Source organism: Nuphar pumila, chromosome 3 (genome assembly GCF_984573655.1).
Source record: "Nuphar pumila chromosome 3, dmNupPumi1.hap1.1, whole genome shotgun sequence".
Classification (NCBI taxonomy): Eukaryota; Viridiplantae; Streptophyta; class Magnoliopsida; order Nymphaeales; family Nymphaeaceae; genus Nuphar; species Nuphar pumila.
This window is the reverse complement of record NC_143251.1, coordinates 109,064,265-109,136,353: the sequence shown is the minus strand read 5'-3', so window position 1 is coordinate 109,136,353 and position 72,089 is coordinate 109,064,265. Positions and strand designations below refer to the sequence as shown.

At 36.5% G+C, this 72,089-nt stretch overlaps 2 protein-coding genes across 2 annotated transcripts; one reads left to right on the top strand and one right to left on the bottom strand.

Moving 5' to 3' along the window:
• Positions 1-21,012: 21,012 nt before the first annotated feature.
• On the top strand, positions 21,013-57,055 carry LOC149843259 (serine/threonine-protein kinase STY13-like). The gene is made up of 7 exons (XM_090001755.1): positions 21,013-21,812; positions 22,067-22,199; positions 22,474-22,669; positions 54,798-54,922; positions 55,042-55,200; positions 55,292-55,649; positions 56,828-57,055. Exons 1-6 carry the CDS (start codon positions 21,688-21,690, stop codon positions 55,589-55,591), a joined length of 1,038 nt encoding a protein of 345 aa, XP_089857881.1. The 5' UTR covers positions 21,013-21,687; the 3' UTR covers positions 55,592-55,649; positions 56,828-57,055.
• Positions 57,056-64,481: 7,426 nt separating this feature from the next.
• Positions 64,482-65,645, bottom strand: LOC149843258 (uncharacterized). Its single transcript, XM_090000866.1, has one exon. It carries the CDS (start codon positions 65,643-65,645, stop codon positions 64,482-64,484), a length of 1,164 nt encoding a protein of 387 aa, XP_089856992.1.
• Between the last annotated feature and the right edge of the window lie 6,444 nt (positions 65,646-72,089).

The following is a 72,089-nucleotide window of genomic DNA, read 5'->3' as shown; positions in this document are numbered from 1 at the left end:
GGTGCGGCTTCGGACTCGGCCCAGACTCGGTCAATGCTGAGTTAGACTCAGTCAAAGAGTCGAGGCCGAGTCCGTCCATATTTTGGACTCGGTCAACTTTGACCGAGTCCAAAAATGTTCATTTTTAAGATGAAAAACAAAAAAAAACCATTTTTTATATAACTTTTTTTTTTAAAATATATATAACCAGACTGCAATGCAGTTGCACAGTCACAGACTGTGCAACTGCAACTGCACAATCTGTGACTGTGCACAGTCACAGACTGCATTGCATAGTCTATGCAACTGCAGTCTATGCAACTGCAGTCCATTTGATTAGGGATGTGTGATCTTTAAGGGGAAGCGTGATTCCTCCAACGAAGGGTGAGCTGCCTACTAGAAAGTTGCTTCTCAGTGTTCAAGACCAATACTTAGTAGTTGTATATGCATAATTTTATATTCTTAAAATATCTTTCAATTTATCAATTTAAAGGAATATAAATACAATACAACCAGGATTTAGCTAGAGCAAAGGTAACCGAAACATGAATGTGCCCTCTTCCTGTAAGATGTATATTTTCATATGCAAGTCATATTTTCTCTACTGAAAAACTTGATATTTTTATATATTCATGTACTGATAAATGACAATGAAATTGCTAATAAATTTTTTCTGTTGCTCTCTCTCTCTCTCTCTCTCTCTCTCTCTCTCTCTCTCTCTCTATATATATATATATATATATATATATATATATATATATATAGTCGAGTCCCCGTGTCCAAAATTTTTGAAATTGCGTCGCACCCGCACCCGCACCCATGTGACATAGCTCTTAAGCAACACAGAAATAAGCAATGAGTCACATGTCATGATATATGAATATCATGAAAACGAAACAATCACCATGTGTAATAGCAACACGAGACAACAAAAGGGAACACTTAAGACAACAATCAGAAACTATGTAAAAACCCCATGATCAAGGACTACCTGCTGTGGGGATACAACAACAGCAAATCCATTGATCAAGTAATGGTAACTGTAGAGCTTTTGTTTAATGATGTGCTTGTATTTGATACTACAATAAAGATTAATACTGAACAGTGGCCATTTGCGCAGTTTGTCGGAGTGAACCATCATGCGCAGAGTTGTATATTAGGCGGGGCATTTTTGTATGATCAAACCAAGGAAAGCTTTGAGTGGTTGTTCAGAGTATTTACACAGGCAATGAACATGAAGCAACCTGAAGTTGTACTTACAGATGATGATCACGCAATTGCGGCTGCAGTGCTTCATGTGTGGCCAGATGCACATCATCGACTATGTTTGTGGCATATCTTTCAAAATGCAGCAAAGAACATAGGACACATATTTAATCAGAAGACAGGGTTTGACAAAAAGTTTACAAGGTGTGTAGTTCATAGCGTAGACGAGGTCACCTTTATGTCAGATTGGGAGGAAATAATTAAGACATACGACCTTAAAGATTGTCTCTGGTTACAAAATTTATATGCAGAAAAAGAGAAGTGGGCATTGGCATATGGAAGACAATACTTTTGTGCAGGTATGATAAGCACACAAAGAGCTGAATCTATGCATGCCACGCTGAAGAAAACCTTGTATTCATGTTTAACAATGTTTCGTTTCATGAAACAATATGAATTATTTGTAGATGGTCTAAGACAGAATGAGCTTGAACAAGACGTAAAATGCTTCAATACACGACCTCTAACTTTTGGCATGAAGATATTGATGCGACCTGCAGCTCTGTATACACTAACTGTATTTGAATGGATCAAGAAAGATGTGTTACATGTCATGAATTGCAAAATAGGACTCGTGCAAATCGAGAATATGCACAAATACCATATTTTATGGCAGGGCAAAAAGCATCACGAAAGGCAAGAAGCACATGTCACGTGCAATGTTGACAACGAAAGAGTTGAATGTTCGTGCAAAATGTATGAATTCAAAGGTATTTTATGTTGTCATGCATTAAAGGCACTCAATCAAGAGAAAATACAAGAAATACTTGAGTCTTACGTAATGCGAAGATGGAAGAGACGTGCAAAGATTGAAATGCTTGTTATGGACAATGTGAGTAAATCTGGTGTTGACGAGAAGTGCCACATAGCCTCCCGTTACCAACAACTGTGTAGGTCATTTATGCATGTTGCTGATTTGGCATCGAGAAGTGAAGAAGGCTATGTATGCATGAGAAAAACTTCATTGGAGTTACTTGAAAATGTGGAGTTAATTCACCTTAAGTTTGTTGCAGCGAATGAATACCAGTCGAAGATAATGGGATCGAACTGCGTAGGTAAAAATCATGTTTCGCTTGACACTCCTGAGAAGTTGCACCGAAGTGTAAACATTATCTTCAAGAAGTCAGTAGTGAACGTTGTTGATTATGATGGACATATTCATAAAGCAAAGGGTATCAAAAGAAAACCTGCCTCTGATCGCAGTCGTCGGAGGGCAAAGGGTGCACTAGAATTGGTTGGCAAGAAAAGGACTAAGAAACAACCAACCTGTAATAAAAAACAACAAAGCTCTTCGAATGAACAGGTATGTAAGACATTATATTGCTTCCCATTACGTGAAGCTTGTCAATATCTAACTCGTGTAATGTCCAACATGCAGCAATACCCTATAGAAGTAACACCAAACGTTGAAACCTTCATTCCTCCCGACCAGATTTTCGGCAACGATAGCTTCAGTTTTACAAGTCTTTTGGTATGTAATCAATGTTGGGAGGAGGTTTGCATATCTTGTGAAACTTAATGCAGTGACTTATATTTTTTATTTCATGACAGGCGCTGATGCATTCGACAGATAGGTATGGGACACAGGAATCTTGTGTGGGCTATTAATTTGTGGCTTCTGCAGAAAGTCGATTCATGACATCACTGAATGGCGATTTGTGGTTATCGTTGAATAGCGATTTGTGGCATCGCAGCATAGTGATTTGCGGGTATTGTTGGAATGTCAATCCAAGCGGGGTGAGAAGGGTTGTTCCAGTAAGCTTTTTTGGGTCATTGATCAAGGTTGTGATTCATTTTATGATCTAAGTAAGCTTTCATCTGCGTCTTTCAGGTAGGTGGTTGCACAATGTTGGACTTGTGTAATGATAATAAAAAGAAAGCATTTTATGATCTGAGTTTTTTGGTTTATTTAAACAATTTCTTTATTTATAGAATTGCGATTTACATCCAATAAATAGAATGTGTCCCAACATAGCTGCCAACCTACTTTCAAGATACTATCATGTTCACAAGCTATGAGTGCCCTTCTTTTTCTTTGTACTTGTTCTTCTTGACAATTTTTTTATGGTGCATGTTCGCCCCTAATAACTAATAATCGTTTAAGCCCTTGTCAACAAGAAAAATCGCTAGGTCTACATGATAAATCGCCTTAAAGTATAAACATCTTGTAAAATAGATTATTATTTTATTTATCGTCATTTGCACTTTACAAGTGTTTTGGTATGTAATAAATGTTTTGAGGAGGTTTGCATTTCTTGTGAAACTTAATGCAGTGTCTTATATTTTCTATTTCAATGTTGGGAGGAGGTTTGCGCTTTACAAGTATTCCGATTTACACAATGATTAAAGCGCAAATGACGATAAATAAAGAAGGGCATTCATAACTTGTGAACATGACACTATCTTGGAAGTAGATTGGCAACTATGTTGGGACACATTCTATTTATTGGATGTAAATCGCAATTCAATAAATAAAGAACTTGTTTAAATCAATAAAAAAAACTCAGATCATAAAATAATTTCTTTTTATTATCATTACACAAGTCCAACATTGTGCAACCACCTACCTGAACAACACAGGTGAAAGCTTTCTCAGATCATAAGATGAATCGCAACCTTGATCAATTGCCCGATAAAACTTACTTGAATAACTCTTTTTAACCTGCTTGGATTGACATTCCAACAATACCCGCAAATCTCTATGCTGCGATGCCACAAATCGCTATTCAACGATAACCACAAATCACCATTCAGTGATGTCATGAATCGACTTCCTGCAGAAGCCACAAATCGTTGTTCGGCTCATAGCACAAACTATCCAGCGATGGCAACAAATCGTTGTCCAGCTGACAGCACAAATCGCTTTCCTGCAATAACCACAACTCGCTATGCAGCGAATACGTAGTTGACTTACGCAGTTCCAAGCGGTAATCACAAATTTTTGATTAATCGTATATTATTCATTCATCACAGTGGTTGAGAAGTAGATCTTTTGGCTCATAAATAGTCGTACAAGTATTGTACAGTGTGATTATCTTCTACTTTGTGAACCAGCAACAGTCAAACTGATGGTTCCTTTATAAACCTGGAGTTCCTCCCTCGAACATGTAACCAACTACATAGAAAATTGTCATCGGTGAGGCAGACGAAGACAGCTACACGACCAACAATGGTGAATCATGTGTATATTGTCTACACATCGTCTATATTTTCATCAAAATTCGTCTCTTTCATGCTGTTTTTTGCGATTTGTGTTATGTACTCAATAATGTAATTTCAATATCGTTCATTGCAATGTCCTTATTCATTTCAGTAGAACATCCACTGACGAAGTTGGGCGAAAACTTAGTCAATCACTCCTGGAGGACATCAAACGAATGCACAATGAATTCGCACAATGCAACATGATCAGTAATTTTGTTCGTATGAAACTAGTAGGAGTTGTCTATATACGTAAGTCATGTGTACGTACGTTAACAACACCATATTTGCTGCAAACAGACTATATCCGATTTCATCAATTATATTAAAAGCAACGCACCAAGCAAGACTATAAGCATCGTCAGCCCGTATTTCATGGTATATCGGTTGTATTTTATGTTGCTTTTGGTTATTGATTTAGTCAAGTTGATTCGTATGTTAACATTGTTGTTAACAATGTCTCGGTTTGCAGACTATCTTACGTCGTTTGCCATACTCTAGTGGATTTAAAGACGGCCTACCTTATTGGGTTAACGGTAATCATTGCAGAGACCTTTTGTCAAGTGAAAAAGTAAGTAAACAAACCTAGAGTGCAAGGTTACAGCATAACAGTGCTAACATCATTTTTACGATCCATTTGCATATATTGATTCCTACACTCTGGCAATCTGAAAAGCATTGGGTCTTATACGTGATGGATTTACACGAAAAATAACTATGGTGTTACAATTCATTGAAAGTTGGCAGTGGTTTACGGCTTGACATTTCCCAACTCGTAAGATTCCACCTATATGAGTATCGTTGTCGTGTACTGGGGTCATGAATTTACTTTCGGCCGCATTATTCTCAGATCGGTTTCGTCAAAGCCATTTTGGGAGTCGACGTTAGCGAGTGGATCTATCGCACGGCATACCATGCCCCTTTACAAAATAATGGTGTTGATTGCGGCGTATTTGTAATGAAGTACATTGAAGCGATATACAATGGTGCAGAACCATGTTTCGATGATGTATGCCATTTCTTGGCCTCTGTTATTGGGGATTAAATGCATGTCTATTGGTTCCACATTACAATTTGTTTTTGCAGGTTGATATACCTGGATTTCGCAAAGAACTCTGCAAAAAATTGACGTCCTTTCTAATTGCGGAGGAGAAACTAACTGAGCCACCACGAGGATCTAAAAGTTAACGACCAACGGTGCCCATCACGCAAGAGTAATTTCATGTTCGTCTATTTTAAGTAGATTTTAGAGACGGTATAATCAACTTGTGTGTAAGCTATAATATGTCGACCGAATATTAGAAGCCGTTGTTGAGTGCATGAATCACAATCATTTTTCGCGGTTTGCATTTAAAGTGTCTTAGCAAAAGAGCGATTACTGATCAGCAAACAAATCTTACCGCTATTGACCTTTATCATGGGCGCATATCTTACAGCAAAATGTATATGTTCGCCCAAAAAATAATAATACTCAACAACGATAAGGAACGATTGTTGTTCTGAAATTGCAATATTCTTCGAAGTCATTTAATGGAAATTGCAAGGAAAACATAGGATTAATACGGTAAGCAGGTGCAAATAATGAAAGCTTGTAATTAATAAAAGATGTGCGCTCAACCCGCATGATTGACAGTCGCAAAATTAGATTGCGATGTATGCATTGAACAAAGCCTTCTAATGTTCGAAATGATAATTGTCAACATCGTTATGAAATGTTTGATGTTTAAACATCGTTTTATTGCTGACACACACAGAATGAAAATCGTAGAAGAGATTCGAGATGAATGCAATGAATAAGAGCCATTAATGTCGCTTTCGTAATTAGAAATAGTACACAACAATAAGACAGGTTTGTTGTTGAGAAATGGTGGTCTAACGTTAGCTTCACTGCTACTACCATGAAATCTTGTATAAGAATTTAAAACTTTTTTGAATTTTAAACAACGTTTCCTTTAATTATGATATTGCAGACATATGAAAAAGTCTACACGGATACCTCAACTGCGTTGAAGCCGCCTATACACTCGATTCAAGAACAAGTCATTTTTGTAGGAATTGTTGGTTTGTCGATTCCTTATAATTCCCGAAGCAAAGTGGAACACATCCTTAACCTGTGTGATGTGTCATTCAAATATTAATGAAACGTTCTATCACCCTCTGTCAGTTTTTAAATAAATACGACAGTTTTAATAAACAAAGAGCAAATCTCAAATAAAATACACTCCGCATTAATGAAATTGAACAATGTCATGTCAGAGAGCTATTCTCAAAACTAATCAATGCGATTGGACCTGGTAGTTCAAATCACGGTAGCACGTAGCGTGTGGGTTTGATTGTAGAAATATTTTTTGGTCTTATATAAATCCACAACTTCATCCAAACACGTCCCAACAAATTGCTTTAGGTGTATATTACGAACTTACACCTCGACATTGGGTCGTCTCGAGTCACTCTCATCTAGCCATGCACTACATTTGTTCACGATGGGGCATATATATTACGATTTTCATTCTCGTAAGTTCAGCAATACAACGATTTCTGAGAACAAATATTTCTTATCGATAAATACTTCATCATTTGTTCAAAGCGAACATTATGTGCCTTTGTGGACCACAAATCGCGGAAATCTATTTCCGCGCTTTTCGTTCACGTAATGCGAGTTATACAACGATTTCAGAACAACAACAAAATATCTTTCGTTGTACAATATTTTTAATTACTAAAGAGCAGCATTACTAGCATTGGTTAAGCGCATACAACACAAAATTATTTCTCGATACGATTTAGTTTTTGTAGATGAAGCAGTACAACGATTTACAAGCGTGTTTTGTAATGTTCAAATTATATTTCAATAGAGACAGATTTATAAAATTTGTAGTCTTACAAAATTTGCCTACCGGAAGTCCTTCTCCTACATATCTCCAGTCTGTCTCTCTCTCTCTCTGTCTCTCTGTCTCTGTCTCTCCGATTGTGTTAATACCAGAAACCAGTCAATTCAGATTCCGACGAGATAAACCCTCGTCACCGGAACGACCGCTTCTCTGAAACCTCCTCCTCGTGAGGGAGAGGAAGAGGACGCGGTGGAGCTCCTGCTGGCCACCCTCAACGCGCCGACCACGTCCCTCGCCACCGCTGATGACCGTAAATTAAATGCCCGCGACTGCACCGCCGGCAGCTCCACGTCAGCCAACTCCACCTCCGCCGACCACTCCTCACCATGTTGCGACTGCACCGCCAAAGTTGGGCGAGAACGGTGATGGCGAAGCTTATTAGGTTGTACAAACAAAGCAATCAATAGGTTTTACATTATATATTTTGTCTGTCGTTCTTTTTAAACTCAATCAAATTTCTGCATATTTCCTCGCGTAATTCCGGTATATCTTCTTGCAACAAAATATGTAATGTGAAACCAATATATAGCAGGAATCCCCAATAACAGTGGATACAAAGCTCATATAGCGTCGAAAAAAGGTTCTTCTCTTTTGTATATTGCTTCAATATGCTTCATTAAGAATATGCCGCAATCGACTCTATTACTTTGTACAGAAGCATCGTCAACACAGAGCAACATCCACTCGGCAATGTCGACACCCACAAGGTCGTTTAGGAATCCCGCCTGTGATAAAGAGAAAATATAGTACAGTCCGATCCACCTCAAATAACTACGATTCACCTATGGGCAGAAGCTTACCAAATGCATAGCGTCACGTTCTACACCACTATGGCAGTCCAATGAGTTGTAGCACAATACTTGTTTTTTCAGAAAATTCATCTCGTATAAGACCCAATGTTCGGGATTTTGCCAAAGTGTAGGAAGTAAAATCTGCGAATCAATACAATAATTTATAATTCCATAGACATAACATGATGGGGATGTAACGACTAAACCTTGGAGAAGAGGTTTGTTTACTTACCTTTTCAAAATTCGAAAAGTCATGCACTCATCATCGTTGTTCCAACAAGGTAGTGCATCTAGAAATTCATTGGTGTATGGCTTTTGCCGGGCGTACATCTGTTGCACGAAATAGTAAGGTTTAACCACCAAGAAAAGTGAGTAAGTCATAAAAGCAAATAAAACAATGGCAGACCAGACATACCATGAAATAAGGGGTTATGATGCATATTGTACTGCTCGTTGCGTTGCTTTGAATATAATTGACAAAATCACACATTGTCTGATTGCAAAAATTTATGAACTTCAAAACATACAAGCCGATGACCTAGAAAATGATAGTGGTTACATACGTACAAAATTACTGGTAGTGTTTCCGTCTGCAAATTCATCTTGCATCTGCTCAATGTCATCTACGAACTCATTAGGGCGTTGCCGCCCACCCTTGTCTGTGGATGTTGCACTGAGTGCACCATGAGTGTAGTATTCAGAATTCGACATTGAAATTATTTTCTACAGTAAGCAACACAAGTCGAAATACGATATAAAAAGGCAAATGTTGACTAAATCGGACAGGAGGTTCAAAAAATATATGTCTTAAGTGCTATTGCTGGTACTGTGGAAGTGGTTGTATTTTTCTTTGGCGTCGTGCCTGGTCGTATTGCTCCCATCGTGCTATCTTTTGGCACCATGCCTGGTCGTATTGCTTCCATCGTGCTCTCCTTTGGCGCCATGCTTGGTCGTACTGCTCCTATCGTCCTCTTCTTCGGCGTCATGCCTGGTCGTATTGCTCCCATCGTCCTCTTCTTCGACGCCATGCCTGGACGAAGATATTGATGCCACATTTGCAACGCAGATACGGAATCGACGTCGTCAGTCAAATATAAAGGAAACATCCTTTAACATGTCATCCTTTTTCGAAAATCGCCTGCAAATTAAATGATTGCATTTTAAATAATTAAAAATATGTCTTTCTCATGTCGCCCTTTTTCGAAAACCCGCAAATTAAATGATTGAGTTTTAAATAATTAAAAAACTGTCATTTCGAATACCGCCCTTTTTCGAAATCAACCAGCAAATTAAATGATTGTGTTTTAAATAATTAAAAATATGTTTTTTCATATGCCGCCCTTTTTCGATAAACGCCCGCAAATTAAATGATTGTGTTTTAAATAATTAAAAAATCGTCGTTTTACATCCCGCCCTTTTTCAAAAACAACCCGCAAATTAAATGATTGTGTTTTAAATAATTAAAAAACTATCATTTCGACTTCATATTATAACAATAGTTGAGTGGGAGATTGACCCGACCCGAACAAACCCGTTTTCCAGGTATGAATAATCTTTGATGATTATTGAATTGATTATCAAATATGGATACATCGATATATTCATGCCACATATCTTAGCCCTTATCGGTTTTTTAACAACAAACGTTCATTATCGCTTTATACTAGTATCATTTAACACAGCAAATCGATGTTGACTTACAACGTTTACAAAGGGACAAGTCATTGTTGATTGCGTTGTTGACCTCATGAATTGCAATCCTATTTCGCGGTTTGCATTGAAGGTGTCCCTGCAAATAAGCAATTTCTGACAGGGAACCATATCGTACCGATTTTGGCTGACCGACATCCTATTGCGCGATTGCAATTTCTGAGCATCAAACTTTTCTTATCGCTATTGACTGTTATCATTTACGACGTCAGAACTCGTTAAATTATTGTTCACGACATACATCACAAATCCTTTTTGTGATTTTCTATCGAGGCGGAGACAAATACAGCGATTGCTGGGCAGAAATGCTCTATCATAATGATGGCAACCTTAATCATTTTCTAACGTCGATTACGGGACCATGTTTATCGCATAAATCGCATGTTTTCTGCGATTTTCATTAAAAACGACGAGTTATATTGTGATTTGTGAACAATATTACTCGTGCCAATCCGACATCTATTGCGACTGTCATTCAAAAATGATGAGTTAAATTGCAACTTATATTGTGATTTTCAATCAATCAAGAAGGTTAGGCAATGCCACGCATTCTGAACAACAGACATCTATTTTCGATTAAAGTTTATTTATTTACGAGATCCACAGACGAAACGTGTTTGTTACATGTAATAATAAAGAATTAAACAATAAAAGAATGTCACATTACGATAATTAATTATACAATTACAACAAATACCTATCGTGATAAAAAAGAATACCTAGGGTTTATTCCGAGGCACTTGACGAATCAGATGAAATATCATTGACTTGTCTCTCTCTTTTTATTGGTGGACTGTCTATCATGGGTAGCCTCTTGGTTGCGTCCATCTTACTAAAAAAATTGATCATTATCTCTACAACTGAGTTCAATTGTATCCCCATATTGCTTACTTTTGTCCTTAATTTCTTATTCCCCATCTCCATAAGTTCGAACCTTGCGGCAGAGACAATGTTCTCTTTTGTAGCAAGTGTTCGCTCTTCATCGCGCTTTGTTACTGAGGGAATCGTTGTTGTAACCAGAGAGAGACAACGTTTTGGTTGTAGAGGTTGGGCTGTAACATGAGAGGGGGTAATTGGGAGGCATGGGTTCACAATTTTCTCAATCTTCAGATTTCGCCACATTGGTTCTTAATATCTTTCGAAATAGAAGGGATCAAATTGTCCTCCTTTATAATCATACGATACGGTACAGACACCACCTGAGTTCCAAATTAATAATTTGTCTCTGTAGCGATCGCGCCAATTCACGTTCCTGCCCCCACCACTATTCATCTTCCTTCTCACTTCCAAAGGCTTAGTTGGGATAGACTGTCCCAAGCCAGATTGTAGGAGAACTCGACTACCATGCTGCAACTCAGCTTCATAATTGCAAAACAGCCACAAATCACAGTCATATAATCTAGCAGCCTCTGCAACAACGTCTTGGTCATCGTCCTTCCCATCTCTTTAAGGCCTCCACAAAACCTGTACATTGGTAATTCTTTTTAATAACGAGTGACAAATATATTACAATTTACTTAAGAATGATATAGTGACAACGATATGTACTACGGAAGACAATCCTGCAACGATGGTTACTTAAGAATGCTAAACATTACAACAATTTATAATACTCAATGATACATGCTGACACGATTGTAAACAATTTTAGAACATTTACCTCATTTAGTTACAGCTCATCTAAAATGGACTTAGCATTATGAACTGTGACGTTTATTCTAGCCCAGCGACCGATCTTTGAAAAACCACAAATCGCAGGGCCACAACGTGGATGCAATGGGATAATATGTTCCCACGCCCAAGCCTAACAAAAACAATATTATTAGTAACACTATAACCTTCAATGAGATTAGTCTACAATTACTAAGTATGTAATCAACAAATACCTGAACAAATGACCAAAATCCCCCAACTGTTTTTGTACCATTACTCGCACGGTAGAGTTGATTGTACAAGTGTGCGAGCATAGCGACACCCCAGGCATAGTCATCGATTTCGTCTAAGTCTGCCAGGTACTGCAGCCACATGGAACTTATTCTCGAACCAAAACAATCAGAAAATAATGTAAGACCAAAAAAATAAAGAAGGAAGTCGCGCAACTCTTGGTCAGTTGTTTCAGATGCACAAGCAGCGGAGCGGCCTTTCCATTTATTATGAAAAAATGAGACTTTCATTGATGTGAACTTGATTCCACCAGAAATACATTGACTCCATTCGTCCATCGACATTCTTAAAAGGGTCGTGCATTTTTTCCTTGCATTATAGTTTGAATGCCATAATAGGACAGCACTGTCATCGCACTTAAAGTCAATGATCCTCGCCACATCTTCTAGAGTCATGGTGATCTCAAAAGAATCAAACTAGAATGTGTTCGCCTTATCATTCCACTTATTTACCAGGTGGGTCATGGTATTCCAGCAAGTTTCAAAATATTGCTGGTCCAAAAGGCCACCGAAGTGCATATTTCGTAATCGGTCCTTCTGATATGCACTCAGCTGACCATACCACGACAGAACTACAAGCCATTGACACCGACCTCCGAGCTTTTCACCTGGTGCTCTACTTCTTCTGTGACCTTTCTGTAACACAAAGTAACATACTACCAATTGTAAATTAGTTCCATATGTACTTATAAATAGTATTTTACTAATCACTATAAATAATATTGGTTGCACACAAACTATCACATTAATTGATATACATATTAATAGCTAACACAATAATCGCTATACCAAAATCGCTAAACATATTATTAAATCTTCACAGACAGGACAGACTTATTTACCTTGGTCGCTCTTTTCTCTTGTTCTCCCTCCAACCTAGGCCTTTCAGGTTGGTCCATTGCCTTTCCCTTTCCTTCTCTTCCGGCTTCAACCTCTCATTCATTTCTCTCTCCTTCGTTTTCATGCCCTCCTTCTCCTTCCTTCTTTTTCTCCTCCTCCTTCTCCTTCCTTTCTCTCTCCTTCTTTTTCTCATTCTCCTTCTCCTTCCTTTCTCTCTCATTTTTCTTCTCCTCTTTCTCCTTCCTTTCTCTCTCCTTTTTCTCCTCCTCCTTTCTTTCTCTCTCCTTTTTCTCGTCCTCCTCCTTCCACCGCCTTTCTTTCTCTTCCAAATATTGTTTCCTTCTTTCCTGCACTTCCTCCTCCTGCTTCTTCCTTTCTCTTTCCTTTTCTTCCTCCTCCTCCTTCTCCTTCCGCCGCCTTTCTTTCTCTTCCAAGTCTTGTTTCCTTCTTTCTTGCACTTCATGTAATATTTAAAAAAATTTAAGTTCTTTTCTATAACATTGTGAAATGTCTTGAATTTCGTGCCAATATAGAACCCTAATTTCTTTAAAAATTAATGTTTGAGTATATTTGTAAGGCTTAGAGGGTTTAATAAGGTTGAATTGTAGTAAATATAAACCCTACACGGTTTGAATAATTGAGAAAACCCTAAGTGATGCCTAATTGAAAATGTCTCTCTTAAAAAGAAATTATTGAATTTTCTTTAAGTAAAGATAATTAAATAATATGAATTAACAAAAGTAGGTTGTGAACATATACATATTAATATGCTTAATAAGTTGTAATTAGTAGATAATTAATGTCTTTACATTTTATATGATTTGTGGTTGTATAAAACAAAAACGATTTTTGTTGGAATTCTATGTTTTTGTTAATTATAGTTTAATAAAATAGATTTTTGTTATAAATTAAACCCATTTTATTAGTTTAGTAGGATCCAATAGGTGGGCCGTCCCATCCTATGTGGCATCTTACTTTAAATTTATTTTGAAATTTAAAAGTCTAGTGAATTTTAATTTTATTTAAAACTTTAAAATCAAGGAGGAGATCAAGGGATCCAAATGGAGTTTCATTAAATTGATCAAGGGCTGGAATTAATTCCAGCCCATAACCTAGCTTAAGAGGGTTATAAAACCCTCTCATATCCCACACCCCCTCATTTGCGCTGAAAAAAAAAAGGAGAGCTTCTCTCTCCCCCAAAAACTCTCTCTCTCTCTCCTCTCTTTCCCCTTCCCTACTCTCTTCTTTTTAGAGTTTCTTTTGGTCCTTGAGTGCAAGATCCAGACCTCAAGGGGTGTTGTGAGGATATATAAGGTGGAGCTGATTGGTGGATCGAGCAAAAAGGGTCGTTCATTCATCAAGAAATACATTTTTTTCAACAAAAGGTAGGGTTTCTATGCTTTTCTTGCAAGAACGGAGTTCTTGGCATGGATTTTGATGCTTTTTCATGAGTTTAGATCTTGATCAAACCCTTCTAACCATGGGTTTGATTCAGATCTAATGATCCATGGCAAAAACATGTTTTCCTCTAAAGAAAACCATTTTTGAAATCGGGTTTATCATAAAAATCGATTTCTTAGAAATAGATTTGTAAAATATATTTGTATTTGATTTATTCCATGATTTCTATGCAAATATTAGTTTGGATTGATAGATTTTTTCTTGGGATTCGGGTGACTCGGTTTGATTCACCCAAATGCAAATATCGAAATTCCAGGTTTTCCACTTGACATCCGTTTAGTAAAATGGTCGTTTCTCCCTCGTCTAGAGAAGTTTTGACAAACGAATTATTGCGTTGGAAAGCTAACTCCATTGTGCATCTACTGTAGAAATTTGGGCTCTGTTCATGGACCGAGCATGTCTCTGTGACAGTCGAAACAAAAACTGATAGGTCTATACTAAAACATGCATAACTCCCTCATACAAAGAAGTTTTTACAAACGGTTTGCGGCTATGGATAGTTGACAACAATTCCTATATACTGTAAAAATTTCAGCTCTGTTTATGGAGCCAAAAATTTTCTGTGAGCTCTGTACCAGTCGGACAGAGTTATGAAATTGGAAAAATTAGGGCAAATTCATAAATCAAGGCTCAAAGGGTGCATAATATATATGTTTTTATTCAATTTCTTTATAGAATTAGTATGCATTATGTGAATGATTATGCAGGTCTGATTTTATGCAATCTTATATGATTATGACATGAATTGTAAATGGAAGGTTACACATTAAAGATTTAGGATCAAAAGGTCCAATGAATACAAGTTTATGTTTTAAATTCTAAAAATGTGTTGACTACATGTATGTCCATGATATCGTGATGATATGATTATTTCATTGATATGGATGTTCATATATATTCTCCTTGTTGCATTGGCCATGTACATGCATATGCATTATGATGTGTGAAAATAAATAAGATGTTTATGCTACGCATATGCTCAAATGTATGTTACAAGTTTAATTATATGACTTTGTCTAATGCTTTATAAGAATACATCAATGACCATAAAGTGGTTTAAGTTTGATGTTGCATAAAAAGTATGACTGTAATCAAGTAATCATGTGACATTAAACTCAAGATACTTGCTTGGAGAGTAGCAGGTGATACAAAACTTCATGGGGCAAGTTCTGTTACGGGCACAAAAGGTTGCTCCTCCCACCCCACGATTTTAGGGGGAAAACCTCTGCATTAGACTGCAGCGTAGAGGTTACTGTACTCATGAGGAAAAACTGATGCATCGGGTTGAAAGGTGTTGGGAATCTCTCTCGTATTAACGTCCCTCACCCCGTCTTAGTGAATGGACTTGGGCCAGGCTAAAGTCACCCCTGTATGTAAAACACGTCCTGTGTCATGGTCCTGATCTGAGAATGTCTGCATGTGTCGTATCAGCAGGGCTAAGAAGTGATAACTTAAATGGTGTGTGCATTAATTTGGCATCGCATGCATCATCTAATTAAGAAAATGTAATTAAAGATAAGAAAATATGCATGCATTGAAAGAGCTTCTGCATATGGTAAGTCATGCATTTTAATGGTTCATGCATTTTGTATTTTGAATATATGGATTTATGTTTTTTTGTTATATATGAAAATTCTAAACATGCATGAGTTGTTGTATGATTGTTTAAGTTAAATTAAATGTTAAACTATGAAATTTTTATTAAAATCTTTGTCTTGTTATTTTGTCTTACAAGTTTAGCATATTTACTTTACTGAGACATGTTGTCTGACCCTATATGGTTTAAAAAATTTCAGGTAATGAGTAGGTACTTATGTGTGAAGGTGGAAGGTTGCGACGGAGACTGAGCCTACCTTTCCTCTGCTTCACGAATTCTGAACTCTGATTTTACTTTAATTTAATTCAAGGATAAATGTGATTAATTTTGGATATTGTGAAACTTGAATTTTATTTCATGCATAGTTAATTAGTTGTTAAAGTTTAAATTCTATAATTACATGTTTGCAAGCATTCATCTGAAGTAGCACGCCAAGTTTTATGCCCAATGTGTTTTTTCCGCTGTTAACTGTTAAAAGATTTAAATGTATTTCAAAAAAAAAAAATTCCACCAAATTTCGGTTATAAAAATTGGGGCGTTACACTTCATCCTCCTGCTTCTTCCTTTCTTTTTCCTTTTCTTCCTCATCCTCCTTCTCCTTCTGCCGCCTTTCTTTCTCTTCTAAGTCTTGTTTCCTTCTTTCCTGCACTTCCTTCTCCTGCTTCTTCCTTTCTCTTTCCTTTTGTTTCTCCTCCTTCTCCTTCCGTTGCCTTTCCTTCTTTTCCTCATCCTCCTTCTTCTGCCTTTGCATTTCCTTACCTTCCTCAAACTTCTTCTTCCTCCTTCGCCTTTACTTTTCTTTGTCATCCTGAGGCTTGTTTCGTTCCTTATCTTTCTCCTTATTCATTTGCCTTTCCCTCTCTTCCACCTTCTTCAGTAGCTTTGCCTTGTTTCGCCTTGCTATATGCTCCAAGTACATCATCTCCAATTCCGCCTTAGTCTCCTCCGCCTTCTCTTTTCATTCTCCTCCTTATTTCTTTGCTTTGCCTTCTCTTCGTCATCCTTCTTCTGCATCTTTCGTTCTTCAGCATTCTTCCTTTGGTTCGCAGCCTCGATATCTGAGGGACAATCCTCCGCATAATACAATTCCAAGGCTTTCTCTCTGTCTTCATCGTTCTCAATCTTAAGTATATTTTGGTACCTCTCAAGAACCTTAGATAGATGAGACTGGCGGATCACTTCTCTAATACACACACCATAGAACGACAAAGCATCTCTTCTCTGATGAGCCGCAGACATTGCTAACCTGCACAACATATTAAACGATCATCATGATTATAAATCATCGCAATATTTGGGTTCACAAGTACACATCTTTATAAGATTTATTAAACTTACAAATCATTGTATAAGAAGCAACCTTCAGATTGAATAACGAAACCTTACACGAAACTCACCGAAACGATAAGATTTTGGATATTCCAACTGTAGAGTAAGCAACAGTAACAACTAATACGCAACAAAATGTTGCAACGATGCTGCGATTGCGCGTAAGACGGAAACGAATGCTCTAGAACAAAAGAAAGGATGCTCCATTGTACACAAATGAAAGCAAAGTATGCTCCGATAGAGTTTTCTGCTTAGGGTGAGAATGAATTGTTTTGAACTATTTAAATCCTACAACATACAACTTGCTATATACGCAAACTTTGCAGAACATTTTGGCGCGATAACGATGGAGGGCAGTTTTGTCCTTTTCACGAACCGCCGATTCAGTTTTCTAGATGGAGGGCATTTATGTTCGTTCGAGGAAGAGGAAGAGAATGGCGGTAAAGGGTACTTAAGTCTTTGCGACGACACCAAATTACGATGCAATATGATGCGGACACACATGGGGATACATGCCGGTCTGCATCTTATACGTGGCGCTCTTTGGGAACACCCAAACATGAGATGGAGTACCAGCCCTGTTCGGGGGGGGGGGGAGAGGGGAACATATAACCTGCTCTGCTTGGCTCATGACAGTTGGATTAAATGCAATTTGATTGTTCATACTATGTCACTATACTCTATATAGAATTCGTTGTATACACATACACACATATATGAGTTTATTTAATTTTAAACTAGCTATATTAATATTAATAACATTTAACTTATTAAGATAACAAAAAATGACACTATATAATGATATTTTTTAAAATACATGGTTTGCTTTTAAAAGTAGTGTGAGACTTTTGTTTGAAAAAAAAAATATCATACAAGACTTTAAACAAGTAACAAGGTCCCAGGGGCTGGGGTCCTAGACTCGAAGTTTTATGCTGCCGCCACAACAATCGTAGGTATGGGCAGGCTAATTCAGCGGGATCAGGTCTTTGTGCTGGGTGCAGTTTCTTTGGGTTATAAATTAAAAAAAAAACAAGTAACAAGGTATGTTTTATTGATTTGAATTGAAAAGTAAAAGTAATTTTTTAGACTTTAAAATATAGCCATATATTTAAGAAAATGCTATCGTTTTAAAAGTATTTTGGTTATTTCAATCAGTTGAATATTACTAATGTTACTATATTTAGTTTATGGTAAGACATATAAACCTATATTGCTTTACGGAAGCCCAAGAAAAGAATACATGTGAATGAGTCAAGATTGAATATGAGTTTAATAAGATCAAAACCTTAACTTGAGCCTACCATCAAGCCCATCGGGCTATAATGGGTCTGAGTAGACTGATCCAACCTTGACCTAGCTTGATCCAATGTCTGTCCTTAGATGTGTGTTGGTTTGGATGTGATTAAGCAAAATTCATGTAGTCGACTATCTTTGGTAAGTTTCTTTTTTAACTGATTACATAATGGTTTAACTTGGTGAGGCTTTAAATCATCAATACATTTTAATTTGATCAAGTTCTCAATTTAAAGTGTGGTTTCACTCATCCCCTATGTCATCCCCCATATTCACACCCTTCTTAAATCTTATGATGCAAGTTGTTTTGATCAAATCTTACCTTGACAATTTAATAAGAATTGACCCTTGGATCATATTTTTTTTTATGAAAATATGAATTCTAAATCATAATTTTTTGTATTTTGTCAGCAGTTGATTTTTGAATTGCCAAAAAATCCTGCACACAGGTCGGACTTTGGAGATTTAAATGTCAGTATTCACCAAATGAAGGAGGAGGAGACTGAGTTGATCAAAACAACTTGCAACAACCAAATCCCAAGGAGGGATATGAAGATAAGGATGACATAGGGGATGAGTGGAGTGAAACCTAAGGCTGCTCCATCTTTTTGGTCCAATCACCAGCAAATTGTACATATCAAGGGATTGAGGAGATCTTTGGCCATGCAGAAATCATGCAAGAAAAAAAAAAGAGAAAAAAATGCTTCAAACTGTCACATTACAAATCTTTTCCTTGCACTGTGGGGTCTGTCAACCCTTGTAGGGTCTACCACTATAGTGTGGGGCCAATTAGGGTTCAATCTTAGTGGGTTTCTCATCATCCAAAAAGGAAGAAAAAAGTAGGAACAGTCATAAATCTCGTTATCAGGATTTTCTCAGCCAACAAAAATCTCAGGATAAATTGCTAACTGCAAGTGGAGCAATGACCGACGGTGGCTGACGGCCAAGCCTAATGCAGCAGGCGAGGCCTAGCATGCGTGGGCAATGCCGAGCTATGGTGACCAAACGCGTGCAGTAGCATAGTCACGCGGTTAACCTGCGTGGTGTGCAACATTAAAGTGAGAATCACAAAGAAATCAAGGTTTCAAATTCCTATATTGTTTGGTACAAAAGGATTGGCTAATTGTGGAAATATGAAGGGAAGGGAATGAAGGAATTGGCGGAACTGAATTAGTTTTTTTTGAAAGGCAAACTGGGGTTAGGCAGACCCCACCAATTATTATTCAACATACCATTGGGGTTTTGAACCTGCAACGTCCCACCACAAGGAGACGTGCACTGACAGCTCCTACCAACCAAGGGGAGCCCCCGTTGGTAGGGGCTGAATTAGTTGAGACCTCTAATCCTTTGTATTTGCCACAAAAGCATCAATTCCAAGAATATGAGCTGTCTTTTTCAATTCCATGAACTCCCTTCAATGCTCAACTCCCAAAATGCTCTCCAAAAAATAAGGGATGAAAGAGGAAATAGGTGCTAAGGCTTTGGACTTTGATTGGTAGGGACAGACCATGTTCAGCTTTTGATCCCAAAAATGGGGACTAAAGCATGTCTTCAACTAATATTTGATAAAAAACTTATGCACTAGCAATTAAGATCCTACCCATCTATGTAAGATCTCAATGAGCTTATTAGTTACTAGACAAAGTGGAAAATCTCCACAATAGAAACCCATCAAATGATGTATAGAAAGAAAATCAATGACACCAACTTTCATGCATATTTAAGTACTAATTAGATGGGTAAAGAGTGTTATATCATGTGGACCACCAAGGGCCTAGAGAGGTCGTGGAAAAAAATATCAATTGCAAAAAATAAATTTGGACACTGACACCCTCATCTAGTCAAGGAACTAAAGCACTTTAAGCTAAATTTCATGGAGCTCACGTGCTGGTATTATATTAAGAATAGAAAACGTTGATGGTGACTGTATTTTTATTCTTATGATTATGATCCATGTCGCCTTTCTAGACGTATGTTACAAGGATGTCTGCAAACTCAATACTGATACAGATATAAATATAATTTTTTTTTGAAAACTAAGTTACAAAAACACATTATTGATAAAAAATAAATATTAAATAATATTTAAAAAATAATCATATCCCACCTGACATGTCCACGTGTTATGTATGCCACGCCTAAATAACGTGTCTACGTGTCATGCCGTGTCAAAATAGACAAGAGCCCAAAATAAATTGTCTCCGTCACATAGGACATAACCATTCCCATCAGTGAAGGACTAAAACTTCTGACAAAGAGGGGAGGGGATAAGCCTCTATGCGTCAAGACAAATGAAAAAAAGGGCTTATAATTGAGCGGCACTAAACAAAATTTTGGTCTAGTTTGTTTTGTTTACAGAATTAGTGTAATTTCAGGGAAGGTTACCACTCACCCTCTAACTCAAATTATTGTTTGTTTATTTTCATCAAGCCTTTGTTTGATTATCTTACAAACAAACCAGTGAAAGGTTGTCAAGGAAATTTACCAAGTTTAATTTGTGTGGCTTGTCTCCATGTTAAGAGTCAGTGCCCACGTGCACTTCATTATTTTCTGGCTCCCACAGTCTTAAATATGATCTTATATGCACACAGTCATAAGGATGCCATATAACTTATTATTATAATTATTTGACAAGGACCTGAAATTTCTTACCGTTTGCTTTGGCATGTGGATAGATGGGTGTCAGTAAATTTTATACACTACAGCGGCACTTGAGAAGGGGGTGGGATTTTGAGACGTTTGGCTACTAATTCGGTGTGAGTAATTGGTTGGTCTTTGTTTGAAGGACAGACAGGGATGGTGGTTCTCATTTTTTAATCACTTTGTTTTGTTCTCTTCTCTCTTTCCAATGTTCTCACAGTACTGCAAGTCTTATAAACTTTTCTTTCTACTTTTGGCTTCTGAGATGGTTCCTTGAATGCCCAAAGCTTGGCAGATTTTGTGGGTGTGAGTATGCATATGTACGACCCTTCTCTAAGTTTTCTTTTTTTTGGGTATTCTCTAGGTGGGTGGCTAGTGGATTCCTGAGAGGACACAAATTTTGGGTGGTACTTTGGTGGGGATACTCTGAGGAAGTCTTCGATGGGCGTTCTGCATTTTAATTCGGTGCAGATTTTGAGATGATTCCTGTGCTTGTTCCGTGGAGGCAGAGCATGTCTTTTGTTTCTTGCTTCTTGTCAGTTTGCCCGTGTATTGGCTTCAATTCCCAACCCTTGTTTACCTTCTGTGATCACCCTTTTGCTCTTCTGTGAGTCTCCCCCACTTACCATAAATGGTTGGTTTCACATGGGAGCTTTCTTAGGCCTAAATCTTGCTAGGCACAAAAAACTGGGTGGGTTGTGTTCTGCTTCCTTGTTATAGCAATTGCCTGCTGGAAAGGGTTCCAGATGGATTCACCGACCACCTTCAGCGATGAGTTCTATTTGGATTCTAGGTGGCTAGTTGATCCGAAGCTCTTATTTGTTGGTCCAAGGATTGGAGAAGGTGCACATGCCAAAGTATATGAGGGGAAGTGAGTATCATTCCTTCTTTTTCTGTTATGATGAATTTGTTTTTGGTTGGTCAAATACTTGTGTTTTGTTCATGACAGCAGTTAAAGTCCAGATCTAACTGCTCTTAGATCAAGGAACTACTTCTTAGTTATATATTAAGCTTACTTGAGGCTCATTAATCAAGTGGGACTATTTTCTGTCAATCTGGGTGTCATTAGTGCTGCTATCATGTCATGTGTGCGGAACAATCTCATCTTCCAGATGTTTTTTCCAGATACAAAAACCAGAATGTTGCTATCAAAATTTTTCAGAAAGGAGAAACCCCTGAGGACATTGCAAAGAGAGAGGCTCGGTTTGCAAGAGAGGTTTCCATGCTTTCCAAAGTGCAACACAAGAATTTGGTGAAGGTGAGGGTTGTAGAATATTTTCATTTTTTCCCCTTATGGACTATAGTCAAAGTCTTTATTTGTGATCTTCCAATAGAAACTTCTTTGAAATGCTTGGGGATATCATGATCTTTGGGCTCTAGGAAACAATTCCCATTTTTATGAAATTGAAAAGCCACCATGTTTATTTGTGGTTGTATCCCTTTTCAAGGGAAAGAAATTTGATTCGTGTTACAATCTTATGAATAACTTTAGCTTTGCAAAGTTTGAACGTGGCTACATATCATGTGAACAGTTCATTGGGGCATGTAAGGAGCCTGTGATGGTTGTTGTCACTGAGCTTTTGCTGGGTGGATCATTGCGCAAATATTTGTTAAATATGCGACCAAGATGCTTGGATATGCGTGTGGCGGTGGGGTTTGCTCTGGATATTTCTCAAGCAATGGAGTGCCTACACTCACATGGCATCATTCATCGTGATCTCAAGCCTGGTGAGATTTTCTTTGCAGCATGTTTGTTCTTCATAGTGTTCATTGTTGTCAGCGTATATTTGACTTGGTATTATGAACATTTTTAAGCAATTAACCCATAAATTCTTAGTTCTGGATAAGTGCAAGTGTGTGTGTGTGTGTGTGTGTGTGTGTGTGTGTGAGAGAGAGAGAGAGAGAGAGAGAGAGAGAGAGAGAGAGAGAGAGAGAGAGAGAGAGAGAGATGGGAATTATTATCTGGAAATTTTGTTGCAGTCAGTGCATAGATCTTTCTGTTCCTGTCATGGAAACCGCCTGCCCTCACATGCACCAGTTTGACGTGTAACGAAGATAGTGTCTGGAGTTTTCTCTCCTTTTCTTTTGCATTTTTCCTTTTTCTGCAATCTAGTATCTGCCTTATTTTGTCTTCAAACAAGTATGTTTTATTGTACTGTGGCATCAAGTTTAAATCCATTTGATGTCACAGTTTCCTCTTGGTGCTAGGTAATGTTTCTTGTTCTTACTATGAAGCCACCTGTTTCTGTATCTCTTAGTAGTTAAATTGTGAAAATCCCACTTGGTTCCTCCAATTCTGGTTTGGGAGCAGGTTTCCCTAGGTATTGCTCCCGATTTGGTTACACAATCTGTTTGTTTCCACAAGTTTGTTATGCTGATCAGTTTTCTAAACACTCGTGTAGGATGAAAAAGCATATCATAAGGTGTACTGGAAAGGTTTATGATACAGATTTATTGTAATTTATTATATTGTTCTGTTGATATGCAGAAAAGAATAAAAAGTTAGAAAAAAATAAAAATAGCATAAAAAAACATATCTAAATAATAAATCTGCAACATTAAACAGTAGTATTACAGAGTTGGGTCTCTTGGGCTGCTGCTGCTTTAAAAGAAGAGATTTTGGCCAAATGCCCATAAAACTTTTAGATCTGACCCCTTGTGGTTCTCACCTCTTTGACCTTTTAAATCATTGGTTCAACCTCTTGTTGCTGAATCTAACCTTCATCAGGTTGGATTAGGACAAACACTTGAAGATCTTAAACAAATAAGGTTTTCAAGGGTCAATTTAGAGCAAACACTCAAAGGTGTTGCATGATTGAGCTTCCGATAGTTGGGTTAGGGAAAAATCATGAAACACAGTTTTTCAGGTAGAAAAAGGGCAGAGAAATGTGGTGTTATGGGTGTGAAAATGTGGACAAAATGACCCATGTGACCACATGTACTGGAAGGGTTTAAGATACAGATGTATCGTAACACATTATATCATCTTCTTGATATGCAGAAAAGACAAAAAGTTAAAAAACATAAAGAACGAAAAAAACAGAATTATCTAAAGAATAAAACTGCAACATTAAACAGTAGTTCAGGTTTGGATCTCTTGAGCTCTTTTTTCTTTAATAGAAGAAGAGATTTTGGCCAAGCCCCCTTAAAACTTTAAAATCTGACCCCTTGTGGTTCTCACCTCTTTCACCTTTAAAATCATTGATTCAACCTCTTGTTGCTGAACCTAACCTTGATCAAGTTGGATTAGGGTAAACACTTGCTTTCAGTTTTCCAACTCCTAAAAGGAAGGTTTGCTTTCTGAACTCTGGTGAGATTAGAGAGGGACAAGGGAAGCACCTCACTGGTGGTGAAGGGAAAGGAACAAAAAGAAAGACAGAGCTTTCACCTAAGAGGGTTTCGGCACCTAAGAAGAAACTCCTATCGTTACGGGTACATACTGATACAGTATGTACTCTGTATAATATGAATGATGCAATTTTTGCAAACATTCCTCGGTTAACCATCACATCCATATTGTGCCTCCAATTCCACAAAGAGAGAAGTTGCCTAGTATGAGGGTCCTCATTGAATTTGATGCCTCCTCCAGGTGATCAATAAACTTTGCAAATGCTTAACAAATGGACATGCATACATCCAAATAGTATTTTGCAAATTGCATATATACTCTGCATATGTATATGGGAAATGTGGAATTCTTTCATATTCTGTGACATACCGGTATGCGTCTAAAGCAAGTTCATCCACTAACCACTTCTGTAATTATTCTTCATCATGTCTTAGGCTTATTAATAATTTTTTAAAGTAGTTGGTATTCTTGAACATCTCAACCTTCTTCGAGATGAAGGGCAGGTTACTGGTTGCTATGTGTGTTCTGATAAAGATGACCTAAAATAATAAAAAGAATTGAAAAAAAATGTGAAAAAAGAAGCGGAAAGATTGCAAGATGGCCTGCTCTCCCTGTGTGTGTGTACGGGTAACTGACTGGGTTGACAGAGACCCATTGCTACTCCTTCAAGATGAAGGGCAGGCTACCGGTTGCTATGCGTCTTCTGATAAAAAAGACCTAAAATAATAAAAAACCGAGAGAAAGTGTAAGAAAGGAGGGGGCAAGATTGCAAGTTGTAGCAATAGCCCTGCTCTCTCTCTCTCTCTCTCTCTCTCTCTTTTCATAACTGACTGGGTTGAAGGAGACCCATTGCTACTCCTTTTTATTCCTGTTTTCTACATTTTCATTCCATTTTTGCATTTTGATTTTGGCCTCAACGAAGAAAAATCTTTAGCCTTCCTTTCTTGAGCTTTAGTGGACTTAGTGGTCTAGTGCACCAAATGAAACACGTTTGCCTACAGACTTAGAGCTCCGGAATGGTCAGCTGTTGACCCTCCCTCCCTTTCTCCTCTCTTATTGTATGACATTCCTGCAAAGGGCTTATCAACAGTCGGAATTGCCCTTTCTTCCACTAGAAAAATGGTTTTGCTAGACAGAATCGTGGTTTTAAAACATAGTGACTACTCATCATGGGTTGACTCGTGACCCGGCCATGTCATGAAAACTTTATGTAGAATATGTGAGCATACATACAGAATATGATTGTTATATATTACATTAGTAATATACTATGTATAATATGTATGATGATATGTAAGGTATCAAAAGTCTCAAAATCACAACCATGCAAACACGATGGAGTTAACGTGGTTCGACCACTAAGTGTCTACATCCACGACCAGCCAAAGTTTTCTCTCCTCTCTCACACGTTAACCTTGAGAGAAGGTTCCCTCAAATAATAATAAGTATTACAAAAGGAAGGAGATATCAACAAATTAGCAAATCTCCTATTTTTGTGGCCCAAGACTTCTACTTGATTATCTTTACAATTTGATAAATAAGCAACTTCTTTAATTGAATCCTTCATTTTCTCAACTTTCTTCTTATCTCTATCTTCATCAAGAGGCAACGTATCTTGCCTTCTTCTCTTCTTATCTTCATCAAAGTAACATAGCTGGACGTCTTCTAGGGTCTTCCTCATGTTTTGGATCTACATCATAACTGAAGTTGGGATCCATTCTACCTTCAACATGATATACATATATCTATACACAGTGATATTTTTGTAATATGCTTATTATATTTTATATTATTAATATTTGTATGTGTATCCTTTTATATATAATGTGTAACATACATAGAGTGGGAAAACTTTATAATATATGTATATCATGTGCCATGTATAATATTTCAATTGTATATAAAATATATAATGTGTGTTTAAGTGTATATATATGACTCTGCACAGTCTTGTGGGATTTTGGGTCATTCACCAGGTTTATCCAGTAAAAGGCCGATCTAGGCTGAATCAACTGAGACACCGAGTCAACTTAGTGAGTTTTCAAACACCGATCAGAAACCACCTTTCATAGAAAGGGAAGGGTCAAAACACTCTTTCTTTCTAAGATTTATTTTTGGATACTAAATATTTAAATGGGTGTTCCAATCTTGTTGGTTCATGACCCGACCTGATCTGCTCTTGTGCCTGTAACTTGATCTTCATCTCACAAATGTTTGAGATGGAGAGCTATTAAAAGCAATGTTGCATGTTGGGCATGCAACATCACTGTATAAAAAGTGACTTCATTCTTAAGAGGAATTTACTATGCAGGTACATACATGCTTTATAACCTTGATATAAATGTAGAGGTTTGTTTTTACTACGTGTAGATATTTTCCTTGATAAGATAGTTCATAGATTGGTTTATCCCTTCTCCTCCAGCTCCAACTCAAAAATCTTCTGCATTAATGCTTTCATTTCTTTCTACATGCCAAAACACAAAAGGAAAGAAATAAAGGAAACAGCAGACGGTTCTTGACCGAGAAATCAGGTTTTCATTTCATTGGAATGAAATATATCTAATTTTTGAAATGGAAAAACCTTTTGAAATATTTTCAAAATTTTCTATTCTCTTTATTTCAAGGGATGTCCCATCAACAGTAAAAACATTTGACCCGCTTGAGTTACAACATTCAGATAAGATATCACTATTTTGACCTCATATGAAATGAGACACCTGAGTCAAGAAGCCAAAGAGTCTTACCGGGATCAGAGATGTCAACAAAAGAGACTGCAACTCCGATTGGTGAAGCTTCTTTGAGTAGAGGTTGGAGAGCTTCTACAAGTTGAGTCAAAGACTGTTAAAATGTAAACTGTAATATATATATATATATTATTTAATATTATTATATTTTCTTTTATTATTTTCTTTTTCTATTTTTCTTTATTTTCTTTTTTAGCATCTAGTTCAATAGAAACTAGATATTTGATCCAGTCAAGTTCCTGTTGGAACAGGAACTTGACTGTGCAAATAGCTGTTGGACTGTAGTTTCTTACCTAGAGGAAGATCTTGAATAGTCCAAGTAGAAGCCTTTTCAAGTGCATCTAACTTAGTTTTCATAGCTTCTACCCATTCTACATGATTTTTGGCTTGAGAGTACGATGATGGTTCCTCATAGGAGTGTATTAAAGCAATAATTGCCCTATATGTGGGTGAAAAAGATTCGTATGACACAAATTTTTCAAGAGGCTTTGAAACTCAGGATGACCTTCTAGTAGATACTTCGAAATATTTTTCTAGTGCACATGGAAGATTTGACTCTCTTCGTCTAGAATATTGTAGACTAACATTCCTAGGGATTTGTTTTTCATTGTTGTTATTGTGTTCGAGATCAATAGTACTTTGATCATTGCCAAAGTCACATTCAAGATCACATTCAATAGGTTTTGAGGTCAAATCTATTACGAAGGAATATTCAGTTACTTTCTTAGGTTTTTCAAAATCAAAGAAGCTTTATCTTTCAAGAAAAAATACATTTCTTGATACATATAGTTTTTTGTTTTGAAAATCAAAACACCTATAGCCTTTTTTATTATCAGCATATCCTAAAAAGGCACAGGGAATCGCACGAGGAGAGAGTTTGTCATTTTTGTTAGTGAAAACAAAGCACTTGCATCCAAACACTCTCAATCTAGAGTAATCCGGAGAAAAATTCACAAGTTTTTTAATTTGGCGTTATATTTTTCAAAGAGGAAGATGGCATTCGATTGATAAGATAGGTAGCAATTAGGACAACTTCTGCCCAAAATTCTTTTGGAACATGATTTGCTATTAATAAAGTCCTAGTTGTTTCCATGATGTGTCGATGTTTACGTTCAGCCAGTCCATTATGTTGCGGTGTGTATGGACAATACCTTTGATGCGTAATGCCATGTAAACTTAGATAGTTTTTGAATTCTTTGGACATAAATTCTTTCCCTGAATCTATGAAAAAAATAAATATATCATTTTGAAATTTGTTTTTAACTATGTTATAAAATGTTTGAAAGTATGAAAAGACTTTCGATTTATGTTTAAGAAAGTAAATCCAAGTATGCCTAGAAAAATCATCAACAAAAATGATATAATATGCAAATCTACCTTTCGAAACAATTGGTGCAGGACCCCAAACATCCGAATGTACTAATTCAAGTGGTTTGGAAGAAACAAAGGTTCTATCATGAAATGATAATCTTTTCTTTTTGTCAAGAATACAATCTTTACAAGTAAAATTTTCAGAATTACAAAAATTTTCAAGATCAGGAAAATGATGGATTTTGGTCATATGAGGATGTCCAAGTCTTTTGTGACATAAATCCAACTCTATTTTTTGAATATTATAACATAAATCATTCTTAGGCAATTCCAAAAAATCCATGTAACAGAGTCCTTCTCCATGGCCTTCCCTGTAATGAGATATGCAGAAATATAAAGAGTGCTATAAGTACTTGTAATGTCCTACAAGTCCACTAAGGGACAACACATACACAAGCCTTGAGAAAGGCCAAAATATAAAAGCCTCTTTATTGAGAGAGAGAGAGCTCTCAAGCATGAAGAAAATACAAAGGGGTTCACCCCTATTTATACAAAAGGAAATAAGAGAAAGGGAGGCCACATGGCCTCAAAAGGAGCCCCAAAAAGGGGGCTCCCATAGAGTCGTTGGGAGCCCCCAACGGTCACAATTGTGATCGTTGGGGGCCCCAATGACTCTGGTGGGGCCCCTTAAGTGGCTAAAAAGAAAGAAAATAAAATAAATACAGAAAAAAAAGAAAAACAAGTACTCTTATCGGGTACTGTGTGAAATGATCATAATACCCCTATTGGGTATTATGATGTATTTAAAGATATATATATATATATATATATATATATATATATATATTGATGCATATATTTTAACACCCCCCCTCAAACTTTACGGAGAGATGACTGAAAGTTTGCCAAGAAAAAACAAGAAGCGAGGAGCAAGAAGTGCTTTAGTAAAAAAGTCTGCAAGCTGATATTCGAATGTGACGTATGACAGTGTAACTGTCCCACAGAGATACTCATCACGAACATAGTGACAGCCTATTTCTATATGTTGGTCCGTTCATGAAAGGTGTGATTGCTGGCAATGTAGATGACACTTTTATTGTCATAGCAAAGCTTCGAGGCACCTGAAATTTCAACTCACATATCTTGAAGAAGACTTCGAAGCCACACAAGTTTTATTGTAGCAGTTGCCATAGCCCAATATTCAACCTCAGTAGATGATAAGGAGACTTTCTGTTGTTTCTTGCATCTTCAAGCAATTAGTGAATCTCCTAAAAGACAAAAACTATTTTTTGAGATTCTATCATTTGGGTTTCCTTCCCAGTCAGCGTCAGTATAGGCAAGCAAATTTAATGAAGAGAGTGAGGATAGAAATAGCCCTTTAGTTAGAGTGTTTTTGATATAGCGAATGATCTGAAACATGATACTCATATGCACAGTTGTAGGAGCATGCTGAAATTGGCTAGCAGAGTGAACAGTGTGAGCGATGTCTGACCTGGTGATGGTCAGATAGGTGAGAGATCCAATGAGTTGTCTGTAGGGTATAGGATCATCCATTAGAACCCCATCCTCCAACCGTAGTTTGACATCGATAACCTCTGAAGTCTCTGCCTTTTTGTCATCTGAAATTCCAGATTTGGAACATATATCTACAACAAGCTTCATGATAGCACTAAATCTATCATACCAAGCCTTAGGGGCTTGCTTAAGACCATATAAAGCTTTTAATAATTTAAGGGTTTAACCTTGTTCAAGAGTAATTCCCGGCGAAGGGTCCATATATACTTCTTCATTTAATTGAGCATTAAGAAAGACATTTTTAACATCTAATTGAAATATAGGCCATTTCTTAGATGATGCTACAACAATTAGGGTTTGAACACTAGTCATTCGAGCAACAGGAGCAAATGTCTCCTCATAGTCAATGTTGTATTCTTGTGAGTATCCCTTAACTACTAATCTTGCTTTATATTGTTCTAAGGAACCATCACTTTTTGTCTTAACTTTATAATCCCAACGACATCCAATAGCTTTTTTATTTTGAGGAAGTTGAACTAATTCCCAAGTTTTAGCCTTCTTTAAGGCATCTAGTTCTACCCTCATTGCTTCAATCCAATGTGATATATTTTTTGCTTGATTATAATGAGAAGGCTCATAGTATGAATGTAAGGCTATTAGACAAGCTCTATAATTTGGTGAGAGAGATTCATATGAAACAAACCTATTAGGTGAAATTGATTATCTAGAGGAACGCCTAAGGGAAGTTTCTTCTAGAGGTTCTTTAAGCCGCAAGAATTTTTCTAAAGCACTAATAGGTTTCTCTTGCTCACGCCGGGTGTAAACATGTAGATTGTCATCATTAGTTGATGATATTTCAATATTATGTGTCTTCACTATTATGTGTGTTTTCTAATATTTCTGAATGACTTAAAGATTCATCATTTGTATCTTCTAAAAGATCATTTAAAAACATATATTCATTTTCATTTTGTTTGTCTAATATTTCAAATCCATTCTCATCTTCTAAAAATGTCACATCTTTTGAGACATATAACTTATTGTTTTTATAATCAAAGCATCTATATCCCTTTTGATTTTTACCATATCCCAAGAATACACACTCAATTGCCTTTGGTGATAATTTATCTCTTATTACGTAAAAGAACAAAGCATTTACATCAAAAAACGAAGACGATTGAAATCGGGTGAGATTTTAAAAAGTTTTTCATAAGGAGAGATATTATTTAATTTTGAGGACGGTATTCGATTGATTAAGTAACTGGAGGTTAACACGGTTTCGACCCAAAAAAAATTAGGAATATTTTTAGAAATAAGTAATGATCTAGTGGTTTCTAAGATATGCCTATGTTTTCTTTCCGCTAGACCGTTTTGTTGTGGAGTTCTTGGACATGATCTTTGATGACAAATGTCATGTTGTTTTAAATATGTTTGAAATTCATTTGATAGGTATTCTCCTCCAGAGTCGGATCTAAGAATGGATATGTGACTTTGAAATTGATTTTGAATTTTTGCACAAAATTCTTTAAAAATGTAAAGACTTCCGATTTAAGGTTAAGAAAATAAATCCATACATATCTAGTATAATCATCAATAAAGGTCACATAATATGAATAACCACATTTAGATAGAACTGGAGATGGTCCCCACACATCGGAATGCACCAATTCAAAATGTCTAGTTGAAATAAAGGTTCTTGTAGGAAATTGAATAGACTTCATTTTTTCAAAAATACAATCTTTGTAATTGATATCTTTTTCTTTACAAAACTTGTTTCCAAAAGGAAAAAGATATATTTTAGAATAACTTGGATGTCCAAGTCTTTTATGCCAAGTTTCAATACTTTTATCTTGGACATAAGTACAAAAAGATTTTGTAGGGAGTGTCAAGTGGATCCATGTAGTAAAGATCTTCCTTTCTATGGCCTTGCCCAATCCGCTTCCTGGACTGGAGATCCTGCACAAAGCACCCTTGAGATGAGAAATATATTTCACATCCATGGTCGGCAATTTGGGAAACGGAAAAAAGGTTGAGATTTAGTTTAGGAACTATTCTTACTTTTGGAACGAAAAAGTTTTGAAAATTTTTAGGATCTAGAGTTCCAATGCCATTTATTTTGAGAAAAGTTCCATCGACCGTAGAGACACAAGATATTTTTGAATTGGTGCATACGTTGGTTAAAGCATTTTTATGGAGAGTCATGTGAAAAGAAGCTCCGGAATCTAAAATCCAAGAATACGTACCGGGAGGTGATGAAGAGGCAATGGCGGCACCGGAGGTGGAGGAAGTAGCCTTTAAGATTTGTTGGAGAGCAATGGATATTTGACCAAGAGTGTCTTTGAGATCCCCGTTTTTGCCTTTATCTTCTTTAGTTGGAGGATTCCTCAACGGAAGCCACCTTAGGCTTGAAAGTCCCATTTAATTTTGGTCATGCGGGTTTGATATATCTCGGCTCATAACAATGATGATATATCTTCCTTGCACCATTCCCTTGTTTTCCAAAATGAGGTGGCTTATATGTTTTAACATGATTGTCGGGTTTAGATACGGCAAGAACATCATCTATGCTTTTAATCATGCCATGCCGAGTCTCTTCTTGAGTAATTTCGGCAATGGCATCCTCTAGTGGAGGAAGAGTGGATCTATGAAGGAGTGAGGATCTCACTTGTTCAAATTCGGGACGAAGTCCAAATAAAAATTGAAACAATCTATCTTGTTTCATTTGTTTTTGTATAAGCTCAACATTCTTTATAGCTACCCATTTAGGCTCTAAAAGCGCCAATTCATCCCACAAAGGGTTTAGAGCACTATAGTAATCTTGGATGCTCATATCCCCTTGTTTGTAGTTCTAACTTTCTTTTGTAAGAAATAGGCTCTTGCAAGATCTTTTTGGGTATACATACCCTTCATGAAAAACCAAGCTTTATTGGCTCGGCAAAATTTTGCAATATTTACACATACCTTAAGTTCAACATTATTCATAAACCATGCTAGGATTTTTGTATGGTTGTTTTCCCAATCTTCCACTTGACGATGATGGTCTTCTATTGCTTTGAGGCGAGCATCTCCCTCAGGAGCTTTTTCTTGACCTCCTTCCATCTTTGTGAGCTTAAGTTGAGGTTCCGGAACGATCCCCATTACATAACCCCAAAGTTTCTTTCCTTTGAGATTATTTTCCATTGCGGATGCCCACATCATGTAATTTTTTTCATTGAGCTTGAATGATAGGTCGATCTTGGTCTCCATTGCTTCAATAAGAGAATATATAAAAGAAGTGGAGAGAGAGACAAGATTTCACCTTGGAAGAATCGGGTGGCTCTGATACCATGTAATGAGATACGTGAAAATATAAAGAGTGCTATAAGCACTTGTAATGTCCTACAATGGACAAACAAAGGAGACAATAACCAAGTCCACTAAGGGACAACACATACACAAGCCTTGAGAAAGGCGAAAATATGACAACCTCTTTATTGAGAGAGAGAGAGCTCTCAAGCATGAAGAAAATACAAAAGGGTTTATACAAAAAGAAATGAGAGGAAGGGAGGCCACATGGCCTCAAAAGGAGAGCCAAAAAGGGGGTTCCTATGGAGTCGGTGGGAGCCCCCAACGACTCTATGGTGGGGCCCCTTAAGTGGCTAAAAAGAAAGAAAATAAAAAAAGATTAAATAAATACAGAAAATAAAAAAGAAGAAAAACAAGTACCCCTGTCGAGTATTGTGTGAAATGACCATAATACCCCTATCGGATTATGATGTATATATATATATATTGATACATATATTTTAACATTCCCCAATAAGCTTTCCTGACTGGCGATCCTGTACCTAACAACCATGAAAAGAAAATGAGATATTACATCCATAATCAGATATTTGAGAAACAGATAAAATATTTAAATTTAGTTTAGGAATATATCTAACATCTAGAATAAAAAATTTCTTAGTTTTATAGACATTTTCAAAATTTCTTATTCTTTCTATTTCAAGAGAGGTTCCGTCAGTTGTAAAAACTTTTGACACACTTGACTTATTTTTGAAACATTCGGATAGACTATTGTCATTTGGGGTCATATGAGAAGAAGCACCAGAGTTAAGAAGTCAAGGAAAGTTACTTGTATCGGAAAAGGATAAAACAACTGCTCTGGTTGAGGCTTCAGATGAGGAGGAAGCCCTTTTGATAAGAGGTTGGAGAATCTTCATTGATTGAGCCATAGAAACCGATGCATCTTGATCTTTGGGTTCTGATCCAACAATCGCAACTCTTTTTTCCCTTAGCTCTCTAAGTTTAGGACACTGAGGCCTGTAGTGCCATGGTTCATGACAATGGTAGCAAATGACTTTTCTCTTGTCAAAGTCACCATTTTGTCTACTGAAATGAGGTGGCCTGTAAGAACGTACATGGTTACCCGGTCTAGACACAACTAGAACGAAATCATCTTCTGGTTTTGGAGTATTCTTTTTAATTCTATTTTCCTCCCTAGTTAGTTCCTCTATAATATTAATGATAGAGGAAACTTTTTCTCGGTGAAGAAGAGTCGATTTAGTCGACTCAAATTCCGGTCTTAAACCATTTACAAATTAATAAAAATGCTACATATCAAGTTGTTTTTTACAGAGCTCAATATCTTCGGGACAATGCTATTTTGGCTCTAAAAAAGTCAATTCTTTCCAAAGTTCAGACAACTCATTATAATATTCTCGAATGGTTTTATCTTTTTGAGTCATTGTCTGAACTTTGTCTTGTAAATTGCACATATGTGCAATATCTTTAAGGGAATATATATTTTTAAGGTATTTCCAAGCGTTATCGGCATGTTCGAGCTTAACAAGACTAGAGCATTTTTTAATGTCTATTTGCATGCCTTTGTGAAAATGTATTCAAAGAGACAATGTGCACAAAAAGTGCAAAACTCCTCAAAGAGTGATGTGCACAAAGGCACAACCAAGAACACTTGAATAAATGTGCTCAAAGGCACATAGACAAACACAAATGCACTGAGGCATAAAAATAAGGAAACTTTATTGAACAATGAAGGAGCTAAAACTCCAAACTCGAAGAATACAATGGGGTTGAACCCCTATTTATAATACACCAAGATGGAGGCCTTAGAGGGGATCCACATAGACGTTGGAGCCCCTCCAACGGTCACAAATATGACCGTCGGAGGGGCCCAACGTCTATATATGGGCCCCCCAATGCCTCAAAAGAAGAAAAAAAAGGAAAAAGAATAAAACATAAATTACATACATATTCCAAGTGGACTATGTGTAAAAATGGAAAAAGACAGTTTTACCCTTATAGGGTATTATATGAAATAGTTTATATATATACATATATTTATATAGATACATAGACATATATATATATATATATATAATATGTCTCTCTCTCTCTCTCTCTATATATATATATATATATATATTTAAGATACATTTTAACATCCCCCCTCAAACTTACGGTGTGATGACCGAAAGTTTGCCAAGAAGAAAATTGAATCTAGGGGAACAGAGTGCCTTAGTGAAGAAGTCCGCCAGTTGGTATTCTGATGTCACATAGGGTAGATCAATGACATTCTTTAGATATTCCTCTCTAACATAGTGGCAGTCTATCTCGATGTACTTCGTGCGCTCATGAAAAGTGTGATTCTTTGCAATATATATTGCAATTTTGTTGTCACAACAAAGCTTGGTAGGCCTTTGAACATGAACGCTCATATCTTCCAATAACCGCCAAATCCAAACAATTTTCATGGTTGTAGTTGCCATGACTCGGTATTTAGCCTCTGTAGAAGATATGGACACCTGTTGTTTCTTACATCGTCAGGACACCAAAGATTTACCTAAAAAAATACAAAAACCAGTGGTGGAGTGACGGTTATTTGTGTCACCTCCCCAATCAGAGTCAGTATAGGCAATTAAATTTAATTCAGAAGATGAGGATAAAAATACTCTCTTATTTATGGATCCTTTCACATATCGGATAATCCGAAGAACCACACTCATATGAACTGATGTCGGCGCATGTTGAAATTGGCTTGCAACATGCACTGCATGAGAGATATTTGGTCTGGTGATACTAAGATACATTAATAAACCATCTAGTTGCCTGTAAGGAGTAGGGTTTTCCAGAGGAATCCCATCATCAATCTTCATCTTTTCCCCTACTACTTCAGGAGTTTCATAAGTCTTGTCATCTGAGATACCTGAACTGTCAATGACCTCGCAAGCAAGCTTAGTTTGGGACAAAAAATAACCCCTGTGAGAATAGGAAACTTCAATGCTAAAAAAATATGCCAGCAAACCTAAATCTGATATTTCAATTTTTTCTATTATAGTAGACTTGATACTCTTGATTCCCACTACTTATTACCTGTGATCAACATATAATAACAAAATTACAATACCTGCATCAGAGCTCTTGACAAATAATGCAGTGTCAATATAGCATGAGATAAAACCATTTTCTACCATTATGTTGGTAAATCGATCATACCAAGCCTTGGGAGCTTGTTTCAAACCTTAAAGAGCTTTTCCTAGACAAAACACTTTATCTTTTGGGATCTCCATGCCTGGAGGAGCATCCATATATACTTTTTCGTCAAGATCCCCATTCAAAAAAGCATTTTTGACATCCATTTAATAGATGTTCCATTTTTTAATTAAGGCAATAGTAATGCGATATCTAACACTAACCATACGTGCAACGTGAGCAAAGGTTTCATCATAGTCTATTCCATATTCTTGACTGTACCTTTTGGCAACTAAACGTACTTTGTATCTTTCAAGAGATCCATCACTCTTGGTTTTAACGTTGAAAACCCATCTCGACCCTATAGTCTTCTTTCCTTTAGGAAGATTTTGAAATTCCCATGTCTTATCTTTTTCTAAGAGCTTTAAGTTCGTTATTCATAGCTTCCATTCAACACTCTTCTTGGCTTCTTCAAAAAATTTGGGTTCTACATATGAGTAAATGACACTAAGACAAGCTCTATATCTAGGTGAAAATGAATCATATGATATAAACCTAGAAGAAACTTTTCTAGTCCTATCGGTTCTTCGAGGATTTACCTCTTGTGAAGATATAGATTCACTAAGTTCACTATATTTTTCAATTGCACTTCTAAAAGTGCTTTTATCTCTATGTGCATAAGTGATAGGGTCACTAGATGTTCCTTCTTCAATATAATGATTGGTAGATTAATAAGAAGTGTTGTTATTTTCTTCTATATCATTATCACTAATATCATTATATATGGACTCATCATCACTAGAAATATCATCATTTCTAGACAATAATTCAAACAAGAAAGAATAGTCAACATTCTTTTCATTTGGTTCACTCTTTTCAAAACCACTAATGTTTCTAAGAAGGTTACATTTCTAGACACATATAATTTGTCATTCTTGATATCATAACATCGAAATCATTTTTGAGTTTTAAAATATCTAAGAAATGCACAACGAATATCTTTTGGTGAGAGCTTGTCATTTTTATCCGTAAGAATAAAACATTTGCATCTAAAAATTCTTAATCTATTGTAGTCGGGTTCTTTTTTATATAATATTTCAATAAGAGAGATTTTATTTAAATTTTTGGATGGAAGACGATTTATAAGATAAATGGATGCAAGAACCGCCTCGGCCAAAAAAAAATTGGAATGTTTTGAGAAATAAGTAATGTTCTAGTGGTTTCAATGATATGTCTATGTTTTCTTTCGGCTAAACTGTTTTGTTGAGGTGTTTTTGGACAAGACTTTTAATGAAAAATTCCGTAATTTTTAAGATAGTTTTTGAACTCATTTGATGGATACTCACCTCCAAAGTCGGTTCTAAGAATCTTTCTCATTTGATGGATACTCACCTCCGGAGTCGGTTCTAAGAATATTTAAGTTTCCATTAAATTGATTTTTAATCATCATGTGATATATTTTAAATGATGCAAAAACCTCATATTTATGTTTAAGAAAGTATATCCAACAATATCTAGAGTAATCATCAACAAAAATAACATAATATGCAAACCCTCCTTTTGATACAACGGGTGCCGGTCCCCGTACATCCGAATGAATAAGTTCAAATGATTTAGTTGTGAACATAGATCTTTGTTCAAAAGGCAAGCTTCTCATTTTTCCAAAAATACAATCATTACAGGTGAAATCACCTTTACAAAATTTTTTAACAAAATGCAAATAAGAAAGCATGATGACATTGGGATGCCCAAGTCTTTTGTGCCGAACATTTATATCTTTATGTTGAACAACATTACAAAAAGAGTTCTTTGGTATTTGAAGAAAATCCACGTAGTATAGCTTCCTAGAGCCTTCCCCAATCAACTCCTCGGACGGGCGATCCTGTATCCAACATTTGTTAGATGAAAATTTTATATCACACCTGTTAAAAGCAATATTCATAAATTTAGGTAGTCATACGTAATTTTGCTAAATTACGTATGCCTACTTGTAAATTCCCATTTTACTAATCTCTATTTAAACAAGTGATTAGGGTTAATGAAAGATCAAGCTCTTCTTTCTCTCTCTCCTCTCTCTCTTTTCCCTCCTCTCTATTTCTCTCTCTCATCTCTCTGCAATATATCAACGCCTATTAGTTTCTACATGGTATCAGAGCGGGTCTCCCTTCTGGGATGACGCTACTGCTGATCGTGGTGGTGCTGCTGCCGCTGATCGTGGATTGTGAAGAAGAATTTTATCTCAGCTTTATCTACCATATCTGTTCCACTTAATCATCATCAGGCATTGTTAGATCCTAAGTGGAAGCAAGTGATGCAGGTTGAGATGGATGCCTTGCTCTCATGTGTCACATGGGATTTGGTGGTTCCACCCATTGATGCAGACATCGTTGGATGTAAGTGGGTCTACACCATTAAGTACAACTCGGATGGCTCCATTGAAAGATACAAGGCCCGGTTGGTGGCAAATGGGTGACTTCTTTGAGACATTTTCTCCAGTAGCCCACCTTGGGACTATTCGTCTTATCATATCTGTGGTTGTTCATTGTGGGTAGAGTTTATGTCAATTAGATCGTGTACATGGCTCAACCCCCTGGGTTTGAGGTTCAGGGGAAGTGTAGCAAGGTATGCAAACTAAAGAAGACCATATATGGTCTAAAACAAAGTCCTGATTTCTGAAGTTATTTGAAATTATGTTTGCATTTGACTTCAACAGGTCAGCATCGGATCACTTATTGTTTATCAAGAAGACCTCTACTGGTATTGTGGTTATGGTTGTGTATGTGGATGATATTATTCTTACAAGGAGTAGTGTGAAGGACATCTCAGACAAAAAAATTCATCTTCAAAGCACTTTGTCACAAAAGATCTTGGTTCTCTTAGATATTTCTTGGGCATAGAGGTGACCATAAGCAGTGAGGGGTTAGTTCTATCACAGAGAAAGTATGTGTTTGATTTACTACATGAAACAGGGATGTTAGGAGTCAAACTAGCCAACATACCAATGGATCCTAAACTTCATATGTATGATGAACAAGCAAAACCGATTGACAACAAAAGTTTTAGATCCCTGGTTGATAAACTTTTATATGTTACTGTAACAAGGCCAGATATCTCCTTGGTCGTGAGTAAGATAAGCCAATTCATGGACAAACCAACATGAGTGCATTGGCAGACAGCTATGATGATTCTCAGGTATTTGAAATCCTCTTCTGGAAAGTGATTGCTATATAAACAAAGCTCCAACCTTGATATAATTGTGTACTCTGATGCGGACTATGCAGGGGCCATCGATGATAGAAAGTTCACCACCGGGTTCTGCGTGTTTGTAGGAGGAAACTTAATTACCTGGAGAAGTAAAAAATAGACGGTGGTAGCTCGTTCGAGTGCTGAATTAGAATATAAAGCTATGGCTCAAACAACTGCTGAAATGATGTGGGTTATGTCCATTCTGAGAGACCTACAAGTGATGGTTCCATTGCTAAATAATGTAACAATTTAATATGTAATCTCATAGTTTTAGTTTCCTTTTAAGTTTAGTTAGGATTAGGTTAGTTTATTTAACTAGATTAGGTTTCTTTTTCTTTTTTAGTTTATTTTTGGACTTCTTTGGCTTTATGCTTTTTTTGACCAAAGTCAAAAAACATAAAGTAGAGTGAGTTGTTGGACTCACAACAACTCTATTTAGAGCCGTTGGGAGCCCAACACTCCCTCATTCCCTCTCTCCCTTGTATTATAAATATGGGGTGTTACCCCCTTATAACTTACACTTTTGTAAAGCCCCCTTTTGGGACCCAAGATATTGAAGTTGATATTTTTTTTTATGTTTGTGCATTTGTATCCGTGCCTTTGTGCACTTGTGAGAGTTCTCCTTTTATGTTTTTGTGCACACTTTGTGTTTCTAGTATTGTGTTTATACACAAAACCTCTTTTTATAGAGATTTTCACATGGTATCAGAGCAAGGTTGCTTGGGAAGGAAAATCTTGTGATTCTTCACAATATCGAGTGCTTTGAAAAGCGTGCCTTCAATTTTTTTGAGATTGGCGTGAAGACTTCTCTTCATCAAATATTTTAGAAGATTACTACAAGTAAGAGTTAAAATCTCTTTGTGGTACATATTTTTCTCCATCTTATCTCTCTAATGGGTGAAAAAGATTCATTTTTCTCTTGGCTTTAAGCTCAATGGTTCCAATTATCATGTATGGGTCAGAAATATGGAAGCTCATATTAAAGGAAAGGGGCTTTGAGAATATGTTCAAGGTTCCATAACAAAACCCGAACCAAAAATTACGATGGTTGAAAGAGGAGAAATCAAAATTCTTGAAGGAGAAGAAAGACAAAAGACTCTTGAAGAATATTTAAAGAAACATGAGGAATGGAAAATGAGAAACTTCAAGATCCTATCTTGGATCTTCTCATCCGTTGAAACCAAAATCAATGCCAACATCATCAAATTCAAGAAAGCCTCTGAAGCTTGGCATTATCTTGAGAAGATGTATACGAGACTTATCTTATAAGTACTATCTTCAAAAAAGGGCCTTGACCCTACAACAAAATGAGATGTTTATTCGTCAGTACTTTGCCACATTATCTTCTATTTGGGATGAGTTTGCCATGCTTGAGCCCAAGTGGAGTGGCGAAGCTATTGAACTTAGATACAAGCAATTAGAGGGAGATCACTTCTTTAACTTTCTAAATGGTCTTCGACCCGAATTTAAACAAATTTGGTCCTCTCTTCTATCTTCTTTCACATCTTCTTCCATTGAAGATGTTATTACCAAGTTAAGTGGAGCGGAAACTCGTATGGGCATTAGCAAGCAAACTCCAAGTGTTCTTTCAATGCCCACAAATCAAGATGAATGTGATGAAGCTAATGTCGTGTCTAGGCCCGCCCACAACTTGATGGCATATAAACCTCCTCACTTTAAAAACCAAAATCAAGGATACAATGGTGGTCAAGGTGGAAGAAGGGACAATAGCAAAATTGTGTGCCACTTTTGCAAGGAACCCAGTCACATCAAATCAGTTTGTTCTAAATAGAATAAACTACTTGCAATGGCAACCACATTTCAACAACAAAAAGAGGAATTTTCAAGTGGAGCTCTATCTCTAAATCAAATTATGGAAGCTCTTCAACCTCTTCTTAAGGGAGCTATTTTCGGTGCCGCCGTGTATACTCCTCCTCCAGGTAAAACTTCTTGGCTTTTAGATTCGGGTGCATCTTTTCATATGTCTCCAAACATCTCTTCTTTTTCCGAATATTCTAAAAGTTTGTCACTATCTTTTGTTTCAACCGCGGATGACACTTCTCTTGCAATTAAGGGGATTGAAAACTTTGAAACTCAAAATTTCTTTATTCCCAAAATTAGATTTATACCTAAATTGAATTTGAACTTACTTTCCGTTTCTCAACTCTCAGACCTTGGATGTGACATTCAATTTTCATCTAATAAGTGTTTAATACAGGATCACCGATTCAAGAAATTGATTGGGGAAGGCTCTAGGAAGGGAGACTTGTACTATGTGGATTCTCTCCAAATCCCTAAAACCCCTTTTTATAATGTGGTCCAATATAAAGATATAAATGTTTGGCACAAAAGACTTGGTCATCCCAACATCACCAAGTTATTCTATTTGCATTTTATTAAAAATCTTTGTAAAAGTACTTTATCTTGTAATGATTGTATTCTTGGAAAAATGAGAAGTATGCCTTTTGAGCAAAGATCTATATTTACCGCAAAACCTTTTGAAATTGTTCATTCGGATGTTTGGAGACCGGCACCCGTCGTATCCAAGGGAAGCTTTGCCTATTATGTGATTTTTGTGGATGATTTTTCTCGATATTGTTGGATATATTTCCTTAAACATAAGCACGAAGTGTTTTCATGTTTTAAATCATATCATATGATAATTAAGAATCAATTTAATAGTAATTTAAAGATTTTTAGGACTGATTTCGAAGGTGAATATCTTTCTAATGAATTTAAGAAATATCTTGAAGACTATGGTATTGTCCATCAAAGATCATGCCCTAAGACCCCAGAAAAAAATGGGTTAGCCGAAAGGAAGCATAGGCATATCATTGAAACCACTAGAACCCCTTCTTATTTCTCAAAGTATTTCAAAACAAAATTGGGCCGAAATGACTCTTGCTTCAGTTTATCTTATTAATCGTCTTTCATCTAAAAATTTAGATAAAATCTCTCGTTTCGAAACTCTATATGAAAAAGAACCCAATTATAATAGATTGAGAGTTTTTTGTTGTAAGTGCTTTGTCCTTACGGATAAGAATGATAAACTCTCACCCAAAGCCATTCCTTGTGCTTTTCTTGGCTACTCCGAAATCCAAAAAGGGTTTTGATGTTATGGTACTAAAAATGATAAGCTATATATCTCAAGGAACGTAACATTTTTGGAAAATGATAGTGGTTTTAAAAACAATGAATCTTATTTAGAAAATGCCGACTATTCCTTTCTCTTTGATCTTTTATCTAAAGATGATGATATCTCTAGTGACGATGAATCAACATATAACAGTGACAATGAAGTGGTTGAAATCAACAATAACTCTAACCCTACTACCTTTCAAGAAAAAAATATAACTAGAGACCCTATCACCTATACTCGTAGAGATAGACATAACTTTAGAAGTGCTATTGAGCAATATAGTGAACCTAGCGAATCTATCCCCCCACATGATTCAAACCCTAGAAGAATCTAGAGAACTAAAAGAACTCACTCTAGATTCGTATCTTTTGATTCTTTTTCTCTTAAATATCGGGCTTGCTTAAGTGTCATTCACTCATATTTTGAACCAAAATTTTTTGAAGATGCCAAACAATGTATTGAATGGAGAGAATCCATGGAGAATGAACTCAAAGCGCTTAGGAAAGCCAACACTTGGGAATTTCAAACGTTTCCCTAGCGGAAAGAAAACTATAGGATGTTGATGGGTGTTTAAAGTCAAAACCAAGAGTGATGGATCTCTTGAGAGGTATAAAGCCCGTTTTGTAGCTAAAGGTTATAGTCAAGAGTACGGGATTGACTATGAAGAGACATTTGCTTTAGTAGCTCGTATGGTTATTGTCAGATGTCTCATCACCATTGCTTTCATTAGAAAATAGAATATTTATCAAATGGATGTCAAAAATGCCTTTCTAAATGGTGATCTTAATGAAGAAGTCTACATGGATGCTCCACCTAGTATGGAAATTCCTAAAAATAAAGTTTTTCGTCTTCGTAAAGCTCTCTATAGCTTGAAACAAGCTCCTAAGGCTTTGCACTATAGGTTTAACAATGTAATGACTGAAAATAGTTTTACTTTATGCTATACTGACACTGCATTGTTTGTTAAAAAATCTGATGCAGGGATTGTTATATTATTGTTATATGTTGATGATATGTTAATAATAGGTGATGATGTTAAAGGAATCAAGAGCATTAAATCTATTCTGACTTCAAGATTTGAAATGTCAGACTTAGGATTTTTGACATATTTTTTGGGAATTGAGGTTGCCTATTCTCACAGAGACTGTTTTTTGTCTCAAACTAAACTTGCTTGTGAGATTCTTGACAGATCAGGAATCACAAATGACAAGGTCTGTGAAACTCCTGAAATAGTAGGTTCAAAGATGAAGATTGATGATGGGATTCTCCTAAAAGATCCCACACCTTACCGACAACTGGTTGGATTTTTAACGTATCGAAGCATTACGAGGCCTGATATTTCTCATGCAGTACATGTTGTTAGTCATTTTCAACATGCACCTACTACAGTTCATATGAGCGTCATTCTTCGCATCATAATATACATAAAGAATACATTAAACAATGGGGTATTTCTATGTTCTTCTTAATTGAATTTAATTGTTTATACTGACTCTGATTGGGGAGGTGACCCAAATAACCGTCACTCCACCACTGGTTTTTGTATTTTTTTAGGAGAATCTTTAATTTCTTGGAGATGCAAAAAACAATATAAGGTCTCACTTTCATCTGTAGAAGCCGAATATAGAGTCATGACATCTACTACCATGGAGATTGTTTGGACATTTACTACCATGGAGATTGTTTGGATTCACAACTTGCTGGAAGATATGAATATTCAAGTTTAAGGGCCCACAAAACTATGTTGTGATAATAAAAGGGCAATTTACATTGCTAAAAATCACACATTTCATGAGCACACAAAGCACATTGAGATGGACTGCCACTATGTTTGTGAAAAATATTTAAGAAGAACCATAGACCTTCCATATGTTACATCAGAATACCAACTAGCAGACTTCTTCACCAAAGCGTTGTGCTCTTCAAGATTTAACTTCCTTCTTGGCAAACTTTCGGTTATGTCATAAGTTTGAGGGGGGGGTGTTAAATAATGTAACATAATTTAATATGTAATCTCATAATTTTAGTATTCTTTTAAGTTTAGTTAGGATTAGGTTAGTTTATTTAACTAGGTTAGGTTTCTTTTTCTTTTTTAGTTTATTTTTGGACTTATTTGGCTTTATGCTTTTTTGACCAAAGTCAAAAAGCATAAAGTAGAGAGAGTTGTTGGACTCCCAACAACTCTATTTAGAGCCGTTGGGAGCCCAATACTCCCTTATTCCCTCTCTCCCTTGTATTATAAATATGGGGTGTTACCCCCTTGTAACTTACACTTTTGTAAAGCCCCCTTTTGGGACCCAAGATATTGAAGTTGATATTTTTTTTATGCTTGTGCATTTGTATCCGTGCCTTTGTGTACTTGTGAGAGTTCTCCTTTTATGCCTTTGTGTACACTTTGTGTTTCTAGTATTGTGTTTATACACAAAATCTCTTTTTATAGAGATTTTCACATCCATCCCCTATGTTGATGATGTATGATAATAGAGCAACCACCCATATAGCGAATAATCCAGTTTTTCATGAGAGGACAAAACACATTGAAGTTGATTGCCACTATATATGTGACTTAGTGCAGTCGAGGCATATTTTCTACTAGTCATGTGACTTCTAAAGACCAAGTTGCAGATGTCTTCACCAAACCTATCGAAAGTGCAAGTTTTTCAAGATGTTGCAGCAAGCTAAGCATGATAGATATATATGCTACAGCTTGAGGGAGAGTGTTAAAAGCAATATGCATAAATTTAGGTAGTCATACATAATTTTGCTAAATTACGTATGCCTACTTGTAAATTCCCATTTTACTAATCCCTATTTAAATAGCTGATTAGGGTTAATGAAAGATCGAGCTCTTTCTCTTTCTCTTTTCCCTCCTCTCTATTTCTCTCTCTATCTCTCTATAATATATCAACGCCTGTTAGTTTCTACAACACCCATGGTCCGAGAGTTGAGAGACCGAAAGTAAATTTAAATTTAGTTTTGGTATAAATCTAATTTTGGGAATAAAAAAACATTGATTTTTAAAAAATTTAATTCCTTTGATTTCAAGAGAAGTGTCATCCGTGGTTGAAACAAAGGATGAAGATGCATTTTTTGAATATTCGGAAAGAGAAAAAATATTTGAAGTCATATTAAAGGAGGCACCCAAATCTAAAAGCCAAGCGGTCTTACTGGGAGGGGAGAAGGTTGACATGGCGGCCTCGAAAGTTGCTTCTTTGAGGGGTGGTTGAAGAGCTTCCACGATTTGGCTTAGAGATAGAGTTCCATTGGTGGAATTTGATGGCCCCTCTTCCATATGTGGTTGAAATTGTGAAAGTATCTTCAACAAGATACTACAATCAATAGAACAATATTCTTGAAAATAAATACATGCATTTACGCACAACAAGAATATTTGAAACACTTGTGCACAAAAGCACAAAACACGAACTCACAAATGTGCAAATGCACTCATAAGATTCATAAACAACAAAAAGGCTGGGCAATAGTCCCAAAACCCGTGAGAGAATACAAGAAATAGTGCCCATATATATAGGGCATTGGGAGGCCTTGGAAGGGGCTCCACATAGTCGTTGGAGCCCCTCCAACGGTCACAAATGTGACCGTTGGACGGCCCCTCCCAAGGCAATTACACTAACATTTATTAAAAGAAAAAAGAAATTAAGAAAAAAGGAAAAGAAAAATACAAAAGAAATACAAGCATATTCATGAAAAAGAATGTGTAAAATGCCTAAACTACCCCTAAGACTAAAGATAGAAATATATATATTTTATATATATAATAGGTAGATACATATACATATATATATATATATGTATTACCTTATATATATAAAATATATATACTGAATTACAAGTTGGATTTACATAATTTAACACCCCCCCCCTCAAACTTAGGGCAAGATGACTAAGAGTTTGCCGAGAAAGTTGAACCGCGGAGCACACAAGGCTTTAGTAAAGAAATCTGTCAACTGATATTCCGTCGTGACATAAGGAAGGTCAATGACTCCTTTGAGATACGCCTCACGAACATAGTGACAATCCATCTCGATGTGTTTAGTCCTCTCATGAAAAGTGTGATTTTTTGCAATGTAGATTGCACTCTTGTTGTCGCAACACAGCTTGGTGGACCCTTCTATTATGATCCCCATGTCTTCTAGCAACTGATGGATACATACAATTTCCATAGTAATAGTTGTCATGGCACAATATTCGGCTTCAGTTGATGATAGGGACACCTTTTGTTGCTTCTTGTATCTCCACGAAATTAGTGAGTCTCCTAAGAATACACGAAAACCAGTGGTGGAGTGACGGTTATTTGGGTCATCTCCCCAATCAGAGTCAGTATAAGCAATTATTTTTAAATCAGAAGAAGAGGACAGAAAAACTCCCTTATTTAGAGTACCCTTTATGTATCTTACGACTCGCAAGATGACACTCATGTGAACTGATGCAGGCGCATGCTGAAACTGACTTACAATATGGACTGCATGAGATATATCTGGTCTAGTAATACTCAGATACATCAATGATCCTACAAGTTGTCTGTAGGGTGTAAGATCCAAAAGAGGAACACCATCATCAATTTTCATCTTTTCCCCTACTACAACAGGAGTTTCACAAACCTTCTCATCTGTAATACCTAACCTGTCAATGATCTCAGAAGCAAGCTTAGTTTGAGATAAAAAATACCCTCTAAGAGAGTATGTACTTCAATCCCCAAAAAGTAAGTTAGAAAACCCAAATCAGACATTTCAAATTTATCTTTCAAAATAGATTTTATACTCTTAACTTCGTTAGAATCACTCTTAGTGATGAGCATGTCATCCACATATAATAATAAGTTCACAATCCCTGCATTGGATTTTCTAACAAATAGAGCGGTGTCAGTAAAGCAAGAAGAAAAACCATTTTCAATCATTACAAAATTAAACCTATCATTACCAAGCCTTGGGGGTTTGTTTTAGACCATAAAGTGCTTTTTAAAGACGAAGCACTTTTCCCTTGGGAAACTCCATTCCAGGTGGAGCATCCATATAAACTTCTTCATTTAAATCGCCATTCAAAAAAACATTTTTAACATCCATTTGATAGATGTTCCACTTGTTGATAGAGGCAACAGTTATAAGACATCAGACAGTGACCATACGAGCTACAAGAGCAAAAATTTTCTTATAGTCAATACCATACTCTTGACTATATCCTTTTGCAACCAATCGAGCTTTATATCTCTCAAGAGATCCATCACTTTTAGTCTTTACTTTGAAAACTCATCTACACCCTATTGTTTTCTTACCTTTAGGAAGATTTTGAAACTCCTAAGTTTTGACTTTTCTCAGAGCTCCAAGTTCATTATCCATTGTTGTAATCCATTCAGGGCACTTTCGTGCTTCTTCAAAGTTTTTAGGTTCTATATAAGAATGAATGACACTAAGACAAACTCTATATTTAGGTGAAAAAAAGTCATAGGAAATGAACCTAGAAGGAGTTTTTCTACTTCTTTCGGTTCTACGGGGGATCACTTCACTCTGAGGAACACTTGGACTAGCATTATCATATCTTTCAAGAGCAATTCTAAAGGTATTTCGGTCTCTATGAATATAGGTGATAAGATCTCTAGTTTATCCTTCATCAATATGTTGATGAGATGAAGAGAGCAAGGGAATGTTTTCCTCAGTTTCAATATCACTTGAGTCATTTTGATTTGACTCATCATCACTAGTATCATCGTTTTTATCTAGTAAATCAAATAGAAAAGAATAATCTACATTCTCATCATGAGATTCACAATGTTCGAAGCCACTAAGATTTTCCAAAAAACTCACATTTCTGAAAACATATAGTTTATCACTTTTGACATCATAACAACGAAAAGCCTTTTAGGTTTCAGAATAGCAAAGAAATGCATAAGGAATGGTCTTTGGAGAAAGTTTGTCATTTTTATCAGTAAGAACAAAACATTTACACCCAAAGACCCTTAACTTGCTATAATCAAGTTCCTTTTCGTATAATTTTTCAAAGAAAAAAAATTTGCTTAAATTTTTTTATGGAAGTCTGTTTATGAGATAGACAGAGGTAAGGGTTGCCTCAACCCAAAGATTCTTTGGAATGCTTTGTGAAATGAGCAAAGTCCTAGTTGTTTCAATGATATGCCTATGCTTTCGTTCGGCTAACTCATTTTATTGAGGGGTTTTCGGACAAGATTTTTGGTGAAGAATACCAAAACTTTCAAGATAACTCTTGAATTCATTTGAGAGGTATTCTCCTCTGGAGTCGGACCTAAGGATTTTTAGGCTTCCATTGAATTGATTTAAAATCATCATATGAAAATTTTAAAAGTTGAAAAAACTTCATGTTTATGTTTAAAAAAATAAATCCAACAAAACCTAGTGTAGTCATCCACAAAAATCACATAGTATGAAAATCCTCCCTTAGATGTCACAGGAGCCGGACCCCATACATCTGAATGGACAATTTTAAAAGGTTTTGTCGTAAACATGGATCTTTGAGGAAAAAGGTAAATACTTTATCTTCCCAAGAATGCATTCATTACATAAAAAAACACTTTTACAAAGATGTTTAATAAAAGGTAAATAGAAGATTTTAACAATATTGGGATGACCCAATCTCTTATGCCATACATGAATATCTTTGTCTTGAACAACATTACAAAATTGACTCTTGGGAACTTGAAGAAAATCAACGTAGTAGAGGTCTCCTCTTTTAGAGCCTTCCCCAATCAATCTCCCGGACTGGCGATCCTGTATCCAACATTTATTAGAGGAGAATTTTATATCGCAACCATGGTCCGAGAGTTGGGAGACGGAAAGAAGATTTAAATTTAGTTTTGGGATAAGACGAATTTTTAGAACAAAGAAATTTTGTTTTTCAAAATTGTCTATTCCTTTAATTTCAAGAGGTGTTCCATCTGCGGTTGAGACAAAGGATGGAAGCGAATTTTTAGAAAAATTTGAAAGAGAGCAAGTACTTGGGGTCATGTGAAAAGATGCCCCAGAATCTAAAAGCTAAGATGTCTTACCGGGGGGGGGGGGGGGGGAGGAAGATGACATAGCGGCTCCAGAAATGCCTCCCTTGAGAAGAAGTTGCAATGCTTCTACGATTTGTTGAAGAGAAAGAGACCCACTTGATGATGAAGGTCGTTCCTCCGATTGGGATGTCATAGCCGTTGTAATTAATTTCTTCCATTTAAGGCACATGAGTTTGATATGTCCTGGTTCTTTACAAAAATGGCAATTCAATTTGCTAGTCTTTTTTGCCATACCGATCATTTCCTCTTTGATCTTGGTTCTTGAAATGAGGAGGTCTATAGGTCTTCACATTATTCTCCGGTCTTGACACGGCATTAACCACTTCACAATCTTCTTGAGTAGAAGAGGCAACAAGAATGTTGGGATTACTCTCCATACGGGTTTCTTCCCCACTTAGCTTAGTGATTACATCTTCAAGTGAGGGAGATGTGAATGCGGAGAGAAGAGAGGACCGAACTTGTTCAAATTCGGGTCTAAGACCATTTAGAAAGTTGAAGAATCGGTCTTCCTCAAGTTGTTTGTGTCTTAATTCGATTGCTTCTCCACTCCATTTTGGTTCAAGGATGGCAAGCTCGTCCCAAATAGAGGATAATTCGGCAAAGTACTCTCGAATGGACATCTCATTTTGTTGGAGGGTCAAAGCCCTCTTTTGGAGATAATACTTGTGAGATAAGTCTCTTGAAGTGTACATTTTCTCAAGATACAACCAAGCTTCGGAAGCTTTTTTAAACTTGATGATATTGGCGTTTATCTTGGTCTCAACGGATGAAAAAATCCAAGATAAGATCTTGAAGTTCTTCATCTCCCAATCATCATGCTTTTTAGAGTATTCTTCAAGAGCCCTTTGTCTTTCTTCCCCTTCAAGAATCTTAATATCTCCTTTTTCAATGATGGTGATTTTGGGTTCCGGTTTCGGTATTGAACCATGAACGTAACCCCAAAGCCCCTTTCCTTTAATATGAACTTCCATATTACCGGCCCAAACATGATAGTTTGAGCCATTAAGTTTAAACCCAAGAGAGAAATGAGAGTCTTTTTCGCCCATTAGAGAGGAAAGAAGACAAGAAATAATACGTACCTTAAATATTTTTTGCGTCTTTCTTGATAAAAGAGACTTCTAAAATATTGCCCGAAGAAGATGATCCACTTCAAACTTCAAAAGCTTTGAAGGCACGCTTTTCGAGGCACTTAAGCGGAGGAGACTCACAATTCTTCTTCTTCAACGAGGCTTTGATACCATGTGATAGTATCTTCAACAAGATACTACAATCAATAGAACAATATTCTTGAAAATAAATACGTGCACGTACGCACAACAAGAACACTTGAAACACTTGTGCACAAAAACACAAAACACGAAGTCACAAATGTGCAAATGCACTCATAAGATTCATAAACAACAAAAGGCTGAGCAATAGTACCAAAACCCTTGAGAGAATACAAGAAATAGTGCCCATATATATAGGGCATTGGGAGGCCTTGGAAGGGGCTCCACATAGTCGTTGGAGCCCCTTCAACGGTCACAAATGTGACCATTGGAGGGGTCCAACGACTAGTGGGTTGGGTGCCTCCCAAGGCAAGTACACTAACATTTATTAAAAGAAAAAATAAATTAAGAAAAAAGGAAAAGAAAAATACAAAAGAAATACAAGCATATTCACGAAAAAGAATGTGTAAAATGCCTAAACTACCCCTAAGACTAAAGATAGAAATATATATATTATATATATAATAGGTAGATACATATACATATATATAATATATGTATATGTATTACCTTATATATATATATATAAAATATATATACTAAATTACAAGTTGGATTTACATAATTTAACAGAAATGTGGTAGACATAGCCACCATCTTCTTCCATTTTGGACATATTGGTTTAATGTGTACCAGTTCTTTGCAAAAATGACATAATTTTGCTATAATCTCTTATTCCATATTGGCCACCATTTTCTCTCGCTCCATTTTTGAAATAAAGGGGTTTGTATGTTTTTAAATTGTTTTCTGGTCTATAAACGACATATGTTCCTTCATTTTCTTCTTTGTTTGAAGGCATCACAAGAACACTTGGATTGGTCTTGCTCAATCCCATGCGAGTCTCTTCTCCACTTAGTTTGGTAAGAACATCTATAAGTGGTGGAGAAACGAAAGCGGATAGAGGGGAAGATCTTATTCGTTCGAACTCGGGTCTAAGCCCGTTCAAGAAATTAAAAAATCGATATTCTTCTAATTGCTTGTGTTGAAGCTCAATGGCTTCTCCACTCCATTTTGGTTCAAGTATAGCAAGCTCATCCCAAATAGAGGATAGTTTGGTGAAATACTCTCTAATAGTTAATTCGCCTTGTTGAAGGGTCAAAGTCCTTTTTTGAAGATAATATTTGTGGGACAAATCCCTTGAGGTATACATCCTCTCATGAGAGAATCTCAAGATATTTGCATTAATTTTAGTCTTAACTGAGGAAAAATTCATGAGAGAATCTTGTAGTTTTTTATCTCCCATTTTTCATGTTTTTTATTGTATTCCTCAAAAGCTTTTGCTCTCTCCTCTCTATCAAGGACCTTTATCTCTCCTTTTTCAACTATAGTAATTTTTGGCTCGGGTTTCAAGATTGTACCTTGGATGTAACCCCAAAGTCTCTTCTTACCCTTGATGTGAGCTTCCATATTTCCGGCCCAAACATGATAATTTGAGCCATTACGCTTAAAGCCAAGAGAAAAATGAGAGTCTTTTTCGGCCATTTGAGAAGCTTTTTGTGAGAGACAAGAGCGACTTTAAATGAATGGATCACTTACCACAACGGGTCTTCTTTATGCTTACTTGTTGTAGCATGCCTTCACTATATGCGAATTGCAAGAGCTCTTCACGCCAAAACACAAGAATGAGGTGTGGGCATGACTTTTGAGGCAACCACCTTGATGACATGATACACAAGCTTTTCTTCTTAGAGACCAAGCTCTGATACCATGTGAAAATGTCTTCAAAGAGACAATGTGCACAAAAAGTGCAAAACTTCTCAAAGAGTGATGTGCACAAAGGCACAACCAAGAACACTTGAATAAATGTGCTCCAAGGCACATAGACAAACACAAATGCACAAAGGCATAAAAATAAGGAAACTTTATTGAACAATGAAGGAGCTAAAACTCCAAACTTGAAGAATGCAATGGAGTTGAACCCCTATTTATAATACACCAAGATGGAGGCCTTGGAGGGGCTCCATATAGACGTTGGAGGGGCCCAACGTCTATATGTGGTTCCTCCAATGCCTCAAAAGAAGAAAAAAATAAAAAGAAAAGGGAAGAAAAAAGAAAAAAGAATAAAGCATAAATTACATACATATTCCAAGTGGAATATGCATAAAAATGGAAAAAGACAGTTCTACCCTTATAGGGTATTATATGAAATAGTTTATATATATAATATATATATATATATAAAAGGGTGGTCTGGGGGTTCCCCCCGGCGCGGGTCCCAGGAAATTTCATAGGGAAATTTAAAAAAAAAAAATCCAAAAATGGATCAAAATGACCCTGGGTGTGTTGACCGCACCCAGGGTCGGGTTGACCGCATCGAGTGCCACACCCACGTCGCATCACGTCGCGTCGATGCGGGTGCGGTACATGTTTGGCCGAATCCCTGTGACATAGTATATATGTCTATGTATCTCTCTCTATATATATAGATATATATTTAGGATACATTTTAACAGCCCTATCCTCCACTCTTTCCATTTCTTTTCATAAGTGGCTAACGCCTTGTTCTTCTCCTCTTCTGTTAGAGGAACTTCTTTATCACCCTCTATTTTGGTAACAGATAGTTTAGGTTCTGAATCGGAACCATCCACTATACCCCATAACCCTTTTCCCCAAATGTGGTGCTTCATAATCGAAGCTCACATTACATAATTAGTATCATTTAGCTTCATGGGTATGATGGTGATCTTGTCATTGTCATCCATCTTTTGCAGGAGTGAGAAAGGAATAGATGAGAGAATAGAGAGAGAAAAGAAGAGATAAGAATATAAGAGAGGAAGAATGATACAAATTTGTAGCAAAAGATTCTTCAATAGCCTCCTTTCTTTAAACGAATCTTCTTGAGCCAAGAACAAGGTGATGAAACACCTTTTGCAAGTGAGGCACGAAAAACGAGGTGGAAACTCTTCAAGATCTAAAATCTCAATGGCTTTGATACCATGTAATGAAATGGTGGTCTTCCACAAACGCACTTGAATCCACCAAAAGAGTGTCTATAATAACACTTCAAGCAAACCCATAAAAGGATATAAAAGGAAGAACACAACAAAGAAATAATAAATCTTTATTAATAATGAAAATGCTTAAGAAGCATTGAAGTCATTACAATGGAGGGGTTCACCCCTATTTATACAAAGAGAATGGAGTTGAGCTCTCCCAAAAGAGTCGTTGGACTCTAGTCCAATGGCTCTTAATGTAGCCGTTGGACTAGTGTCCAACTGCTAGACCCTTAGTCAAGTTCTAATTAGAACTTGACTAAGTTACATATCTAGTTCAACATGAACAAGATATAAAAAGAAGAAAATAAATTAAAGAAAAATAAAAAATGTAATAAATATATATAATAATAATAATAATATAATATATATATATATATATGTTACATTACACTTTACATTTTAACAAACCCCACTGATGGCCAGTTACCTTAGAAATTAATCTTTTTTTCTATACTAATTACTTAATCTGCGATATCTTCCTGGTCTAATTTGCTTCACAAAAATTAGTTGATATAGCACCTTGCTGATTCATTGAGACATTTCTTGACCCTTTTGTTTTTTATTCAATGGACTATATTTTGTTTCAGTACTATTCACCCTTTAGTTTGTGTGAACTATTGATGGAAATAGTTTGGCAATTTTCTGCAGCTTTCACCTACCCTGGAATAGTAGCTTCTTTGCATTACTAACCTATCCATGGCATTAATTGAACATAATATTCTGTGATTCCACAGATAAGACATCTTTCTGACTTTGGTTTTGTCTTTTCTAGAAAACTTACTGTTAACAGAAGACCAGAAAACTGTGAAACTTGTAGACTTTGGTTTAGCAAGGGAGGAGACTTTAACAGAAATGATGACAGCCGAGACAGGCACATACCGATGGATGGCTCCAGAGGTACTGTCTGCTTGCTTCTCTTCTTTTTTTCTCTCTTTTGCTTCCCCTTTTCATGTAAGCTTCACTGATATCCCCAACGTTGTTAGTAGTTGCTTATAGCATTTTCTTGTGTGTTATAGTTGTACAGCACAGTAACTTTAAGGCATGGAGAGAAAAAACACTACAATCACAAAGTTGATGCTTACAGTTTTGCAATAGTATTGTGGGAGCTGCTACACAATCGTATTCCATTTGAAGGCATGTCAAATTTGCAAGCAGCATATGCTGCCGCCTTCAAAGTAATTTTTTCTTATACGTTGATTTTTTTCCTCTCTGTATTAGATTTGTGAATATAGTCTGTTTTTCTCAAAACTGGGCTTTTATGTGCAGAATGTTAGGCCTAGTGCAGACAACCTTCCCAAGGATATGGCTTTACTTTTGACATTATGCTGGCAAGAAGACCCCAATTCCCGACCCAACTTCAGCCAAATTGTTAAGATGCTCCAAGATTTTTTATACACTATCTCACCTCCAATTCCTGCAGTTCCTGCTAGGATGTTTTCCTCTGAAAATGAAGTCATACCTCCAGAATCTCCTGGAACTAGCTCTTTGATGGCTGTACGGGATGATTTAGGAGAAACACCAACAAACAAACCAAGTGGTTTCTTCTGCTTCAGCCAGTGTTTTTGATATCTGATATAGAAAAGGATCTTCCTGTAAGTGCTCTCCAGAGTAAATGAAGCTTGAGGTAATGTCTGATCATAAAATGCAAACTTTTACTGTCCTTTAGTACGATTCACATTGTGATGGTGGATGCCAACTGTGTGCTCCCATATGCAGCTCTTTAGCTATGTGACTTTACGTCATGCTATATATATACACACACGCATGATTTTGTCTGTTGCTCTGTAAATTTGCTGACTTCTCATTGCTTTTCTGAACTAAATTTTACTTTTTTCTTTCAATATAAATATATATATATATATATATATATATATATATAGTTATTTATTATACACGCCTGTGTGTGACTGGTCTGGTGTCTTGTGGTTTTGAAATGGAATCTCAATGCCGTTATATGTTTTGCATTTGATAAAGCATGGTACAAATTTTCATATTCTCCTGTTATGATCTTTGCACGTGCATGTTTCTGTATGCACTTACATGCATGTATGGCTTTGTTGTACACTCGTACTAAGCTGCAATGGTTTGTTTATTCGAAGCCATAAGCCAGGTCCACAGATCCTGCATGCTGAATTGGCAGATCTCTAGCTCTTCATCCTGAGCTAAAGTTACCCTGTGGCTTGATGCACAAGTGGCTGCATGTTTATCTGCAAGCCATTTTATCACTGCTTGATAATGCACTGGAATAGACAAGTTGAAAAGTAATTGTTGCAGCTGTTTTTGTTTGTTTTGAACCTGTAGACCACTATCACTTCTTGATGAATATTTCAATTAGAGAATTGTCTGTCATTGCAAACTTTGGTGCAACATGAGCAGTTGGTTTTGGACTTCTTTAAAAACCTGTCCACACAATAAATTCCTAATATAATATATGTTCTCCATAAATACTCTCTAGATGTCTCATTTGTAGGGTATGATTTGCCTGACATGTAATATTACACTGGTCCATTTTGGTCCTTTCCTACTACGTAAGAACACACTCACGCGTGTTGTATGTGTTTTGAGGTCTTTAGGCACCCAGAGTTTCTACTGTGGGAGCTTTTTACACCCTAATCTGTGCCTCATCTGTGCACGCATGGCATTTTTGTTTAATTTGGATTATAAAATCTAAGAATTTGCATTTGTATAGAGATGCACAACTTGTCCATTTTTCATAATTGTAAGACACCTGCTTCGGATTTTCCATTTTCCCTTCGTTTTTATTCCATGTGATTACCTGATAGTGTTTTGGTTGGTGTGCAGAAAGAAGGTGGTGAGAGAGACTGCATTGCTAGGGCTAAGTGCCCTCTCAGCCTGGCCTGGTCCGTCTGTTATTTATCAGTTTCCTCATATGCCAGAATGCCTGCAATATAGAGTGATTTCCTCACTTCTTGTATTTGATTAAAGGCACTGTATCTTTCTGTCACTGCTAATGTTACTTGTGAAGTGTAATTATCCAATAACTTCTTTTTCTTTTCTTTTTTATGTCAACCATATTTTTCTATCCTGAGTTTTAAGTTCGGCTTTCGGAGTTGCTTGAATCAATCTAAGCAACTAACAATCATATATATATATATATATATATATATATATATATATATATATATATATATAGGAAAATGGGTCCGTGCTAAACCACATGCTAAATGGGGTTTTCAGGCTTCTCCAGTGCTTTTTATGCGGTTTTGGCCCCATAAATGTGTTGGGCATGGTCGATTTACTAAGAATCCATACCTGGATCATGTGTTTTCGATGAAAAAAATGATGTTTGGAGTCTCGAAAATTTACAAAGATTTTGGACCGTTGATTTTTTGAACTTTATAAAAGCCCACCCATGTGTTTGAATCCAATGCTTCAAGAGGTGATCCCTCTAAAATCAATTTCATAGATCACATCTGTACGGACAGAATTTAAAAATAAAATGAAAAAGTCTGAAAAATCCATTTAGCACACTGTTTAGCACGGACACATTACTCTCTCTCTCTCTCTCTCTCTCTCTCTATATATATATATATATATATATATATATATATATATATATATCAAGGAACTCTCCCTACTGGGCTGGAAAGTGAATTCATCGAGTTTTACACCATCGATACCTGAATAGGGGACACGGTCAAAGTGGCACCTTTTGGCCCTTAAACCAAAGTAGTGGTTTCTCCCTGTTATAAAAAGCGTTATATATAAATATTGGCGCATCTATATATTGGTGCTTCTATAATGTACTGTACCACCATAACTTTCATTGGCATCCACTTGATTTGCATAGATCTAAGCTTCAATTACGAAATTTTACCATTGGATGGTGTTTTAACAGGTCCTATTTATTATTTTCATGCGTTAAAGTTGATTCAAATAAAGTGTTTTATACCATTTCTAAACTGCCATTATTTTCATAAATTGTGAGCCACTGATTTTTCATCATTAGACATGATAAAACCTTCTAACATATTAAATAAACTATACTAAACACATGTATTATTAGATTTACCATTTGGTAGCTGTATTCATACAAATAAAAGTGTGTACCACAATAAGGTATCAAAGTATAAACTACCATCTCTCTCTCTCTCTCTCTCTCTCTCTCTCTCTCTCTCTCTCTCTATATATATATATATATATATATATATATATATATATATATATATATATATATATATATATATATATATATATATATATATATATATATATATAGGGAACTAGAATATGCATGGTTTGCACCAACAAAAGCCGCCCGATATGACATTGGATGGCTCTCTCTCTCTCTCGGACCACCAGCAATGGAGGTGGGAGGCGAGGAAATCAGTGACGAGGTTACGACAGTGGCTGCAGAGGGCAGAGTAAATTAGAAAAGAGGCTTGCATTAATTTAATTTGTTGACTTTGGACGATGGGTATGAATGCATGGCGTGCATCCATGATCTATTTCGCTTTTCAGTTTTCCAAAATCTCTCTCCCTCTAGCCAGTCCAAGAAAAAGCAAAACAAAAATGAAATGGGTAATTTTTTCTTAATGGACCATTAATTCTAAATTAGATTCTTACTTAGTAGTAGGTCGGTTGGCGTTCTATCCATGTATACTCAACTTCGTACTCACAAGACCCACCTGGTAAAAAAATCATGAATGGAACGACTGTGAGTGGCTGGTCATTTGGATGACTCAAAAAAAGGTTGACAATGAAAAACAGTTTGATGAGCGATAATTTGATAAATTTCAATTTCAAAAAAATATTGCATATCAATTTGAAGGCAAGAGCAATACCAACAACAAATAAGAGAAAGAGAGAGAGATTTTGGAAAATGGTAATAGATGGGGCATGAATGCATGTGAGAGCTATGGAAGGCTGAATTTTTCATCATCGCAACGGCAGACTTGTTGTCACAATTGATGATGGTCGATCCTTCAAGCTTTTGCTGTAAATCTAAAAGAATTCTTCTAAGCCAAACTGCTTCACTTGCTGTTGTGGTAGCTGCAATATATTCAGCCTCTGCAGTCAACAATGCAATTGTATTTTGCTTCTTTGATGACCAAGATATGATTTTGGATCCTAGGCAAAAGACATATCCTGAAGTACTTTTTTTATCATCAACTGACCCTGCCCAATCATTATCAGTATAACCCACAAGTTGAATATTGTTTTCAGCAATATATTTGATTCCAAAATTTTGTGTACCTTGCAAATATTTCAAAATTCTTTTGGCTGCTGCAAGATGGTGTTTGCTTGGTTTACTCATAAACCTGGATACAAGACTAACGGCATTTACAATGTCGGGTCTTGTGTTAGTAAGATAAATCAACGATCCGACCAAGCTTCTATACATAGAAGCATCTACCCTTTTAGCACCATCATTTTTTATCAGCTTCTTATTGACACTCATTTGAGTGTTCATCGACTTACAATTCAACATGTTAAATTTTTTCAGCAACTCCTCAAGATATTTTTCTTGAGAAATAAATTTTTTTCCTTTCTTCTGCTTGACCTGTATTCCAAAGAAATATTTCATAATTCCTAAATTTGTCATCTTATACCCTTTCATCATTGACCTCTTTAAACTTGATGACCATTTTTGTATTTGATCCAAGATAGATCAAATCATCTACATATAAGCAAACAACTAGAAAATCTGCTCCATATCTCTTTACATATAGAGATGGTTCGTTTGAGCTTCTTTGAAATTATTTTTTTAAGAATATTGGTCTATTTTCATATTCCAAGCTCGCGGTGCTTTTTTTAAGCTATATAAAGCTTTCTTTAACCTATAAACTTTTTCTTCATGTCCTTCCTTCTCAAAGCTAAGAGGTTGCTCAACATATACCTCTTCTTTGAGTTCTTCATTAAAAAAGGCAGATTTTACATCCAACTGATATACCAAAACTTTCAACTCGGTAGAGATGGCTAGCACAACTCGAATTGTCTCCATTCTTACAACTAGAGCAAAAGTTTCATTAAAGTCTCTAAATTTTTTAGAATAGCCTTTTGCTACAAGTCGGGCTTTGTGCTTTTGAATTGAGCCATCTTCATTGAATTTGGTTTTAAAAATAGACCAACTATATATTTTCCTTTTGGCCTATCTACCAATTCCCATGTATGATTTTTCTCATTTGTAGAAATCTCTTCATTCATGATAGTTTTCAAAATATCATCTTTGATGACTTTTTCATAATTTTGAGGCTCAAATGAAAATCTGATTCTGAATCACTTGAGTCCATTGAATCCATATGTTCTTTACTTGTAGAAGTATCTGTCATAGTCAAATTTATCTCTCTTTGAGATGCTTCTACTGAGCTTGTTCCCCAGTCCCATTCACTTTTTTCATCAAAAAATACATCTCTTGAAATAACCAACTCCTTTGTATTTGGGTTAACGAGGCGCTAGGTTTTTGAAGTATCACTATAACCAACAAATATGAACTTTTCTCCCTTCTCATCAATTTTTTCTCTATTTTGAGAAAGAATTTTACAATAAGCAATACAACCAAAAACTTTAAAATGACTTACTTTTGGTTTGTGCTTGTACCATGCCTCATACGGAGTTTTATTGTGAATAGATTTGGTGGGAGCTCTATTCAAAATATACATTGTTGTGTTCACGGCTTCGGCCCAAAAACTGCTTGGAAGATTCTTTTCTTTTAACATACTCCTTGCCATTTCAACAATAGTGCATTTTCGTTGCTCTATGATACCATTTTGTTTTGGCATTTTTGTTGCATTTAGTTGTCTTTTGATGCCTTGGATTTTGCAATAGCTCCAAAATTCATTGGATGTAAATTCTCTTCCGCAGTCAGTCTTTAATCTTTTCAATTTGAACCCACTCTCCTTTTTTGCATAGACTTTAAATTCTTTGAAAATGAAGAATGCTTCTGACTTTTATTGGAAAAAGTATATCCACATCATTCTGCTGAAGTCGTCAACGAAGAGTAAAAAATACTTTATTCCATTGTGAGATTTTGTCTGCATCGATCCACAAATGTCTGCATGAACCAATTCAAGAGAACGCTTTGCCTTCCAAGATGAATTTGGGAAAGAAAGTCTATGGAATTTGCTATATATACAACCTTCACATATTTTATTTTCTCCATCAATATAAGGAAGCCCAATCACCATAACTTTTTGCTTCAAAAATTTTAAACTTTGATAATTCAAATGTTCAAATCTTAAATGTCAAAGATTTGATACATCTAAACTTTCAACCTTTAGTACTTGTCCTTCACACGAACTCATAGTCAAGAGAAATACCTTATTTGTAGCCATCTTCACTTTGGCTATTGTTTGCTGACTATTTTTATCAACAATAGTACATTAGTCATTATTTAAGTTTACTAAGTACCCATTTTTCATCATTGACCAACACTTAATAAGTTTTGTGCTAAACCAGGTACATAATAAACATCATTAATGAGTTTGATCTGACCTGATTTAGTTTTGACTGCTATGACTCCTTTGCCTTTAATATTTTAAGATTTTCCATCTCCCATTCTTACTCTCGAGGTGATAGTTTCATCAAAGTTTGACGAAACACTTTTTATTTTCAGTCATGTGGTTGTTGCAACCACTATCTACATACCATATATCACTTGGTTCTTGCTCAACATTCATGCAAGAAAAGACAATTTGATCTTTCTCATCTTCATTTTTTGAGAATTTGGCTTTATGCTTTTCTTGAAACCAACAATCCTTTTGAGAGTGATTTGGTATTCGGCATGTTGTACATTTGAATCAGCATTCTTTAGACTCATGCCTAGATTTTTTGCAGACATGACATCATTTTTCTAATTGCTTAAACTGCCTTGGTTGACTAGAATGATTTTTTCTTTTGCTACGACTTTTGAGAAACTTTTGATTTCTTTCTTGAAAAATGAGGTCTTCTTTTAAAGCTTTCTTTTTCTTCATTTATATTGAGCTTTGTTTGGAGTGCATGCTCAATCACTTGAGATTCGGTCCTTGTAATCTGTTTCTCATGTGCCTCGAGGGATCCCATCAATTCTTGTAGTGATAGAGTTGATAGATCTTTTGACTCTTCTATGGCTGCTATGACATAATCGTATTTCGGCAGCAAACTTCTTAAAAAAAATCAACTATTTTTTTCTCCTTAATTTTATCATCATAGCTCCTTATTTGACTGATAATCCTAACAACTCTGGTAAAAAACTTTTGAATGGATTCATTGTCTTTCATAGACAATGTATCAAAATCTCTCCACAATGCTTGAAGCTTGATGGAGATAATTTTCTTCGAGCCTTGGAATTCATTCTTTAAAATATTCTGGGCTTCTTTAGACGAAGTTGTATTCATGATTTGAGAAAAGATAGCATTGCTTACCTCAAGTTGGATATATAAAAGTGCTTTTGCATCCTTCCTCTTGTTATCCTTAAATTCTTTTTGTTTTGGAGCGGTCTATGATACAAGAATTGCATCATCAGTTGGTTAATCTCTCAAAGCTCTTGTGAGGCGAATATAGTCTTTATTTTAAGACTCCAAAAAGCATAGCCTTCACCATTAAACACGGGCACTTGGAGTTGGGAGATATTGACAACAGAGTTGTTCAAATTTTCTGTCATGATTTTGATGTAAGTATGATCTCCTTTAACTTGACTTTGATACCACTTGTTGGGTTTTGAATACCCTAATTGATGCAGCGAAATATGGTTATGGCTAAAAAAATAAGGTTGAAAAGAAGCGAAACTTAAAAAAATTTCTCACATATACAAATGCATTAAAAAAAAATAATATTTTATTGAGCAAATGAGATGAGATTGCATGCCCAACACAAGAAGGATGAGGACTTTATATTAGAGCCCAAAAAAAATGTATCATGTCCTTTCAAAAGGTTACACCTTTTAAAAAAAAAACTAATACCTTTTGGTAAATTTTAAAGAAACATAAAGTTGCATCCTTTTGTCAAAAACACCTCTTCCAAATTATAAATTACTAATTTTGATCGGTGGTGATCAATACCGCAGATTTGGCAACATCTTCTCGAAGACATTGTTGAAATCAGCCTATTCATAATGCCAACTCCCATTTGAACGCCAATCTGATATCCGTCTTACTATAAAAAATGCGATATCAATCGATGGAGGTGAATCCCCCCTCTCCGCTCCCAACCACGGCAACCAAACAGAGCCTTAACTTCATTGTTTAATGCCACAAAGAAACGTGCATAAGACAACTTTGTGATTCATTAATTTTTAATCATCCCAGCTTAATCCCCGTTTGCACACTTGAATACTATATGCTCATATTTAACTGTCTAGAAAGAATTCCTGAATGTACTACATACTTTACCTGTTTATTATCAACATTATTTTATGTTTTTCATCCAGTCACAGACTCACAGGGAGGTCACCAAGTACAGGTTCAAACCGAAAGGCTAAATAGAAACATTCAAATCCAACCAGAGCTCTCTCTGCAATGAATGTAAAGTTCATGACGGAACCTTTAAATACCAAGTCTACACACAATGCGAACAGCAATAAGAACGTATCTTCTATTTAGAAAGGCAAAGTACGACCCTGAACAATGTTTTGCAGCCTCCTTATTAACTCCCCCTACAGCCTTTTACCTCTGCATGTGCAACATTGTTTATTTAAGTGCCCATCTGATGCTTCACGAGTATGAACCTAAGACCCTGCTCTCTGCTCTCTTTCCTAACGTAGAGAAAGGAAAGGCCTGTGCAGCGTTTCCTTTCATCTTTTGCATGAAGCAGTGTGGAACTCTTCATCATCCTTTGAGAGAGAAGTAAAGAACGACCACGAGGCCCATGCTCACTCTATAGCACCCGCTGACTGCCATGTTAATGAGCACAATTATTGTCTACGTCGCTTTGATTAAACCCCACAGAACTACTATTGGAATAGCACTGCCAAATAAAGGATCTTCCATGCGTTTACTGTTTTCTCAGAATCCATAAAAGGAATCAAAAGAACCAAAATAGAAAAGGAAATTATGGATCAGGAGTCAACTGAAGCCATGAATAAAAAAACTGCAAGAACTAATGTGATGATGATGATGGTGATGACGATGGAGAAAACTTTTGGAACTCTCAAGACTCAAAACCAACTTAATAGCTCAAGTCCCGATGAGATGCTCGCAACTCAATCTCTCGATTGGAAGCATAGCATAAGAGACCGAGACCAAGACCAACCAACCTAATAACAAGGGGAGAATAAGAGAAAGAAGATAGGAGCGTCCACTGAAAAACCATTATAATAAAATGCATAACATTCTTTCCAACAAGAGCAAGATTCATACATATAAATGTAAGAAGGAGAAGAAGAAGAAATGAAACATGATATCCTATATCCGTTCCTTCAACAACAAAACCTTAAAAAAGGACAAGAAGAAGAAGAAAAAGAGAAGCCCAAAGAACGCCATCTTAAGCACCATGGTTGTGTGTACAAGCAAAGAGAATATCAAGCTTTCTGCAACCTAGCAGCAAATATATCCACGAGCTCCGGATAGTGGATGATATCCTCCCACACGTCGCCGGAGATCACCGGAAAATCGACGTCGCCTGAACCCTCTCCGGCATTGTTAGCCGGAACCTGATGCTGCAGCGAGGGTGAAAAGGAGCCGCTGCAATCGTTCTGCGTTCTCTGGTAATCCAAGTACAAGCTGAAACTATCGTTCTCGATCTTCCTCCTCAGTTCCTCATCGACCACCTGGTCCAGGCGGATACCGTTGCTCGCCGAGAAGGAGCGTTCAGAGCCCAAATTCTGGCTCGAACTCGAACTCGACTTGGGGAAGAAGCCATGAACGATCTCCTGCAACAAGCCAGAGCCCGCCGACGACTCGGTGGCGGGGAAATCGATCGGTCCCGCCAAATTCAGGGCCTCCGGCGGAGCCGAGGTGGTCCAGTTGGGGTCTTCGACTAAGGGAAGATCGTTGGAGCAGAAGAGCGTGAAGGGATCGAGGGACCCGTTTGTAGCAGACTTGAAAGGCAAGGATGATGAGCAATTCACATCCGGCAGAGATGGAATCGTCGGATAGCGAAGATTCGGCGAAGAGACGGTGGGATTAGTGACTGAGCCGGTGGTGGTGGAGTTGAGGAAATCATGAATGAGCACCATGTTCAGGTTGTTCCTACCGTGAGTGGTAGTTGTGGTGGCGGAATAGAACCCACCACCACCACCAATAGCACCACCACCGATACCACCGAGAGCATGAGAGGAAGAGAAGGAGCCACAAGGGAAGAGGTCGGAGGGGTCGATCTGGGAAGGGTGGTGCAACTCAGAGAAGGCACCCACCTTGGGGAAGGTGGTGGTGGGGAAGGTGAAGGAAGAGGGGAGGTCGGGGTTGGTGGTGGGGTACATGAAGTTGGTGCGGGCCTTGATCCCGCGCATTGCTCGAGCGGCGCAGTCGTAGGCGCAGGCGGCCTCCTCCGCCGTGTCGAAGGTGCCGAGCCACCGCCTCTCTTTGGACTGCGGATCCCTTATCTCAGCGGCGTACCTCCCCCAGGGTCGTCGGCGGACCCCTCTGTACTTGAAACCCCCCGAGTCCTTGTCCTTGCTCGACTTCCTGTATTTCTTCTGGCTGCATGAATTTGCAGCATCTTTGATCTCTATCACCTCTTCCATCACCACCTCACAGTGTGTGGAATCGATCACACCAGAGAGAGAGAGAGAGGCAAGAAGAGAAGAATTTATATAGTGAGAACAGAAACCCTGAGAAAGAGCAGATATTTATAGAGGGAGATACAGTAGACGGTGGTACAAAAGAGAGAGAGAGAGAGAGAGAGAGGTGCAATTCTAACGACTAGGGGGAGAGGAGAGGTGGCTAACTGTCCTTTCCAAAGGGTTGGAGTTTTGATTTTTCATCATTCTTTTTTCTCTTTCCTCTTGTTTATTCCCTTTTCTCAAACTTTTTCGTATCCGTGCACCACGCTTTGCATGGGTTGACATGTATGTATCTATGTATGTATGTTCTTCTTCTTGTCATGAAGACTCGGAATGAATGTAGGCCGGTTGTGACGACTCGGTTTCATAATTTTTTTTGTTGAAAAATAATCTTTTATCTGATTCAAATGGAGAATGACCAGGTTGTATAAGTGCAATGTAGTTTCGTAAGAATTGAATAGAAAACAGTAAGTGGAAATCATAGTCACTAATATCGGACATTTTCTGGAAAATCAATTTGCTTTATAATGATATTTTTAAAACCTATGTCATCAAAAAAGATATTATCAAAATAATGGTTATTTTAAAATATCATGTTAGTAATGCGTTATTCACATTTTTTATTTTTTTTTATAGTTTTATATATTTTCTCATATATTTTCCCAGAATTTAAATATATCAATATTTTTAAAAGTTTTCAAGAAAAATATTTTTTTAGCATATTTTTTTCTTTCGAAATCCAAAAAAGTGTTTTGTGACTACTATTAAAATCACCCAATTTCCAGTATTAATTCCGGTTCTATGAGCTATGGTTGAAATGGGCTTGACACCAAGTTGCTAAGGTTGACTAGCCTCTCTCTCTCTCTCTCTCTCTCTCTGAATTATTAATGCCCGATTTTCCAGTCCTAACTCATTTATGTATGATTAATTAGAATATCTCAGATGAAGGTTTGCCAGGTGTAAAATAATAACCATAGCCTATGGGGCTGAGTAATTGCGAAGGGCAATTTCCAAGGAGAAAATAACACAACGTCATTCCTCTTTCCTTTCGGATAATAAGGGCACTTAATTTTTTATGGGAAGGGAATTTGGCGACTATCTTGATAGTTGTGAAAGAAAGGCTAAACTATACCGAGAAAGAAAAAAAAAACTCAAAGCAAAATAACAGGAATTACAGAGCTGGATGCATGATTATCATTCAGAATGATTACTCTGGCGGCGCTCAGAAGTTGTTGTTTAGGTTTTGGGAATATATTATTATTTTTTTAGTTCTTTTTCTTGGGAGGAGTTAAGAAGCTAGGGGGAGAAGGTAGAGTTGTCTATCAATTTTTTTTCTTTTTGTCCTTTTTATTTTTTATTTTCTGTTGTTATTGGGGCCCTGCCTTCTGAGATCTTTGTTGGGGCCTGGAAACCAAGGTTTGGTCACATGGAGTTGTCTGATCCTAGGGTTTTTACATAGGGTTTACGGGAGGAAAAGGCTCTAGGGGGGACTTGGTGCATCAAACCTCTCAGGTTCACGCCCTCGAACCTCTTTGCTTCTTCCCTTGCATCGCGGGTTTATTTAAAAGGCTTTATTGTTTGTCCTCAATCCTAACAAGTATGGTACTTATGATTATAGAATGTTCGGCTGAATTGAATTTGTTTAAAAAGCTTTGATTAAAATTCTCGTAAAATTGTTTGCATCACTTGTGATTTTGGAACTTTGGCAGGTTTCATACTGTAGTTCATGAGAGAATGGAAGCTTTTTCTGCGGAAAAAACTGAATGCGGTCAACCCCACTATGGGGGTAGGTGTTCCTTTGCCTCTAGTCAATGGGGAGAATGCTCCCCTACAATCGATCTCGCATACACCCTCATTTAGTAGATAAGGGGAATAGGACTTTTTGTGAAGAGGACAAGATTCGATCAGAGAAGGGCCAAGCTCGGCCCCAAGTGATCATCACTGCAACTTTCTACGCCCAGCTTCTGGAACCCTTTAAGTGGATGGATCTAGTAAGGTTCTTAAGTGAGATAGCAGATAGGCGTATGGAGTACAAGTTTATGTTGGAAGCCCTTAAACATCAATGATCGCCAATGTCAGGTTTGTTCTTTTCTTCTCTCGGGGAGGGGTTATTCCTAATATCGATGACTAGATAGGCGCACCTCAAGTTTGTAACAAGGAAAATGACGCTCACTCTACAGTTCCGATGTGAATCAGACTTCTTGATCTGTTAGCTGAATTTTGGCCGGAGAGAGTGTTTAGAGCAATAGCAGAAGCTTTAAGAGGCAAGCTCTTAGGGGTGAATGCTTTCACCAAGTTGAGGAATAGACTTCAATACGCAAGGATAAGAATAGAGATCCCACTCAACTTTACCCTGGTGACAAAGATCAACATAGTCATTGAAAAAGGAAGAACAGTGCAATAGGAGGTGGTCTATAAACGAAGCATTCATCTCTGTAGCCTCTACGACTTGATAGCCCACACAATCGACCGATGCAGATCCAGAGTAGCAGAGTTGAAAGTAGAGCGAGAAGAATATAGAGGGCTAGACCCAAGTAAAGATATCAAAGAAGCCAATGAAGAAGAGTCGGCCCCAATGTTAAGCATAGCAGGTGAATAGATTCAAGATCTTGGAAATGGAAAATAGAGGAAGGATCAACTCAGAAGGTGAAAGAAGAGGACAATATGATAGATGAAAATACTAAGGAGGTCCATCAATCCAGCCTAGCAGACAGTATGACAACAAGAAATAATCGATTCACAGACAACGAAGAGAAGAGCCATCCAAAAAGTGCAGATATCGTTCCTGAACATTGGAGAGAAAGTACCCCCATGGTGGAGAAAGCATTGAGTCGAGTCAAAGATAACATGGAAGACAGATATTTTCAAGATACAACACCATCTAACGGAGGAAAGGACTCACGTTGAGAGGCATGAAAGGCTTCTACGATGTTAATAATCATACGGAGAGAAAGAGCAATTCGAACCAATCCTGAAAAGATTGGTCACGTCAATGCAGAGACAGGGACAAGCACATAGGATTAAGTAACCCTAAATGTAGTATGCAGCGCCTCCGATATTTGAACCTTTGAAAACACTTAAAAATTTTAAACTTTTTTTTTATCTTTAAAATCGTCAATGAAAACCTATAAATTTTTTGTTCAAAACCTCAGGCGGGCTATGTTATACTCCAAAATGATTATACTGAATTTGAAAGAGGATAACATAATACAAATAAAATTCTTTTATTAAAAAAAAGTATAATATTATAAAACTAATACAATATCGTGCCTCAATTCAGTGCTCAGGAAAGAAAAATAATTGGCTCGGTCGACAACTCTATAGTATCCCATATTCACTCTATGTCGTAGTCTTTACTTGCAAAAATTTGCTCACAAAAAAGGTCAGACTTATGACAGTCTAGTAAGTATATACTAATTCTATGTAACTCAGGATATTAAAAACATATTTAGGTGGCATAATATATATATATATATATATATATATATATATATATATATATATATATATATATATATATATTTGTGCAACTCAGATGCTATAGTTTATCAACTATTTTTGCATAGATTTATTTCATAAAAAAGTACATGTTTTATAATAATCATACTGATAAATACAAAAAAGAACATATCTAACCGATTGCATTATCAGATATATTTTTATTTTATACATAACATTATTCTTTGGCAGACTAACTCATCGCTCGCAGGGTTCCACAACCCTAAGCTTTACTATTTAGTTGTATAACTATTATTGCAAGTTTCTACTCATATATTTAGCATAATATGAATGTCCACTCAATCATTTAATGACCACTCAAGTATTTAATATAATATAAATATTCACTCAAGCATATAATATAGATGACCACTCATGCATTTAATATAATGCAAATGTCCACTCATGCATTGTATTGTATCTCAAAATGTGTGATTCAAAAGGTCTTTGTTTTGATATTTATTTTTTCTATGGGTTCTCGTAGAGCCACTCATCATCATATCAGTTGAGACCATTCAGGAGTTTATTATGCTAAGTATTTTCAATTATCTTGAATGACTAGCTGAATGACTCCTAAGAGAAACAGTTTGAAACTGAGTGAGAGTTCTCAAAAGGCCACTCACACTCAATATGCATGCTTCTCAAATTACAACAGTAGTTAGAAATCTATCACCTAAGATACATTGATAGCCCTAGCTTCCGGAACCTACGAGTGAATGGAGACCATTGGGATGCCTTGCTCTAAAAAATATATCAAAATCACTCAAAGTTTGTACAACTTATACCTCTCCAAGGTAGGCCCGCTCTGAATGAGTATAAGGGTTGTCTTTTTAACAAGATTAATCATTCAATTTGCCTCAAAATAATAACTAAATATCAGGGTTCAATAACCCAAGTGTCCGTTTAAGGTAACCACTCAATTTTGTTTCACTCATTTGTACCCAACCCATTCGGTATTGCTCTGGCACCTTTAGCCCATTCAAGCAACTTGCCTGTGAAGGCGAATAACCACTTATTTATTATGTGTATGTGTTTTTCATAGCCTGGTGTGTGTTCGCACCTCATGGGTTTCCATTGAAAGTATTTTCTATAAAAAAAATCTTGTTGAGCTTGGATGACTATGTTCTTGGGGTAAAAAAATATCTCCATATCTAACCCAAAATTATCATTTTATGTCTAAAACTTGTCGAGCATGTTTTGAATGTGTTTCAACTTTGATTTTGACGAAATCAAGACCATTCTTCTTAAATTTTTAATACGAATGAAATCACAAGTTCAAAACTCATAAAATAGACCTTCAAATTTATGATTTTGCCTTTAGTGTTGTCGGGCATGCCTTGAGCTTGTACGAATTCTGTTATCTTAGATTTTTGAGGTGAACGCAATCATGCATTCGAAAATCATAAAATAAGTTATCAAAATATCTATTACTTAAATATTATAACTGATCAGGAATATTGAAAGTTGTCAGGTGTTACAATATAGGTTCATCTGTAGTCCCAATGAAGATAGTTATATCCCAACAGAAGGAGTTGGGCCAATGGGAGCCCTTACAGACAAAGTTTCTCCCATACTCCCACTAAGCTTCTCGAACATCATTAGAGAGAACCTAGATATGGACACAGTAGACCAGGGCATAAAGATCAATATAAAATCAAGGTGGTGAGGATCCAAATTCTGACAAAAATACAAGAAGAATAGGCACCCGATTATAGGCCTCTCTTTTAAGATGAGAGGGCCAATAGAAGTAATGTTGCAGAGGGCAAGAGACAAGGAAAAGTTTGATTAAAGTGTTGAAGATGAAGGACTAAGAGATCATGAAGAATACAAAGTTAAACATGGGTAGGACGAAATCTAAGGTGAGTCATTATACCCACAACCCATAGAGGTGTTCAACTACCCCCAATCGTCCCTAACAATGAAATTTTAGTTTCCTGAAACGTTAGGGGTTTGGGGAGGAGATATGCAAGGAAGCAGAACATCGAGGATTTGAAGAGAAGAATGATAGACATTGCCTTCATGCTTGAAATAAATTTTTTTAAAGATCAAGAGATACAAATAGCCAAAGAGTTCTATCCTTACCTGAAAAAAGAGAATTTTGAAGCAATGACCCACAACAGGATTATCTATACATGGAATCCATAAGGGGTTAAGCTTGAAATCACCCTGGAGATCGATCGACTAATGACCACGCTAGTGGAGTATAAAGCTGATATAATTATGATATCAGGTGTATATGGGCAAAATAAAGTGGAGCGGTGTTGTGCTCTTTGGGATATATTAAAGCAACACCCGAGAGACGGTCTCTGGTTGATCCTAGGTAATTGGTGTTGGATTGATTTAGGAAAAATCATCTTGATTTACCCTTAAATTTGTTCATGCTAAATCATTAAAAATATCAAAATAAATGAATAAAGCATAATGTGTAAGCGTACCTGAATCCATCGTAGCACTGGTAGATCTTGATGGGGTTTGATCTTTCAAAACCTCTATTGGTGGCCTTTTCTTCTTCTCTAAATATAATGGGAAAGGGACAATTTCTTTCTTGATGGGGAGGAAAAAGAAAACAACCACTATATGTGGTTTTAGAGACCATAACCTATCTATAACCACCCTATTGTCTTCTTTCCAATTCAGCCCATCATAAAATCAGAAATTGATATATGAGAGCACATAAGGTATCTACACATTATTATAACCATACTTTATAAGATGTCATATGACCCAACCATATAAGATCACTTCGAAAGGGCCTGTACTTTAGATAGTTTATAATGAGTGATTAATTACATATGTAGGCCCACATAAAAATATCTAGCAATCTCTCACTTGGGATACATATGTCACCATACAATCATGCATTATACAATAACTTTATGAGCTCAATAACACTATCTTATCATATGA

Bases quoted from the DNA above. Each gene is read 5' to 3' on its own strand.
- LOC149843259 (XM_090001755.1), top strand. From the start codon at position 21,688: ATGGATTCACCGACCACCTTCAGCGATGAGTTCTATTTGGATTCTAGG. The intron at 22,200-22,473 runs GTGAGGGTTGTA...TCATGTGAACAG, and splicing joins AACACAAGAATTTGGTGAAG to TTCATTGGGGCATGTAAGGA. The intron at 22,670-54,797 runs GTGAGATTTTCT...TGTCTTTTCTAG, and splicing joins TCATCGTGATCTCAAGCCTG to AAAACTTACTGTTAACAGAA.
- LOC149843258 (XM_090000866.1), bottom strand. From the start codon at position 65,645: ATGGAAGAGGTGATAGAGATCAAAGATGCTGCAAATTCATGCAGCCAG.